The 72,089-nt window shown below is 42.7% G+C and overlaps 2 protein-coding genes across 2 annotated transcripts in view; one reads left to right on the top strand and one right to left on the bottom strand.

Moving 5' to 3' along the window:
• Nucleotides 1-2,181, bottom strand: part of airim (AFG2 interacting ribosome maturation factor) — a 13,250-nt gene extending 11,069 nt beyond the window's left edge. Inside the window, exon 1 of the mRNA XM_060847350.1 lies at nt 2,091-2,181. The gene's annotated coding sequence lies outside the window, so the exon portion shown is untranslated. The remainder of the gene's footprint in view (nt 1-2,090) is intronic.
• Nucleotides 2,182-18,169: 15,988 nt separating this feature from the next.
• On the top strand, nt 18,170-61,303 carry LOC132830058 (borealin-like). The gene is made up of 11 exons (XM_060847524.1): nt 18,170-18,254; nt 23,917-24,022; nt 25,130-25,258; nt 33,689-33,729; nt 35,565-35,652; nt 37,489-37,571; nt 41,198-41,271; nt 59,527-59,613; nt 59,867-59,984; nt 60,109-60,195; nt 61,136-61,303. The coding sequence occupies exons 2-11, from the start codon at nt 23,923-23,925 to the stop codon at nt 61,169-61,171; spliced, it is 843 nt and encodes a 280-aa protein (XP_060703507.1). The 5' UTR covers nt 18,170-18,254; nt 23,917-23,922; the 3' UTR covers nt 61,172-61,303.
• Nucleotides 61,304-72,089: the final 10,786 nt, after the last annotated feature.

The raw sequence follows: 72,089 nt of genomic DNA, 5'->3' as shown, positions 1-72,089 counted from the left end.
ATTGCTTCAGCTCCTGCTTGTTTTGAAACTGTCAGCCATGTTTTCCAGACCGGCATATTTCATGCTTGTCTGGCAACCTCTTACCGTTTGTAGTCATGAGCTCATCCAAAACCCTGTACTCAAATTTCCGATAAAATATTGGTGCATCCACACAGCAAATACTATTGCAGTTATTGTGTTCACTGATCTACATTCACTTCCAAATCTTAGTAGATTAAATGTAAAATATTTAAACTCCTCCATTTCATAATAGAATCCCTATAGTGTGGAAACAGGCCAGTTGCCCAACATGTCCACACCAACCTTCTGAAGAGTATTACAGATGCATTCCCATACTCTATTACTCTACATTTCCCCTAACTTAAGCAGCTAGCCTACACATCCCTGAACATGGCCAAATCACCAACCTGCATTTCTTTGGAATGGGGGAAGAAACCCAAACAGAAACAAGGAGAATGTGCAAACTCCACACAGATAGTCACCCAAGGCTGGAATTGAAGTCAGGTCCCTGGCGCTGTGAGGCAGCATTGCAAACCCCATTGAGCCACCCTCTACAAAAAACTAAACTGTTTGTGATTATATACAAGATATTTTTAATGAATAAAGTATATTTTTGAAATAAAAAAACTTAGAAATCAAGAGTTAGGTTTTAAGTAGAAGCAACAGGTTGAAGAACGAATTTAATATCTGCAGGCGACAGCTTTTTTAGGAATAAATGCACGGCAGGCTAAAGTTGGGGGAATGCAGCATTGTTGAAGCTTTGGAAGGTTGGAGAAGGTCACAGAAGGCAAGGGTGATATGGTGGCTCAGTAGTTAGCACCGCTATCTCATAGCACCTGAGACCTGGGTTCGATTCCAGTCTCCGGTGACTATCTGTGTGGAGTTTGCACATTCTCCCCATGACTGCTTGGGTTTCCTCCAGGTACTCCAGTTTCCTTCCACAGTCACAAAGATGTGCAGGTTAGGTGAACTGGCCAGGCTAAATTACCCACAGCATTCAGGGACATGTGGGTTACGTGCATTTGTCAGGGTAAATGTAGAGTAATAGGGTAGGGGAATGGGTCTGATTGGGTTACTCTTCAGAGGAACAGAGTGGACTTGCTGGGCCTAAGATCCTGTTTCCACAATGTACGGATTCTATGATCATACAGTAGCATATCAAGGAAACAAATAAACATTGCAGCTTGACTCTAACCAAAGACACCTCTTTGAGTTCTAAGTCTTCTACATAAACATTTACCCTCTGCAACTCAATGAGAACTTCTGATTAAAATATTGTGTGGCATTGACACAAAATAAGATCTCTATCCCAATGACAGTTACAAATGTGGTTTGTAATGATAGCCTGCAGTGGGGAATGGGTGACCCCAGGGTTAACTTTCGTTGGAAACAGCACCACGGGATCTGTCACAGCCATTTGAAGAGGCAGATGGGACCTCGGGTGTAACATTTCACATGGAAAATATGAGTTGGAGATGCCGGTGTTGTGCTGGGACGGACAAAGTTCATAATCACACAACACCAGGTTATAGTCCCAACAGGTGCTCCTTCATGTCCAGAACCACCAGATGAAGAAGCAGCATTCTGAAAGCTAGTGCTTCCAATATAAACCTGTTGGACTATGATTTGGAGATGCTGGTGTTGGACTGGGTGTTAAAAATCACACAGGTTATAGTCCCAACAGGTTTAACTGGAAGCACTAGCTTTCGGAGCGATGCTCCTTCATCAGGTGATAGTGGAGGGCTCCATCCTAACACACAGAATTTATAGCAAACATTTACAGTGTGATGTAACATTGAGAAATTGATTGTCTGTTGATCTTTCACCTGTTTGAATACCATGACCCCCTCCCCCCCCGGGTACAGTGTGCTGAAGGAGGGTCACTGGGAGCTGAAGGAGGGTCACTGGGAGCTGAAGTGTCTCCTGTTTCTCTCCTCACAGGTACCGCCTGACCTCCAGAGTTTTACCCCCCACCCCCAACAACTTCCGGTTTTATTTAAAGTTTTCAGAGACTCGAGGAGGTCACGAGGGGTCAAGCCCCGAGTTAGAGTAACGCGAGGCCTCGCTTCCCTTCCCGCCCACATACTCACCCGCTGACGATGGTGAGTGAAACTCCAGGGCGGCTCCAGCACCGACTGCTCCCGCCGCGAACCGCCATGTCCATCTCCGCGCCTGCGCACAGCTCACCCAACCTCCAGGACTACAACTCCCATGATGCTCTGCGCTTTAAATTATTTCTTACCTCGCAGGTATATGAGTGTGACTGAGAATTTACAGGCCCACTCGGTCACTTTCGTGCTCTTTTCCTCCTTAGAGTTTAAAAATAATTTAGGTGTTGGTAGTTAAATTTAGAATGGTTGCTCTGTGAAGTAAGAATCCACTGTGATTGGCTGTTATGAGTTGCTGTGTTCTGATTGGCTGTTAGCTGAGCTACTGTGTTCTGATTAGCTGCTATCTGAGCTGCTGTGTTGTGATTGGCAAGTCCCGGACCTGCCGCGCTGCGATTGACAGCACATTGGACATGCTGTGCGGTGATTGGCTGAGTCCTGCATCAGCCGTGCAGTGATTGGCTACATCCTAGGCCACCCTTGCACTGCATTCAATGCTGAGCAATGAAAATGCTGGAAATCAGGGGGAAAAAAAATCAGAAATTGCTGAAAAAACTCAGCTGGTCTGGTAGCATCTGTGGAGAGATATCAGAGCCAACATTTTGGATACAGTGGTCCTTTTCAGAACTTTGCTTCTGCATCAGCACCCAAGTGCACAACACAGCATTAACTTGCATTTGAACAACACTCTCACTCAGCACAGACAGACCATTCAGTTCATTTTTCTCTGTCATAGTTCTTTGTGAAGTTATTTATTTAGTCTCATTGCCCTGCTTGCCTGCTGTCGCCTTGCAAATTTCTCCAGTTCAAGTATTTATCCAATTCCTATTGAAAGTTATTGCTGAATCTAGCTGTTATCTCCTTTTGCCTCGTGATATTCAATTAGAGTCAAAGAGGTACACAGTATGGAAGCAGACCTTTTGGTCAACTCATTCATGCCAACCAGATATCCAAAATAAATCTTGTTGCATTTATCAGAATTTGGCCCATATCCTTCTCAAACCACCCGATTCGTATACTCATCTAGATGCCTTTTAAAATTTATAATTGGATCAGCCTCCACCACTTCCTTTGGCAGCTCATTCCATATATGTACCATCCTCTGCACGAAAATGTTGTCCCTTAGGTCCCTTTTATATCTTTCCCCTCCCACCTTAAACCTATGCCCTGTAGTTTTAGACTCCCCCACCCCGGGGAAAAGACCTTGTCTACTTAACCTATCCATCCCCTTCATGATTTTACAAACATCTATAAGGCCACCCCTCAACCTCCGACACTTCAGGGAAAATAGCCCAAATCTAGATGCCTATTCAGCCTCTCCCTATAGTTCAAACACCTCAAGCCTGGCAACATCGCTGTAAATCTATTCTGAACCCTTTCAAGTTTCACAACATCCTTCCCATAGCAGGAAGAACAGAATTGCATGCAACATTCCAAATCGTAGCCTAATTAATGTTTTGTACAGCTACAACATGACCTCCCAATTCCTGTACTCAACGCTATTTTGTAATATTACCTTTATATCAGTGTCCTGATTTTTGACCCAGCTACAGTGAAGGAAGGGTGACTAATATCTTTGACTTCAGAAAGTGGAGTGGAGGAAGTGTCCCTGTCTGTATCGATGGTGCTGAGGTGGTAGGAAGTTGAAGCTTTCAAGGTGTAAACATCATCAACAACCCCCACAATCTGTCTTAATCTATTCACATCATGCCACAGTTAAGAAAGCACACCAATGCCAAGAATGTGGTGCTGGAAAAGCACAGCTGGTCAGGCAGCATCTGAGGAGCAGGAGAATTGAAGTTTCGGGCATAATCTCTTCAATGGGCATCTTCCTGATGAAGAGCATTTGCTTGAATCGTCAATGCTCATGGCTCAATGGATGCTGCCTGACTGGTTGTGCTTTTCCAGCACCACACTCTCAACTCTGGTCTCTAGCATCTGCAGTCCTCACCTTCTCCCAGGCACACCATTGCCTCTACTTCCTCAGAAGGCTTAGGAAATTTACCACATCCTACAAATTTTTATAGGTGCACCATAGAAAGCATCCTAGCTGGATGCATCACAGCTTGGTATGACAACCGCGCTGCCCGAGACCGCAAGGAATTACAGACAGTTGTGAACGCAGCCCAGTCCATCAGAAAAATCAGCCTTCCTTCCTTGCACTGTGTCTACACTTCCTGTTGCCTCAGGAAAGCAACCAACATCATCAAAGACACCTCCCACCCCGTTATATTGTCTGCCATCCTCTTCCATTGGGAAGAAGATACAAAAGTTTGAAAACAAATACTCAAGTTTTAAAAACAACTACTTCCTCACTGTTATCAGACGTGTCATACATGAGAGTTGATCTTTCTCTGCACCTTCTCTATAGCTGTAACACCTTATTCAGCATTCTGTTCTACTACACTGATGTACTTAGGTCAGGTATGATTTGTATGGTTATTGTACAACACAATACTTTTCACTGTACCTCGGTACATGGGACAATAATAAATCAAATCAATTCAACGTAGTTTGGTAATCAGAGCTAAGGTTCAAAATTGGCTAAAAAAAAGACCATTCTTTTCACATTAAAGATTAAGATCTACAAAGCACAATGCAAAAGACCCGGTGAACTAAATGCCACGGGATTTTTCAAAGGCAATTGAACATGCATTTGGAAAGTAGAAACGTGTTATGGTGGTGGGATGAACTTAGTAGTAGGAATAAAATGGGAAGTTCAGACTAAGTGACCCTCTTATACGATAATATTTTATGAAAAGCTGACAGTGAGACACAATGAATCAGTACAGGTGTCCAACAAAGCCAATTAAAGCAATAAGTTTTAGGGATTCAAAGTTTGTGAGAAGATTTGTAGCTCAGGTGCTCATTGTTGTGGTTCTGTTCACCGAGCTGGGAATTTGTGTTGCAGACGTTTCGTCCCCTGTCTAGGTGACATCCTCAGTGCTTGGGAGCCTCCTGTGAAGCGCTTCTGTGATGTTTCCTCCAGCATTTGTAGTGGTTTGAATCTGTCGGTTCCGGTTGTCAGTTCTAGCTGTCCATTGCAGTGGTCGGTATATTGGGTCCAGGTTGATGTGCTTCATATTCAATCAATAAGCATTGTATCTATTTTCCCTTCCTTATATCTCTTTTCCCAATTTTCCTCTCATTCTTTCTTTGTTCTCCATCCTCTCTAATCGATGGACTTCATTGAGTGTATTTATGACAGAGATTGGTAGGTTCTTAATTTGTAACGGGGTCAAAGGTTATGGGGAGGAGGCAGGAAATTGAAGTTGAGAAATATATCAGTCATGATTGAATAGGAGAGTAGACCTGACAGACCAAATGAACTAATTCTGCTCTTATATCTTATGCTCTATTTTCTTTCCTCGTCTCTTTTCTTCACCTCTGTTCCTCTCTCCATATCTCAGATCCCCACTCTATTTCCTTGCTTTATTCTCTCTTCCTCCCCATCTTTATGTATTTTTCTCTATCTTCTTTCCCCTGTCTCTTTCATTTACAAATAATCTCTATCGTACCACACTCTCTCCCCTCCTATCTTATATGTGGATCCATTTCCACATTACACCCAGATGGAGCAGTTATTCACGTGAACTTCTTTCAATTTAGTCTACAGCATTTACTGCTCACAATGTAATCTCCTTTTGTTGGTGAAACCAAATGCAGACTATGTAGCTACTTTGCAGAACACCAGCGCTTTCTCCATAGGAATGACCTTGACCTCCCAGATGCTTGCCATTTCAATAAACCACCTTACTCTCATGGTAATGTTTCTGTCCTGGTCTTGCTGTAATGTTCCGACAAAGCATAATGTTAGCTTGAAGAATGACACCTCAGTTTTCCTCTAGGTGCTTTTCAGCTCAGGTTTAAACATCAACTTCAATAACTTCAGGACCTCATTGCAGTATGTGGGTTCTCCAATTACCTTACATTCTCTCTCCTTGTCTTCCTCTAAAGCCCAATAGCCTTGTCATGTTTGTAAAAACAAAATTGTGGACACTAGAAATCTGAAACAAAAACAGTAAGTTCTGGAGAAACTCAGCAGCTCTGGCAGCATCAGTAGAGAGAAAAGCAGAGTTAATGTTTTGAATCCTTTGTGTTCCCTTTTCATGTTTGTCTCATTGACTTTGCTTCGAGTAGAGAGGTTACATTCTCGCCCTTTCACATCTTAATTTACACCCATTTTACATCTTTTTAAAATCTTTTTCTCTAGCATTTACAACTCACTTGTCTTTTGAACTGAAAACAAAAAATGCTGGAGGTTCCAGCGGGTCAGCCAGCAACCAGAGAGAGAGAGCGCGCAATCTAACATTTTCAGTCTATGTGACTCTCCATCAGAACATCGATGAAGTACATCTTGGAGCTATCTCTCCATGGATGCTGCCTGATCCACTGTGATTTCTTGCATTCACTGTTTTCAATACAAATTCCAACATCTACAGTAATTTGCTCCCTTTGTCTTTTGCACTGGGTCACTGCCTCTGTCAAAAGATTTTTGAGAAGATTTGTAGCTCAGGTTAAGGTTTTGGATGTAGGTTTGCTCACTGAGCTTGAAGGAACAGGAAGTGACTTCACCACAGGAAATAGCATCCCCACAGGAAATAACATCACCAACCCAAAGAAACCCAAAGGTATAAATAGCAAGCAGGAATTTTCAGCAGTGCTTCGCCTGATGCCCACTGAGGATATTATTTAGTAGGCTGATGAAACATCTGGAAATGAACCTTCAAGCTCAATCTGTCAAAAGATTAAAGAAACATTTTCCAAAACCTTTCAATTCTGCAGTTAGAAAGGTCATTCTGGACTTAAAATGCTAACTCTGTTTTTCCCTCCGCTGATGTTGCCAGACCTGCTGAGTTTCTCCAGAATTGTGTTTGTTGTAGTAGGATGGAACTGTTCTTAATCCTAAAGCAATCAAGATCAAGGCAGCATTGACATAAAGTAATTGCCAAAAGAAGCAAAGTGCGAGTTCACACAAAGCCTTTTCCCACAGTGTACATACAGTATGATTTGGAGATGCCGGTGTTCGTCTGGGGTATACAGAGCTGAAAATGTGTTGCTACAAAAGTGCAGCAGGTCAGGCAGCATCCAAGGAGCAGGAGAATCAACGTTTCGGGCATGAGCCCTTCTTCAGGAATCATGAGAAGAAGGGCTCATGCCCGAAACGTCGATTCTCCTGCTCCTTGGATGCTGCCTGACCTGCTGCGCTTTTCCAGCAACACATTTTCAGCTCTGATCTCCAGCATCTGCAGTCCTCACTTTCTCCTGGGGTATACATAGTTAAAAATCACACAACACCAGGTTATAGTCCAACAGATTTATTTGGAGGCACTAGCTTTCAGAGCGCTGCTCCACAACCACCTGAAGGAGCAGTGCTCTGAAAGCTAGTGCCTCCAAATAAATCTGTTGGGCTATAACCAGATGCTGTGTGATTTTTAACTTTGTGCATACAGTATGTGAGGGATGCTGCATCCACTGCCTGAGGAGCAGCATTGACTGTTGTAATCAAGAGGCTCATTCATTACGTAAGAAAACGGAGGATGTGAGAAATGATTCTCACTCTTCAATAATTTCAATCTGAGTCAAATTCGGAAGCAGGTATTTATTAAAACATTCTTATAAGAATGGGTGTCCGACAAGTAGGCACACTGATCAACAGGTTACATCGCAAGATATACAGTTCAGCTGAGTCTCTCGGTACTCCTCTTTTAGCTCATTAGCTTAGCATGCAAAGCGTCAAACCTATCATAAGCTACTCACTTCACTCCTCCTCTGTTTACTTTTCCCACTACTCTAAGCCTGTCGCCCTTATTCTTGCCTTATTTGGCCTTATACGTGACAAAGTGCAGGTGTTAGCTTGGCTGTTTTATCACATAGTTGACTGTTTCACCCCATCCCTCTGTGGTCTATTGTTAGCATGCATCCCCCTTCACTGCAAGCTGTGTACGTGCTTGCTAGATCAACACTTCTTCCCTGCACTGAGCCTTATGATCTGTTTGTGGTTGTGTACATGCTAGGATCATGTCAAAGGCCAATCTGTTCTCCCAAGCCATTCTGCTAGTTGCATCGAGCTGCTCTGCTACACCCTTGACTGCATCCCTAGTGTAGTTAATGAACATTGTGGCTCTGTTCGCCAAGCTGGGAATTTGTGTTGCAGACGTTTCGTCCCCTGTCTAGGTGACATCCTCAGTGCTTGGGAGCCTCCTGTGAAGCGCTTCTGTGATGTTTCCTCCGGCATTTATAGTGGTTTGTATCTGCCGCTTCTGGTTGTCAGTTCCAGCTGTCCGCTGCAGTGGCTGGTATATTGGGTCCAGGTCAATGTGCTTATTGATTGAATCTGTGGATGAGTGCCATGCCTCTAGGAATTTCCTGGCTGTTCTCTTCTCCCAAACTCTGAGTAGTTAATAAACGTTTGTTGATTATATAAAATATAGTTTATCCAATCCACATTCTTGTTGACCGTTACCCACCAGAAGACAGCTGAGTCAAAGCCTGCTATAATCTGATTGCGAGCCTTGAACTCATCAGGCACCCCTCTAGGAATTCCTATAGAGTCCAGATAGATACGATCATCAAAAGAGGTATCCAATAATGATCTTTTACTCTGACTCATTTTTGTGACAACTTTTTCCTTTTCAAATGCCAAGGTCAATGGGGTTGCCAATTGCACATGTGCCTCCCCAGTCAGGAGGTAGTGTGGGTCTCAGCATTCTCCCTCCACAGTACCACCACAGATCCGCTTGGGGGATCTGCAGCGCTGAGTAGTTCCCTCCCTTGTCTATTCCAGTCACATTTTCTATATCGATACATGATTTCAGCTCACCGACATCTCTGTACTGATTTAGACTTTGTCTGCTAATACACGGTGTGTGATTGCTGATCATAGCCAATCATTTTGGGGGGGAGTTAAATCTTCCTTCTCCAAGGGAGAGAACATTACTGTTAGGGAAGTACAATTCCCATTATTCCATGCAGTCTTATCCTGATAGAGGACGATCATACATTCCATGCCCTTCCTGTCTCGCTGCAACCCAGGCGGAAAGGGAACAACTTGGACCACTGGCCTACTGGAGGCACATGCACTGCAATTGCTTTTATTCAGACTTTTCACAGTGTACTTTACCCATTCAAGCCAGGCATTTGAATCCCCGTAACCAATTTCTATTTCAATGGTCTGTTTTAAGTCCTTTATCTCTATAACTTGTACTAACTTAGGGTCGTTGGGAGGGGTGAAAGGATATGCCTGTGGCATCTGAGTGCTCTTTTTAATCACTTCGACTGGCCACTTTCCTCTGCCCACCTCAATGCGGAAACAACAGCCCGACAAAACCTTCCCATTTGCCTTCTTTCTATCCCAAATGTTTCATTTAATTGGACTTGACAGGAGTCCCCTCCCAGAACCATCTTGCGCCATGTGGTTTTCTTTATTGTTAAATATATCGGGTTACACTTTGTATGGGGACACTCAAAAGCTGGCCAGAAGGGGCGCCGGTGTATCATGATGAGTCGATTAATCCAAGTACCATCCCCAAGGCCATCCCTGTCGGACTTAATGTGTATATCTGAGTTGCTGTACTGTCTCTGATTTTCTACATCTCCACAATCAACTAGGCTGCAGGCATCGGTATCTTTTACTTGCGGATTAGCATTCTCAGGGACCGTTATCACCAAGTAAGAGGACCACACCAAGGTTGGACGAAATCCCAAGACTAGAAGAGCTAAGATCGTATACCTAAGTATGCACCTCATTCAAAAAATAGGGCTGAAACACTGAGAGACTTAATATACAATCATACAGAAATAATCCAGTGTTTGCATTGCCGGGTAGGAAGGCTAAAATACATGTTGGTTATAGTAGCCCATTTATCCGGTTAATCAGTTACTCAAAGTCTCTTTAGCCTGAGTTTCAATGGTTCTTTCATTGATTGGGCCGTCCAGTCTTCTTTCTCAACTGGAGACTCCACTGGTCCGTTAATTCTATTGTAGTGAATCCAACCTCTCTCCGCCTTCCTTATCACTGTTCCGGTAGTGAAAAGAGTCCGGTATGGCCCTTCACAATCCGGTTGTAATTTAGTCTCTGTCCATGAATTCACAAGGACCCAATCTCCCGGCCAGATTGGATGAACGGCAAAATCGAGAGGTGGAGTCTGTGCGAGTAAACCCTGTCTCCTGAGAAAAGACAAAGAGGAGGACAGGCCCAGTATATATTTTCTTAAGAATAAGTCCTTAGTCTCGGGGATTGGCAGCCCAAATAATATTTCATAAGGGGACAGATCCAAATCTTTCCTTGGAGCCTTTCGCACTCGTTGGAGCGCTATCGGCAAACCTCGGCTCCAGGGGAGTCTGGTCTCTAATACCAATTTGGACAACTGTCTTTTAAGAGTTTGGTTCATCCTTTCAACCCTTCCTGAAGATGGAGGGTGCTAGAGGGTGTGAAAATCCCAGGAGATTTCCAAGCTTTGTATTATTCCCTCAAGCACCTTAGAGGTGAAGTGACTTCCCTGGTCTGAGTCTATACGCTCCACTATCCCATACCGGCTCAAGAGTGATCTTAGACACCCCACTTGCTGTTGCTGCGGTCAGGGGGTATGCTTGCACCCAACCGGATAAATGGGCTACTATAACCAACATGTATTTTAGCCTTCCTACCCGGGGCAATTTAGTGTAATCCACCTGTATGCTCTGGAATGTTTTAGCTCAGGGTCTCTCCCTTTCCTGTTGAAGGGCTCTGGCCTGAAACGTCGAATTTCCTGTTCCTTGGATGCTGCCCGACCTGCTGTGCTTTAACCAGCAACACATTTTCAGCTCTCTCCCATCTGGCACCTGTTTCCTTTGTACCTTCTTATTTATCTTTTTACATGTTATACAGCCTTCACATATCTGCTTGGCAATCATGTATATCCCTTTACATCCATATTTCGTAAGAACCAAATCACACATGGCCTGCACTCCGCAATGACTCTCCTGATGTAGGACAGCCATGATTTCTTGCATCAGCATCTTAGATAACATTTCCTGACCATCGGGTAGCACCCATTTCCCTTCTACCATTTTTATAGCCCCTAGTTCCTCCAACTCCTTCTGTTCCCTAGCACTAAATAGGGGTCTCCCCATAGGTTCCTATATTGTCCGGATCAAGGTAAATATCTGGGTGACCTGTGGGTTCAATGTTGCCTCCTTAGTGACTTCATTTGCCAACCTATTTCCTCTTATCTCGGGATCATCTCCCCCCCTGATGACCATTAATGTGGACTATGGCTATTTCCTTTGGCAGGATAAGGGATTCCAATACTTGCTGAACTAATGTGGGCGGCACGGTGGCAAGTGGGCAGCACGGTGGCAAGTGGGCGGCACGGTGGCAAGTGGGCAGCACGGTGGCAAGTGGGCGGCACAGTGGCAAGTGGGCGGCACGGTGGCACAGTGGTTAGCACTGCTGCCTCACAGCGCCAGGGACCTGGGTTCAATTCCCGCCTCAGGCGACTGACTGTGTGGAGTTTGCACGTTCTCCCCGTGTCTGCGTGGGTTTCCTCCGGGTGCTCCGGTTTCCTCCCACAGTCACAAAGATGTGCGGGTCAGGTGAATTGGCCATGCTAAATTGCCCGTAGTGTTAGGTAAGGGGTATATGTATGGGTGGGTTGCGCTTTGGCGGGTCGGTGTGGACTTGTTGGGCTGAAGGGCCTGTTTCCACACTGTAAGTAATCTAATCTAATGCCTCATGAGCCAGTTCTTTACCTCTACTGTTTACCAGTCCTCTCCTGCCATATTTTCCCAAATGTGTGTGCCACTCCAAAGGCATATTAGAATCTGTGTAGACAGTTCCTTCCTTCCCCTCCAGAGTTTTAAGAGCGCGATCTAGCGCATAGAGTTCGCAGGTCTGTGCCGACCAGTCATTGGGCAACCTACCAGCCTCGACCACACTCCCCTCTATTCTGTCCACTACCACATATCTGTTACATCTTTTGCCTTCAATTACTCAGGAGGACCCATCCACAAACAGTCTGGCCCCTGCGTGGAGAGGGACATCTCTAAGGTCCATTCTTACTTTAGTCTGATACTCTATAGTTCAAGGCAGTCGTGTTCTGGATCCGAGGGAACTACGTCCTCCCCCCTCCACAGAAAAGTAACTGTGTTCAGACAATTGTCTGTGATCAATGTAAGGTCATTCTTCTCTATTAAAATTGCTTCATATTTTAAAATTCTAGAGTCCGTTAGCCATCACCCTGCCTTTTGGTTCAGTGTGGCCTGTACTTGATGCGGGATGCTTATTATCAATGCCCCACCGAATGTGAGTTTTCAACTTTCTTCCAGCAGTAACGCAGTTGCTGCTACTGCCTGCACACACTCGGGCCACCCTCTAGAAACTGGATCTCATAATTTAGACAAGAATGCTGTTTCCTCCCTCGCCATCGCTGGGTCAGGACCCTTAGGGCTGCTCCCTTATCAACGATGGCAAACAAGTGAAAGGGCTTATCTAGGGAAGGCAACGCCAGGACAGGGGCATGGATCAAACTTTTCTTTAATCCTGCTACTAATTCTTTTCCTTCCTCTGTCCACTTTAACAGCTGTGGTTCTTCTTCCAGCAATTTTAGGTATAATTTCTTAGTCTTTTGGGTACGACTCAATCCATAATCTACAGTATCCTGTTAGCCCCAGAAATTTCCTCAATTCCCATTTAGTCTGAAGGAGTGGCATTCCCACTATCCCTTCAATCCTTTCAGGACTTATTTTCTTTGTTCCTTCACTGACCAGGTGTCCTAAGTATTTTACTTCCCTTTCTACATATTGTAATTTGTTCCTCAAAACCCTCCATCCCTGTAGTCCCAGAAAATTTAGAAATTGATTAGTTGCTTCCATTGTTCCCTTCTCATCTTCTCCCGTGACCAATAGGTCATCTACATATTGCAGTAAATTTGCCCCTTGGGAACTTGTAAACTTTTCCAAAATTTGTTCTAAAACCTGGCCAAACCTGGGGACTCAGTGAATCCCTGAGGAAGCATTGTCCATCTATATTGCTGTTTCCGCCCCATTCTTGGGTCTTCCCACTCGAAGGTGGATATGTTTCTGCTTTCCTCTGCCGGGAACACGCCCAATAGACATCCTTTAGGACCACCACACTGAACCACTTGTGGTCATGTGGGATTTTACTCAAGAGGGTATAAGGATTAGGGACTAACGGGTGTCGAGTCTGTACTATCCTGTTAAGTGCCCTCAGATCTTGTACCAGATGATAGGTACCATCTGTTTTCTTTACTGGCAAAATGGGGGTATTATAGGGGACGTGCAGGGTTCCAGCAGGCCGTCCCTAATTAATCCCTCAATCACGGGTTGTAGCTCCCTTCCTTCAGTCGAAATTGGGTATTGTCTTTCACATACCGTCTCTCCCACCTGTTTCAAGCTGATCTTGAGAGGGGGAATCTGCAATCCCCCTCAATTGTCTTCCGTGCCCTTACTGTGGGGTCTATATGTTTTTCCTGTTCCTTGATCAAAAGTGTGATTTTTACTCCTAGTTGTCGGTCGCTCACCCCAGTCCCTAGTCCCAATAATATAATTAGGTCTCTTCCTAACAAACTACTTCTGGTGTCCAGAATGTATAATAATTGTCCCTCAATTTTTCCTTCATCACTTTCGATCGTCATAGGTTCAAATATGGGGACTGTAAATCCATCCCCCTTTACACCGGACACTGTTGCCTTTTGTTTTGTAAATTGTACTCCTTTGGGTATAAAATTTAAGGATGATCATGCTGCCCCTGTATCTATTAAGAAAATTGTATCCTCCTTATGAAGTTCCACCTTTAGATTTATCAAGGGTTCCCAGTGGGTCCCCGAGGGCAGGAACCCCTGACACCCCTATTCTTCATCAAAATTCATAAGCAGTATCGCCCTCTCTTCCCTTTTCAGATCCAGATACTCCCGCTTAAAGTAATCTGTCTTTCCACAGTAGTAACATCCCGCCTGTGGGGATTTCCACTTGATTCCTGTCCCTGTTGACTGGACCCCCCTAATGGGTCCTCCTCGTTCTCTTCCCCTACCTCTATTTTCAACATACTGCCAGCCATCACTCCAGTTGCTTACTACCGGTTCCACTCTTTTCTTGACTACCTCATCAACCGTGGCTTTCATCATTTTCGCCTTCTGTTTTTGCTTCTCATCCTCTCTCTTTACAAACTCTTTCTGTGCCTCTCTCAATAATTCATCCAATGATTTCTCACTCCATCCCTCTATTTTGTGAATTTTCTTTTGGATATCCAGCCGTGCCTTAGTCACAAAATGTATTTTGAGGAGGCCCTGAGTTACTGGATCCTCAAGATTCATACCCAAATATAGTAGCGTCTCGACATACGAAGGACCCCGTTCACGAACAAATCGGTTTACGAACAGGATTGTATGTAAAATTTTGCTTCAATGTATGTACGAAGTTCAAGGTACGAACGAAGGTACGAATGCAAAAAGCCTGTGTGCGACCATGTGGTTTCATTGTTCTGCTTTGCTACACGCTTGTTGAACGCAAAAGCTCTCGGGCCCCACGTGATCTCATTCAGTTCGTCTTTGGTGTGTGCGCTGTGAACAGCGTTTGTTGCTACGTCCAAGCGTTCTTATGCTAAATGAACAATGGGGAAAAATGATTCAGTTTGCGAACTTTTCAGTTCGTGAACCGGGTCCCGGAACGGATTAAGTTCATAAGTCGAGGCGCTACTGTACTTTCTCATTGAGTCCTGCAGCCTCAATAAAAATGCTGTGGGAGTCTCATCTTTCTCTTGTCGGACCGCAAATGCCTTTGTTAAATTCTGGGATTTATGGACTGCCTCTCTGATTCCTTTTATTATTACGTCTTTCTTCTGGGTTTGGTCAGCTGCATCGTTGTTCCCCCAGCCTGGGTCTGTTTTGGGAAACTTCCGTTCAGCCGACATAACTCCCTCCCCGGGGGGTGTTCTCATTCCCACAACCTCATAGCTGCTCTTCTGATCATCCCTCTCTCTTCCCCAGTGAAGAGAATATTTAAAATAGACATCAACTCCATCCACGTTTATAGGTTGGGACCTAGAAATTGATCTACTTGCTCAGATAGACCCAACAGGATCTTAAATAAGAAGTTTCATCTCCTTCTTACAGGTCCTGACTTTGCCACTTGTTAAAGGGGCATTTATGAAGTCAATTATTCCCTGCCCTATGGGAACTTCCCTGAGAGGGTATACATTTGTCTCTTGGTGTTGTTCATTTAATTTTGAGAATGAATATTCCTCAATATCCTTTTATAATCGCCTTACTTCCTTTGTCAGTCTTCCTTTCGGGACTTTTGGTTTCAAAACCTTCACCTGTTTCTCATCTTTCCCCTCCCCTTGCTCGCCACCAGCCGCCACACCTAACCCAGGGCTATCGGCTTGTAGATCGTCAGACTCATTTTGGGGGGTGGGGGGGTCATATGGCGGGGGCAAATGGTCAAGAACATCCCAAGGGGGAGGGGGTGCCGAGGGTGACTTTTCCTCCTTTCTTGTCATAGTTTTCATACTATATAAACGCATGTCTCGACTGCCCTGCCAGCAGGAGGCTTAGTTGGATTCCTCTTTAGAGAAAGATTGTTTTTCATTAACATATGACTTCAACAATTGACAGACCCAATCCTCATCTGGCCCATATTTCGGCCAAAAGACTGATGGTGGACAAATACTCTCTTTGGTCCAGACAAAACAACAATATTTTATCATAGTTTTTTATCCTTTTCCCTTGTTCAAGAATTATTTTCCCAGTTTTTCAACATCCGTCCCAAGGGACTTTCTGGAGGGATGTCTTCTGGGACTTCTTTACCCTTTATCCCAGGTGCCTCATTTTTGCTTCCTTTACCTCCCATAGTGGTCAACCCAGCAGTCTCTTTAATTTGACAGGTATCACACTCCCAGTCACCAAAGCAATTCTAACTCTAACCCCAATCAAATCCAGGGGAACATCCGTCCCAAAGGACTTTCCGGAGGGATGTTTTTCCGGGACTTCTCTATCCGTTTTCCCAGGTGTCTCATTTGACATTCCCTCCCACCCCCACCGCCCCAGGCTCACTGACTCTCATGGTGTTCAACCCGTCAGTCCCTCAATTCGACAGGTATCACACCCCCCCAGTCTCTTTTCTTCTTTGGTCCGTGCACGGGGTTGCCTGACTGCAGCTGTGCCTACTATTCCATGCCTGCCTTATTTTCCTGTCCTGGTTCGGAATGACTCCCCTAGGATCCTCGTCAGTCGACTATATGGGGCACCCACCAACGAAAGACACAGGACTGTTCTAAAAGTAACGGGACGCGTCTTCCCAGTCATCGATGGTGACCACTCCGCCGGTGATGACAGTATCCCAGACGACGCCTCCAATTGTGAGAAATGATTCTCACTCTTCAATAATTCCAGTCTGAGTCAAATTCCAATGAAAGTATTTATTAAAACATTCTTATAAGAATGGGTGTCCGACAAGTAGGCACACTGATCAACAGGTTACATCGCAAGTTATACAGTTCAGCTGAGTCTCTCGGTACTCCTCTTTTAGCTTATTGGCTTGGCATGCAAAGCGTCAAACCTATCATAAGCTACTCACCACTCCTCCTCTGTTTACTTCTCCCACTACTCTAAGCCAGTCGCCCCTTACTCTTGTTTGATTCTTGCCTTATTTGGCCTTACACGTGACAAAGTGCAAGTGTTAGATTGGTTTTTTTACCACATAGTTGACCGTTTCACCACATCCCTCTGTGATCTAATGTTAGCGTGCATCCCCCTTCACTGCAAACTGTGTATGTGCTTGATAGATCAACACTTCTTTCCCGCACTGAGCCTTATGACCTGTTTGTGGTTAGGTAAAAACAAGGCCTGCAGATGCTGGAAACCAGAGTCTAGATCAGAGTGGTGCTGGAAAAGCACAGCAGTTCGGGCAGCATCTGATGAACAGGAAAATCGTCGTTTTGGGCAAAAGCCCTTCATCAGGAATAGTGGAGAGATAAATGAGAGGAAGGTGGGGGTGGGGAGAAAGTAGCTTAGAGTACAATGGGTGAGTGGGGGTGGGGATGAAGGTAATAGGTCAGGGAGGAGGGTGGAGTGGATAGGTGGAAAAGATAGGTAGGTAGGACAGGTCATGGGAACATTGTGGCCTCAACTCCACTTACCCTCCCTCTCACCATCCCCTTAAGTCCTTTGCTCTTCAAAGAATTATCTATCTTAGCTGGAAAAACATTCAGTGAGGGGCTTCAATTACTTCACAAGCCTTTGGGTCACAAAGTTCCTCCTCAATTCAGGCCTAAATGTGCTTCCCCTACTTTTGAGGCTATGCCCTGTTGTCCTAGTTTCACCTGCCAGTGGAAATATCCTTTTTATTTGTGTCTTGTTTATTCCCTTCATAGTTTTATATGTTTCTGTCAGGTCCATCCTCATCTTTCTCAGTTCCCTGGGACAGCGCCGCCTTGTGATTGGGCTTGTTTGTGTCAGGGCCTGACTGCTTATGGCCCCGCCCTTTACAACACATCGGCCTGTGATTGGCTGTCTCTGAGAGAGGGTTGTACCCCTGAGACAGAGCGGGCTGTGATTGTTTTGCCCCGAGCCAGCACCTGTTTGTAATTGGCTGGCCTTGACACAGACTGGGCTATGATTGACTCACAGCGTGACAGGACTGGGCTCCGATTGGCTGTGGTGCGGCTGGGTGCCTTCCCTGAGCTCTGATTGGCTACAGTGTGACATGAATGTGTGACCCTGTAGTGTGACTAGGGGCGTAATCTGAGGCTTTGATTGACTGGTGTGACTGGAGGAACGCTCTGATTGGCAGTGGTGTGACCGGCGGAGTGGTCCGATCTCTGATTGGTTGTAGGGTGTGGCCTGGGTCTTTGATTGGCTGTGTTGCGCCAGGAGGTGCGGCATGCGGTTCTGAAAGGCCGTGATATGGCTTGGGGTTTGGTCTTTGCCTGTGGCTGGGGGCGTGGCCTTGCTCTCTGATTGGCTGATATGTGTCTCTGGGTGTGAACTCGCTCTCCGATTGGCTGTGATGTATCTGGGGGTGTGGCCCGAGCTCTGATTGGCTGTCCGGGCTGTTTGAAATTTAACTGTAGTGAGGGCGCGGGCGCTGAGCCGGAGCCGCAGACAGATACCGAGATCGAGACTGACCGTGAGGGTTCCGGGGCTCAGGGTGAGTTGTGGCTGGACCGACCCGCTCTGTGAGCTGGAGTCCGCGGTATCGAGTTGCGGGTCACTCTGGGTTGCCCGTGGTACGGCAGCGGCCGTCAGGGGCACGGGGGGTGGGGGAGATTCAGCTCAGGTCAGTGCGGCTAGGCCTCAGAGACCCCTCAAACCACATCTCCCGGGTCAGTGCGGACAGAGACATCTCCCAATGTTGCCCCCTCACCCCGACCCCCCCCCATCCCGACCCCCTTATACTGTCTTCACCCCCCACCCCCACCCCCACCTTACACTGCCCTTGACCCCCACCCTCACCTTATACTGCCTTCACCCTCTTCCCCCCCCACCTTACACTGCCCTCACCCACCCCCACTGTGCACTGCCCTCACTCCCCCCACCCCCCACCTTACATTGTCTTCACCCCCCCCACCCCCACCTTACATTGCCTTCACCCCCCCCCCACCCCCTCCTTACATTGCCCTCACCCCACACCCACCTTGGATTGCCCTCAGCCCCCAACCCCACCCCCTCCTTGCACTCCCTCAGCACCCCACCCCCTCTGTGCACTGCCCTCACTCCCCCCACCCCCCACCTTACATTGTCTTCACCCCCCCCACCCCCACCTTACATTGCCTTCACCCCCCCCCCCCCACCCCCTCCTTACATTGCCCTCACCCCACACCCACCTTGGATTGCCCTCAGCCCCCAACCCCACCCCCTCCTTGCACTCCCTCAGCACCCCACCCCCTCCTTACACTGCCCTCACCCCACCCCCACCTTGCACTGCCCTCATTTCCACCTTTTCTCTTGCCTTGGTGTGAGTGGCTTCATCGAGCTGTGTGTCAGATCTTGCGGGCACAAGCACTAACTGTCATTGTTATTGAGGTTCTCCCTGTCCCTGTTTTACCCAACATGACATGGTACTGTCATTGTTTGGGGATAGCACAGAGACACAATGTAAGTGACCTGGAGAGTGAGTGTGCTGTTGTGATCAGGTCTACAGAGTTCAAGCCTGTGGTTATGACTCTCCAGCAACGATTGGTAATGGTGCAGGTTTCTTTTGGAGGGTTTGCAGTTGATGCCTCAGTGTTCCCAGACTTTAGTTGGAGGGGAACAAAAACAGAAATTGCTTGAGAAACTCAGCAAAGCTGGAGGGAAAGCAGCATTCATGTTTTGAGTCTAGTCAGGTTTTGACAGCGTTCCGAGTGAAGGGAATTCATACTCATCTGTGTAAGGTGTTATGTTTGTTGAGTAAATATGTCGAGTAAAAAATGAGGTCTGCAGATGCTGGAGATCACAGCTGCAAATGTGTTGCTGGTCAAAGCACAGCAGGTTAGGCAGCATCTCAGGAATAGAGAATTCGACGTTTCGAGCATAAGCCCTTCATCAGGAATAAGCCCTCTTCCGGCTGTCTCTTTCTAGCCTTACTGCATAGCTCTTTGAATTTGTCAGTGAGCTGACAAGAGAATGGTTTCCAGCATCTGCAGTTCTCTTTTTTTGCCAGAATCTAGATTAGTGGTGCTGGAAAAGCACAGTAGGTCAGGCAGCATCAAGGAGCAGGAGAGTCAGGATGCTGCCTGACCTGCTGTGCTTTTTCAGTGCTACACCTTTTGACTCTGATCTCCAGCACCTGCAGTCTGTACTTTTTTCCCTAGAAGAGTACTGCTAGCTAACCTTAAATTAATGATCATGTTGGAGCTGAATAAGAGCAAATTTGAAAAGCTCTTGCCTTTTCATCTTGAATTCTTTGTAGAGTAGCATAGCCTGGGTATGATGTCACTGGGTGAAAAGTGAATATTTGGGATTTATAGCTATTCATCTGATCTTGAAGGGGGGGGCGGATAATCCTGATTTGTGTGACGGTGGTGGGTACGAGAGAAGAGGTGTGAACTACTAAGGATTATAAGTTATCTTTGTAGGTGACCGTGGCTTTACTGGTAGTGGGATTAAGGCATTTAAGTAAATCTTGGTTCGGAGTCATTTTACTATCGAATAGAAAAACTGAACTTTTGAAGTCCCACCATGGAGCGTCGGTGGTTGAGGGGTGACCTCGTACAGGTTTATAAAATCATGAAGGGTATGGATAAATTGAATAGTCAAGGTCTTTGTCCCAGGATAAGGAAGTCTAAAACTGGAAGGCATAATTTTAAGATGAGAGGGAAAAGCTTTAAGGAGGACCGGATAAACTTTTTCACACAGTGGGTGGTGTGTTTATGGAATTAGCTGCCAGAGAAAGTGGTAAGGGAAGGTACAATTAGAACATTTTAAAGGCATCCAGATGGGTACATAATTAGGAAAGGTTTAGAGGGATACAGGCTAAATGCTGGCAAACAAGACTAGCTTAGATGGGGATAGTGTGTAGATGAGTTGGACCGAAGAGTCTGTTTCTGTGGCCTGTGACTCTAAGGCTTAAAAACTGGGGAGTGACCAGTGTTAATTCCTATTTCTCTCCTCACTTTGTCATGACTTCAACATACTGAAGGTATTTTCAAACTCCTTCTGTCCTCTCCACCATGCATCATCTCAAAATGTTTATTGTTTATTTAGCTCTGTCAAAAGGCAAGCTTTTTTTAATTCATAGGATACACCTACTGGCTAATTTTGTTACTCATCCCGAAAAGACTGTTGTGGGCTTGGGGTCAAATAGGCTAAATCTGATAAGCATGGTATATTTCCTTCACTGAAGGATATTAATGAACTAGATGGGTTTTTATGACCATTGCTAATCATCTTCGTTGTCAAGGGATTATGCACCTGTGCCCCTTGGCCTGTTTGTTCTGCAACACTCCCTCAGGCTCTACCATTAACTGTACAAGTCTTGCCCTGGTTTACCTTCCCAAAACACAACACCTCACATTTTATCTAAGTTAAACTCCACCTGTCATTCCTCATCCCATTGTCCCATCTGATCAAGGTCCCAAATGTTCATTTCTAACTTTTTGTCCAGTGACAGATACAGTCACCATTAGAAAACTTTTATTACAGAATTTTGATTGAAACCAAATTTGATCATTTGCCATGAAGAGAATCTGATTATGAGGGACAGGGTTTATGTGCATTTATGGATTCAGGATAAGTCAGCATGGCTTTGTGCATGGACATTCTTGTCTTACTAACTTGGTTGAGTTGAAGAGGTGACAAATAAGATTGAAGGCAGAGCCATGGATGTTGTCTACATGGTCTTCAGCAAAGCATTTGACAAGATTCAGTATGGTAGACTAGTTAGTAAGGTTAGACCACATAGCATCCAGGGGGAGCTTGCCAATTGGATACAAAGTAGGCTTGACATTGGAGACAGACTGAGGTGGTGCTGGAGGGCTGTTTTTCAGAGTGGAGGCCAATAGTATGCCAAAAGGAACGGTGCTGGGACCACAGCTTTTTATTACTTGATTTGGATGTGAATATAGGAGGTATGGTTATTAAGTTTATACCTGACATGAAAATAGGTGGTGTAGTGGACAGTGAAAATTGAGTACAATGGGACTTTGATCAGATGGGACAATGGGCTGAGGAGTGACAGATGGAGTTTAATTTAGATAAATGTGAAGTGTTGCATTTTGGTAAGGCAAACCAGGGCAGGACTTCAACACTTAATGGTTGAGCCTGAGGAAGTGTTTAAAAATGTGTTGCTGGAAAAGCGCAGCAGGTCAGGCAGCGTCAAAGGAGTAGGAGAATTGCCCTTTTGGGCATAAGCCCTTCTTCAGAATTATGCGTGAAATGTCGATTCTCCTGTTCCTTTGATGCTGCCTGACCTGCGCTTTTCCAGCAATACATTTTTAAGCTCTGATCTCGAGCATCCGCAGTCCTCACTTTCTCCTGAGAGAGTGTTGTAGAAAAAGAGACCAAGGGGTGCAGGTGCATAATTCCTCGACAGTGGAGCCTCAGGTAGGCAGGCTGGCTGGTGAAGGTGGTGTTTGGAATGCTTGCCTTCATTTGTCAGAACATTTGAGGATAGGAGTTGGAATGTCACGTGGCTGTACAGGACATTGCTGAGGCTCCTTTTGGAATACTACATACAATTCTGGTCAGCTTTCTATGGGAGGGATGATGTTGAACTTGAGTGGGCGCAGAAAAGATTTAAAAGGATGTTGCTGGGACTGAAGAGCCTGAGCCACAGGGAGAGGCTGAATAGGCTGGGGCTTTTTCCCCTGGAGCATTAAACACCGAAGGATGACCTTGTAGAGGTTTACAAAATCATACAGAACGTGGGTAGGGCAAACAGCCAAGGTCGTTTCCCCAGGATAAGGGAGTCTAAAACTAGAGGGTGTAGGTTTAAGGTGAGTGGAGAAAGATTTTATGATCTGGGAGGGGTAACTATTTCATGCAGAGGGTAGTGTATGCATGGAATGAGCTGCCAGAGGAAGTGGTGGTGGTGGTGGGTACAATTATATCATTTAAAAGGCATCTTGATTGGTACATGAATAGGACGGGTTTGTAGGGATATGGAACTGGATCAATTTGGGCTCTTTGATTTACGCAGATTGCACTGAAGGATCTGTTTCCATGCTGAATGACTTTATGGCTCTAAAATCATTTCTTGTTTTTCTAAACTGCAGTGAGTATAAGCCTAAATAACCCAACCACCTCCTCTCTACAGGCTGAAGTCTTTGATGGAACCATCAGACTCCGAAAAAGATCAGAATACCCTGATTTTATAAAGCTAGTTCCTATCTGAGTTGCTGGATAACCAACAGTATGACCCACACAATCCGTTAAAAAATCCTTGCTGATGAAGAAGCAGTGCCCCGAAAGCTTGTACTTTCAAGTAAACCTGTTGGGCTATAACTCGTTGTCGTGTGATATTTAACTTTGTCCACCCCAGTCCAACACCGGCACATCCACATCACGTGTGATCTAGATTAGGGAAGGTGATACGAGACAGAATATGGAAGTATGATTGGGTCAGGGGAATTCGCCCATGATTGGTTAGTTTGGCAGTGATGCTATAATTACATTCTGTTCATTGGTGAAACAACCTGGTCTTAATTTACTCCATTCATTACATCGAAGAAAGATTGTCTAGACAGATGTGCAAACTGGGCCAGTGTAGCATTCCATTCTGTCCCTCACCCAAGGTCAAGACTCAACAAAGTGACCCATAGTGATTGATGGTGGGAAATTTCTTGGAAGCATCTCCGTCTCATGCTAGGCAAACTCTGGAGTTGTAAAAGGGCATTTGCAGCAGTGAGTTGGCTGTTTTGCAGTTTTGAGGGGCACGAGGCTGGGAAGAAGTAATCATCTCGCAAATAAGACTGTGTCCCCTAACTACCTTTGGTAATGTTTCTTTTTCATAAAGGCAAGAATCTAGTTGGAGCCTTTATTAGTGAGACCCTTTTGTACCGGTACATAATTCTGTTCTTCACTTGTTGAGTCAACAAGCTTCATGTTTTCTTCTAGAAAGGAAGAAGCTAGTACATCCATTTGTTCCAAAAACATCTAATGGAATGTAGCTAAATCATATAACGTTAGCAAATTGTAAAAGCTGTTATTTTTATCAGCCTTTCATAGTGTTGATAATTTTTCAAAGCCCTAGGTTAAAGTAGAAGGCTTACTGTTATAAAACTTTAAAATTAAAAATGTGTTGAGTGGTGCGAGGGAGGCAAATCTGAGCCTTTTCCTCAAACTACACTTTGTTTATTTGAGAATAATTGCTTCCATTCTTTTCCTTTCAGGAAACAATGCCTGCAAAACGGAAAACAACTGGTCGCAAAAAGAATGCCCTGGAATTAAAGAAATATGAAAAGCTTCAAGCCTTCCTGAAGGATTTTGACATTGAAGGTAGTAAACTCAGTTAACTATACAATATTATTTTGTTAACAAAGTCCGTGTGGATTATTTTTCAATTCTCCAAGTAAGCTTTGTTTAAACAAAGCTTATGTATAGAAAAGATAGGCAAGAATGTTGCCAGGGTTGGAGATTTGAGCTACAGAGAGAGGCTGAATGCGCTGTGGCTGTTTTCACTGGAGATTCGGAGACTAAGGGGTGATCTTGGAGGTTTATAAAATCATGAGGGGCATGGATGGGGTAAATAGACAAAGTCTTTTCTTTGCAAGCCCAAAACTAGAGTGTGTAGGTTTAGGATGAGAGGGGAAAAATATGAGAGACCTAAGGGGCAACTCTTTGATGCTGAAGGTGATGTGTGTATGGAATGAGTTGCCACAGGAAGTGGTGGAAGCTGGTACAATTGCAACATTTAACAGGCGTCTGGATGGGTATATGAATAGGGAGGGTTTGGACGGATATGGGCCTGGTGCTGGCAGATGGGACTTGATTGGGTTGGGATATCTAGTCTGCATGGACCAGTTGGACTGAAGGGTCTGTTCCGTGCTGTACAGCTCTCTGACTCTGCCCTTTTCTTCTTGTAGAGTTATTATTTCTCTGGGTTGTAAGATATAGGAGCAGAAGCAGACCATTCAGCCTGTACAGTTCGCTTTGCTATTCAGTAGCTGATCTGATCATCCTCCACTTTCCTGACATTTCCCTGTAACCCTTCATTCCCTTGCTGATTAAAAATCTGCCTGTCCGAACCTTGAATATATTGGTGACCCAATTCTACGGTCCTCTGCTGGAAAGCTTTCTACAAATTTGCTACCTGCGAATGAAATTCCTTCTCATCTCTGTCCTAACTGGATGACCCCATGCCCTTAAATAAATAATCTTCTGGTCCTAGACTCTCCCACAAGAGGAAATAACCTCTACATCTACCCAGTCAAGTCTGCTAAGAATCTTTTACATTTCAATAAGGTAACTTCACATTCTGTTCCGTTTTTTAAATTTTATTTTAAGAGTAACAGCTCCTTGCCTTGATAACTGACTTCTGAATGTAAATGGTAGAATTGCCACTCTCTTAATGTTTGCTTGTCTGAACTGTGACTTTTCTTATAGTTGAACGCCGAAAGAGAGAGATGGAAAAAGCAATGAACAATCTTCTCATCACAGTAGATGCTTATTACAGCCGTGCGATTATGAAACTTCCAGTGGCTGTTCGACAGATGGATTTCCTTGACTACCTTGGTAAGAATTGCTCCCACTGTATCTGCTATGCACTAGTTTAGGGGGGTGCTTTGAGGGCAGTGACTTGGTGAATCAGGAGCATGACAGTTCAAGCTGGATTGAAGCTCCACATCAGCCTTAAAGCTCAATCCCACTTTGGAGATCTCTGTTCTAGGCTCATGTTTGTAAAATGTTGAAAATATCATAATGTCATAAATCAAGATTTAGGCTTTTTTTAAAGTTTACAAAATATGCTGCAATTTGAATTATTTATTTTCAGTGCATGTCTGTGTATATTTTTCTGAAGCAATTACATTGTACAAGTTAATTCCAGTCTTTTATAATCTAATGCAATGCTGCTACATTTTCTGATGTTCGCTACAGTGATTGCAGAGTGTTCAAATATTCAGAAGCACAACATTTAGCAATTGTTGTTCGTGCATTCAATGAGCCCCAATCTTGCTCCATTACTAGAGCATACTATCTAAGATGTAATTTCAGTGCAATGCTGACAGATTAGTTACTTTAGATGACCTGAAGTCCTGCTCATGTCCCTCTACACCCTTCCTATTCATATACCCATCCAGATGCCTTTTAAATGATGCAATTGTACCAGCCTTCACCATTTCCTCTGGGAGCTCATTCCATTCATTATACCATTTAAAGATAAGGAGAGCTCTTCAGGAGAGATGTATATGTTATCCCTCAAATGAGGCTGTTGGTGAGTTTCCATGTTTGCTCAGGAATATAGTTCATGAAATATTTCATTGGAATGCTAATAAATGTCCTAATAGTAAATTGGTTATGCTGTTTTCTTTTAAAAAGAATCACCTTCAGATCCAGAACTGCCAATCCCTTTAATTTGAGTTTTATTTGGACTTTCTGTCTGGAAGACAATTAGCTTGCAGTAATGTAGAGTCCTTTGCTTAAAGGTAGCATCAATTATATCGGTATTTTGAAACAGCTCATTTCAAAATGGGCATTGTTTATGCAGTAATCAGGATAAGCATGGTATTCAATATTCAACTGTGTCCCCTGCTGTTTTTTAAACACTTGATAAGGGATTCGATGTGTTTTATTGAGTCCCTGCTAGCAGGGTATGACTTTGTCATTTTTGGTTCGTCGTGTTTCCTAATTCATGTCCACTTCTATTGACGGCAGGGCTGCACTGCTCCTGGGGTCTACTGTGTTGGAAATGTAACTGAACAGATGGGTGCCAACCTAATTGGGATAAATTCACACCGTGCAAACCACTGTCTTAAACCGTCCTTTTTTCTGGGTGCTGCAGCTAACTCATGTTTGCATTGAGGGTAGTGGGAAGGAGATGGTTAACTCAGTATCTGATGTAACGAGCTAGGAATAGGTTAGAAAACCTAAGCAATGCAGCTGATACAAGTAAATTGAGAATACATTAAAGCAGCAAATAGTAATAATTAGAAATAAATGAGACTGAAGTTAAATCCATTTTGGATGAAATGAAAAAGGGCAGTGTGCCAAACTGACAGTGCTTCCCTTGAAGGTCAGAGGACTGAGGGAAATTGATTCATCTCAACAGCTAAACTGTTACCCTGTGGTTTAGAGTTCAAATGACTTTGAATGTGCTAAACAACGTTAGACCAAGAAAAACAAAGTAGGCCTCTTAGCCCTTCAAGCCTTCTCTGCCAGTCGGTGAGATTTTGGCTGATCAGATTTTAACCTCAAGTCTACATTCCTATATATCCTCAATCTTTAATCCTTTTGTAACTAATAATCCATCTACAATTGCCTTAAAATTAAAGATTCTGCATCCAATGCCTTTTGAGGAAGGGAATGCTGAAGTCTCAACCATCTGAGAAGAAATATTTCCTCATCCCTGAGAAAGCCGACCCATGAGGCACACCACTAGTGACATCCTATCAGCCTGAAAAATACCCAGTCAGTCTTCTATCCATGCCAAAGTGTTATCCCAACATCATGAGCTTTTATTTTCTACAATAGTCTTTGACACATTCACCAGTAACCTTAATCCAAAGCATAAATTACTTCTTAAACTCTAATAAATTAGTCAAACATGATTTCCCTTTGACAAAACTGGGTTAGCTGTGCTTAATTGTTTTAAACTTATTCATGTGCCACATTAAAGCTTTTTTCATAATAGCTTCTAACATTTTCTCTATATTTGATGTTAACTGGCCCATACTTTCCTGCTTTCTGCCTCCACTCCCCTTTTTGAATAAAGTTAGTAATCTGAGGAGTTCGATGAGCTATTTTCCAATCTAAAGGAACCTTCCTGGATTCTAATGCATTTTGGAAATTTAAAATCAATGCATCAACTATTGCATTTGCTACCTTTCGGAGCCTAGGATGAAATCATCAGGACCTGAGGACTTATCAATTCAGTTCCAACTCAGTACTACGTTCTGGTAGTGAATATTTTTGTGTTCTTCCTTCTTAACTCCTGATTTATAGCCATTTCTGAGATGCTGCTTGTATCATCTCGAATGAAGACCAGTACAAAATATCTTCAATTCATCTATCGTTTCTTTATCCTCCATTACTAAATCCTCAGACTTCTTTCATTTGGAGCAATGTTTACTTTGTTTTAAAAAATAATTTAGCAATAAGTCAACATATGCTGCTAAATCAGGGGACATGGAGCTCCTCAAAAAATGTGAGCATTTGGAGACGTAACAGTTCCATATTCTCCATTTCTTAACAAAAGTGATTTTTAAAAAAAAGTGATCTGGTCAAGTCCAAGTCAGCTGGGTTTCATATCAGTGACTCCAAGCAAATATTATGGAAGCAATTAAGTTATTAACTTGATTAAAACAGTGTTTCAATTCTACAACAATTATTGAAGGAGACAGAGTATAGACTTGATAGTCCTCAAAGAAGTGGTCAAACAAAGCCGCCAACCTGCCCCGTACTTTTTTTAGATTGCCCTGAACCCGTTATTTTGGTTCCAGTGTATAGATTAAAAGCATCACCATTTCCACGAATTCCAAATGACAAGCTTGCTTGTTTTTTTTTGTGTGCTTCCTACATTGAGGTAATTTAGAAAGAACTTGAGTCATTCTGTGGAAACTGGTATTGAAAATTCGTGTTTATTTTTCAAAGGTTCTTTAAGTCAATGAAGGAACAAGACACTCTATTCAACCATAGAAGCAAATGATCTTCAGTCAACAAAGAAATTGACTGCATAATCCTGAAGGAATAGAACAATTGTTCAGGATTTAAGTTAATCTATGGGGAGAAAAGCAATCAAGTTAGGTATACAATCTCAGAAGTTGAACTTTAAACCCACATTATATCAATAAACTGTTGCCATTTTATTCTCAAAGTATTGTCAAGTTGATTCGTTCTTTGGATGCATTGCCTTGATGCTCACAGCTGAAATCATTCAGCTTGAGTGTGGACAAATAAAATAGCTGCAGAAAGAGCTGCAAGTTAACGTTAACTTGAAGCAGACAAGGCAAAGCATTGAGTAAAACCTGTTACACACAGAAGCATGTGATTTCTGCATCGTTTGGAAGTACAAAATATATAATAGGTACTGTGAAATGTTGGTCTCCTGTGAACAGAATAGTTAAAAAGAATTTGGAGATTAGATTAGATTACTTAGTGTGGAAACAGGCCCTTCGGCCCAACAAGTCCACACCGACCCGCCGAAGCGCAACCCACCTATACCCATACATTTACCCCTTACCTAACAACTACGGGCAATTTAGCATGGCCAATTCATCTGACCCACACATCTTTGGACTGTGGGAGGAAACCAGAGCACCCGGAGGAAATCCATGCAGACACGGGGAGAATGTGCAAACTCCACGCAGACGGTCGCCTGAGTCGGGAATTGAACCCGGGTCTCAGGCGCTGTGAGGCAGCAGTGCTTGCCACTGTGCCGCCCACGGTGACATAGGAACATAGAACTCAGGAGTAGAATTAGACAATTCGTTCTTTTGAGTCTGTTCCTCCATTCAATGAGATCAAGACTAATCTAGTTGTGATCTCAAGCCTACATTCCTGCCTGCCTTCACAGCACTTTACTCCTTTCGTTAATATAAAATAAATTGTTCAGCTCTGTATTAAATACACTTGTTGACATCCCCTTTAGTATCTGAGGTGGTGACTCCTACAGACAGGCAACCTTTTGAAAGAAAAGGTTCTCCTTGACCCCATCTTGAAAGAGTGATCTCTTATTCTTAAACTGTACTACCTTGTTTTAGGCAAAAATGAGGACTGCAGGTGCTGGAAACCAGAGTTTCGATCAGAGTGGTACTGGAAAAGGTCAGCAGGTCAGGCAGCATCCAAGGAGCAGGAAAATCGACGTTTTGGGCAAAAACCCTTCATCGGGAATAGCTACCTTGTTTTAGAACATCCTGTTCTGTTGATCTCCAAGATATCTCTCCCCATCATACTGGCCATGACGTGGAAGTGCCGGTGTTGGACCAGGGTGGACGAGATCAAAAGTCATAAGACACCAGGTTATAGTCCAACTGGTTTATTTGAAATCACAAGCTTTTGGAGAGCTACTCCTTTGTCAAGACAAAGGGGCAGTGCTCTGAAAGCTTATGATTTCAAATAATCCTATCGTACTGGAAGCATTCTTAATTAACAGAGCTGCTCCACCACCTATTTCTGAGCTTCTATCTTTTCGAAAAATCAGTTGCCTTTCAATGTTCAGATCCCAGCCCTGGTCACCTTGCTACCTTGTCTCTGTGGTACTTACCTGGTCAAACTATATATTTATGTCTGCTGCCAATTAATTTACTTTATTAGGAAGGTTACACTCATTCAGATCGAACGATACTCAAGAAAGTCAACATTCTCTAGACCAAAGCAGCCTGTTTGTTTGGCAGTCCATCCCACCTTCAGCATTTGGTCGTCTCTTCACTGACGGAAGCAATGTGTATTGGCTTCTCTGACAAAGCCTTCCAAACTCATGACCTTTACTATCTTGAAGCACAAGGATAGTGGATGCGTGGGCACACCACCATTTTCAAGTTCCCTGCAAGTCCCACACTATCCTGATTGAAACTTTATAGCCGCTCCTTCACTGCTGGGTTAAAATCCTGGAAATCCTTTCAGAACCGTTGGAGTACCTACAGCTGTTCAAGAAGGTCCAGGACCGCTCGGGACAGGCTATCAATGCTGGCCTGGCCAGTCGCATCCACATCCTTAATTTTTCTTTACAATTGACATCTTTCAGCCATTGAGACAAATAAATGTAATATTGAAAACACCTAAAAATTCATCACCCTTTGGTCAAGGAGCTCAGAGTCCTGGAAGGGATCCGAGGAAAGCTGGGGTAGAGAAACATTAAAAACTAGAACCAGGCTAGCCTCAGATAACTTAAAATGAAAATAGGCGAATCTCAGGAACATGAGGACTACCCTACAGGACAAAACTTCAAGCAGTTAGATTACCTCAACCAACGATATGGGAAAAAAACCCTAAATGCCATACTGTTATGATCCAACATATACCTTCCCTGCTGGGTAATATTACTTTGCAATGTGTGGTTTAACAACATTTTTGCCAAAATTATGGTCTTTTAAATGAAACCCTGCTAGATGTAACAATTTAATTAACAGAGCAAATATAAATTTTCCAGTCTTTAGTTTAATAGGATATAAGTTCGGAAATGTACATCAGGCACCCAATTCGGCCTGGTGCACAGATGTATGCTGAAATTGATGGGGAAGGATAAACATTTGATGCTCTGATTTCAGCCGCTCAGGATCCACTATGAACATCTTACGATCCTGAGCGTGGCAAAACATTGACCAGAAACGCAGGGCTTACCTGCATACCTATCAAACTGATAGAGTTTCAGACTGCCTTGTCTCCAAGTCCTCATGATTTACTTTATGCTGGAGCCTAAGAAGAGATGGCTAATGAGAGTAGATGTGTTGGTGTTAATTCTCCAAGCTTCTCTAGACTCGAGAAAGCCTTCATTAGACTGCAAAGTAGCAAATATAACTCCTCTGTTAGGAAGAAATGTAGAAAACAGGAAACAGAAGGGCTGTTATTTTGACCTCCTTCATGGGGAAGGTGTTAGAATCTCCTATTATATAGCTTATAATGGGGCACTGTGAAAATCTTTAGGGATTTGGGAAGAATCAGCTTGGTTTTGAAAAAGGGAAATCATGTATAATCAATTCTTTTGAAGGAGTAACATGAGCTGAAGATAGAGAGCCTGTAGATTTGGATTTCCAAAGGGCATTTGACAAGTTGCCACATAAAAGGGTATTGCACAGAAAAGGGAGCCTATGGTACAGAAGGTAACATGTTATCTTGGATAGAAAATTGGGAACAATGCAGATATAGGTCTTTTTCTGCTTGGCAGGATTTTTATTGTGAAGCCTACAGGAGTCTGCTGGAGCCTCAGTTTTTTTTACAATTTACACAAATGATTTAGTTGAGGGGAGCAAAGGGCTCTTGTGGCAATGGTAGTGCCCCTATCTCTGAGTCAGCAGTCCTGGATTCAAGTCCCACTTGCTCCAGAGCTGTGTTAACGTCTCTGAACAAGTTTGTTAAAAATATCCAGATATGGGGACCAATAGCATGGTAGCTAAGTTTGCACATGACAATCTATATTGTTAAGATAACATATAGGTAGGTGCAGTGAATAGTCAAAAATCTGGACACTGATATGTAATGTTCACTTGGCAGGAAGAATGCAAAGGTAAAAACAAGGACCACAGATGCTGGAAACCAGAGTCTAGATTAGAATGGTGCTGGAAAAGCACAGCAGATTAGGCAGCATCCGAGGAGCAGGAAAATCGACGTTTCGGGCAAAAGCCCTTCATCAGGGAGAATACAAAAGCAAACGTTATGCTGCCTGACCTGGTGTTCTTTTTCCAGCATCACACTTTATCAACTTTGACTTCTCCAGCATCTGCAGTCCTCACTACCACCACCATTCAGGAAGAATGTAAATTAATTGGAATGGAGTTGATTCAGGGAGCTTTTCTGGGATTGATATCTGAAACCTGTGGTTTGTATGAGGAAAGATTGGATCGATTGTACTTGTTTTCATTAGCGTTTAGAAGAGAGTGAAGTGTCTTGATTGAATTGTATGAGAGCTCAAACGGTCTTGACAAGTTGGAAGTGGGAATGATGTTTTCTTTTGTGGTCAAGTCCAGAACCGGGGACACCGTGTTCTAAAACTTCAGGGCAATACTTTTATGACAAATGAGATATTTTGAGGCTTCTGCAACTTTGCAACACTCTGCCTCAGAACAGTGAAGCAAAGGCCTTTGAATATTTTTGAGAATTAAACCATATTGTGAGTAAATGGGAATATGAAACTGAAATTGCAAAGAAACCCAAAATGATTTTATTGAATGGCAGAGTACATGTTAGGGACCAAAAGACCTGCTTTGCTCTGACTAAGTTCACAGATGTTAGATTAAATTGGTTAACTCAACAAAGAGATTTAACTGCCTTGCTCAGTTTATCCTCTGAGCCAACCAAACTACTTCTAGACACCCCCACCAGACTTAACTGACCACCTCTCTATCCCTCCTAGACCCAACTAACCAATCCTCACCAACTACGCATTCACACACTCTCCAATTCATCTACTCGCAAACTCAATCAGTGAAAGACTTGGATCTTTTTAAAAATTGGCTTGCATGTGGCAGCTACTGTGATCAAAAGAGGATGTCTCCCACCAAACCGGTTTCTCCAGACATGACCGTACTGACCCTTTGAAACTTCACTAGGTTCTGAACATAAAACTTTTTGAAACCTTAACAAGTTTATGTCTAGTGACAAGGTACTCAGTCCCACCCCTGACCAGAAGACTTTGGTCACTATGAAGAGTCGTGACAATTTCATGTACTCTTAACTGAGCAGCACTTTGAGCTTTTAAGGGAAATTCTGACAATTGGATAAGACGTCAAAACATTTGTAATTGTTACCACAGTAGAAGTCTCATCAGTTAACTTCATTAGTCTATCTTTGTACATTATTAAATTAGAATAGGTATTAGCCATATTGGTAACACAAGTTTTAAACCTTCAGTGTTGCCAATGGTGCAAGGTAAGGTTTGTCAAATCGCTACGATCAAAAGCTCTGGCTCTGTTAGTGTAGGTGAGTAAATTCCAATGTTTAATAAAAATCAGACCAAGACTTTAAGCAGTTTAAGGTTATGGTTCCATCCCACATGACATTATCCTCTAGTCCAGTCAATACCCACTCAACCGCTTAGATAGGCCCGTTCATTGGATTTGACTTTCTGGGAGCGGGGGGGAGCCTTCATGGCACACAACCTATTTTCACCCACTGATGCCTTGTACCTACCTGCTTGTCCGAAGTTGAGAATAGACTTGGAAATTATCAAAGGCAGACAGAAAAGCACCAACTATCTGACATCAAAAAAGTACACATCTGTTATTTGGGACTATCAGTAATCTCTGTCCAAGTGTCAGCCTATTTAATCCCTTTTTTTTGTTCTCTTTAAAGCCATGGGTGGCAGTGCAAAGGCTGTGGCTGAGGTTGAGCAGGTAAGGGGTTTTCCTTTTAATTTGTTCATGAGTTGTAGATGTCACTTGGAAGATGAATATTCATTTCCTTTTCCTAAGCATCTATGAAATGTTGTCTATGGGTGCTAGAATAAAGTCGAATCTTAATGCATCATATTGCCGTTTCAGCAAAGAACGGTGTTAAAGACTCCGGGTGGCTTATTAAGTAAATAACTCTTCTGGTTTAGTATTAACCTTCTAGGTGATACTTGAGGCATATTCCAGGTTTGCAGCATGTTGTTGTGAGTGAACCGTCTGATAAATATGCGAGAGAATGACAAAGCTAGGTTCTTTTCTGTGAAAATATGCAAGTGACATCTCAGGTAGCATGTTTTCATTTGAAAGTGTTATATTCTTTTGAATAGTAGTTGTGACACCGATTGTGCAGTTTCTGCTGTACAGGTGGCATGTAATACAGTATCCAGCTTGGTGTGTTCACCTGCACCTGTCAGTGGCAAGAAGTCGACTGTGTGCTACTGTGCTGAATAAGAAATCCTAACCCAATTAATAAAACAAATAATACAATTTGTCCCTCAACTTATTAGATTGTTAAATTATGACCTTTTATGGTTTCTTGCATCAGAAGGTGAAGTTGTGCAGCATCTTGGTCAGACTCTCTGGGGTAAAAGTTAACTTTGAGCATTAAACACCTTGTAGTCTTGGAGGTGATGTAGGTTCACCAGAGGTGTGAAAACTGGCGAGGAAAGGCGTGCAGGTTGCAAACCCTGTCTTTGTTCGTGTTGACAAGGTGGAAGGATGAGCTAATTGAAGTGTTTAAACTGATTTTTTTAAACTGTTCTTTATAAATGGGTGTTGTTGGCAGTGCTCATGTTTATTTCCCATCCTTAATTGTTTCTGAGAAAGTGATGATGAACTGGTGCCACTACATCTTAGTGCTTTAAGAACAGAAATTTCAGGATTCTGAGCTAGCAATTGTGAAGTAATAGTGGTCCTAAGTCAGGCTTTTGGGTGAACGTGTGGGTGGTGGTAGTCCCATGCATCTGCTGCCCTTGTTCTTCGTGGCAGAAGTTGCAAGTTTGCTGTCGAAGAAGCATCGGAGTTGCTGCAATGTATCTTATGAATGCTACAAGTTGCTATCTCTGTGCAATGGTAGTGTTGGAATGTCTGTTTTAAGTTGGTGGATGTGGTGCTTGATCCTGAATGACTTTCAAGAAATTTAAAGTTGCATTGCTGACCAAAGATACATTTTGTCAGATTTTTTCACCTTACCTTCATCAGGACAACTTTACGAATGCCAGTGTAAAGGAGAACAGCATTTTCAAAATGTATGAGAAAAATACTGATTGGATGGCAGACAAGTGGACTCTGATCAAGGCATAGCCTTGGGACTATGCACTAGTTAGGTGATGTCTGACTACTAACTGCCATGGAGGAAAAAGTGAGGTCTGCAGATGCTGGAGATCAGAGCTGAAAATGTGTTGCTGGTTAAAGCGCAGCAGGTCAGGCAACATCCAAGGAACTGCCATGCTTGGTTTACATATTAACCAAGCTGGTTGATTTTGGTTGATGCATTGAGGAACAAACCAGAGGGTGACTATTGCCTATTTTATTCATTTGAAAGCGATGCAATATACGTACACATTCTTTCTATCCGTGCAAAACTGTATTTAAAACAAGATTTATTCTAATTTTAGTCTGTTAAATAAAAATGGCCATTGTTCCATTTCAAAACCGCTATTTATCTTAAAGATTACTCTTCAGATAAAATACTTAATATTGTGTCCAAACATCATCTAAGCTAAGGAGGCTAAGAATTGGATAATGTTCTCCTTAACCACTAAGTGGTGTTGTTACAGAAACGACTTGATGCGGCCTGCTTGGAAGTTGAAGCCATAGAATCTGAAATCTTGAAAGATGCTGCACTGCTAAAGTTAACTAAGAAACGTAAGTTTATAACTTGAATGCTGAAATGATTTAACTGTCCACTGTTGAATGTGTTTTGGCACTTGTTTATTTAACAATGTTGGACTGATAAATATGTCAACAACCTTCTGAGTTTGCAGATACTATGGATGGAAACATGTACCATCAGTGACAGTAGCTTGTCCTCAGCACCTTGGAAAGCAGGAGGCCTGGTACTAACGAGCAAATAATATCTTGCCTAAAATATTTAGCATTTCAGACTACTAACTTCAAGAATGGCCCAAAATATTGTTTATAGATGACTTATTACTGTCTCAACATTTTTCAGAAAGAAAGCCAAGGAATTGAATTTTAAATGCTCCATTGACCTATTATAGTTATAATTCTTTTCACTGTTGCCAGAAAGTATTTTGTTTAGTACTTGCGTGAAAGACTGATGAGCAAATTATCTCAAAGCAGGCTCCTCATTTTGGGCTTTCTCTGGCAGTGCTTGGTTATTTACACGAAATGTGTATGATTACAAGAAATGGAAGTAGGACTAGCTTGTTTGGCTCCTCTAGCCGGTATTGCCATCCAATAAGATGACAGATCCTGTGACTCACCTCCACTTAAGTGTTTGCTGTCTTCATGCTTGACTTCCTTTAGATCACCAGTTCTTTTTATTTACCTGTTATGTAGTTAACAATCATATAGAAGAATGTTATGTAGGGGAACATGATAGCACTAGTAATCAGTATGGTGCGAAAGGAATTCATCAAATCCAATGAGTGTGGAAATAGGCCATTTGGCCCAACAAGTCCACAATGACTGTCCACCCAGACACACCCCATCCTACTCTTACCATAACGCTGAGCTTCCCATCTCTAATCCACCTAATCTGCCCATCCCAAGACACTATGAGCAGTTTAACATGGCCAAACCATCTAACCTGTACATGTTTGGATTGTGGGAGGAAACCGGAGCACTCGAAGGAAACATACGCAGTCACAAGGAGAACAGGTGCAAAGTCTACACAGACAGGCACCCAGACTGGAATTGAACCCAAGTCCCTGATGCTGTGAGGTAGCAGTACTAACCACTGTTCTTCTGGACCAGTACAAGGTGAATGTGTAACTCACCATACCCCTTGACTCAAAAATGTCCAAAATTATCTACTCGGTCAACAAAAATACTTGTGTATTGTTGAATCTCGGGCCGCACGTTGCCATTAACTTTCATGGTTCAATTTGCTTATATTAACACCTTTGGTATATAAATGTTAAACTTCAGTGCAGTGAGAGAAGCTATTCTTTCTGCACCTTATGATCCACTGTATTCTAAACAAGACTAACCAGCAGAAAATAAACATATGCAAATTTAGTCACTTTGCAGGATGGCTTGGTCTTTTTCCTGTCTCCCCCAATATCTAGAAGTGTTGCCAGTTAGTGGATTAATTGATAGTGAGCAAAGATTAGGCCCAGCTATGCATTCCTCTTCTCACTATGTAAGTAAGCAGATGCTTATAAATGTTGCAGTTAATTTGAAAAGTATGGGGCAGCACGGTGACAGTGGTTAGCACTGCTGCCTCACAGCACCAGAGACCTGGGTTCAATTCCCGCCTCGGGCAACTGTCTGTGGAGTTTGCACGTTCTCCCCGTGTCTGCATGGGTTTCTTCCGGGTGCTCTGGTTTCCTCCCACAATCCAAAGATGTGCGGGTCAGGTGAATTGGCCATGCTAGATTGCCCATAGTGTTAGGTGAAGGGGTAAATGTAGGGGAATGGGTCTGGGAGGGTTGCTCTTCAGAGGGTCGGTGTGGACTTGCTGGGTCGAAGGGCCTGTTTCCACACTAAGTAATTTAATCTAATTTATCTCCGCAGGTAAAATCAAGGCAAGGAATGATGGTGATGGCGCTGCAAGTGAAGATGAAAATCTTGCTCCTTCTAACAAAATGTTCCGAAAGGTTGGTTTATTTAAAAAATATCTTGTTACTTGTTTATGTTGAACAGATAAATTGTAGTCAGTAAATGGATGCAAATTTGTACAATTGTAAGTGAGCTGCCCATTGCCCAACTAAAAATCTAACTTTCCACAAACAAAATTCCATTTTGTTGGTTACTTTAATCACAAGACTGAGGGGGATAGGTGCAAGGGACGCTGGAGAAAGATTGGACTTCCCTTGTGTACACTACTCAAGCTAGATTAGTGTTAATGATCACCTAAAACCTAAAGTTGAACAAATTGTGATCTGCCTTGCAATTTGTGATCACAAATTGTGATCGCCTCTTTCAAATAAATGTTTTCCTGGATTTGATCTGTTTTGAGGCCTTTGTTTTCCTCTGGTGCATATTGGAGACATGTTTTAATACCTTCTGATTAGGCTGCTCAAATAGAAATTAAGACATAACCTCTGCACAAAGATTTTATTGATAATACCAGTAGAACAGTTCTCTCTCTCTCTCTCTCTCTCTCTCTCTCTCTCTCTCTCTCTCTCTCTCTCTCGCAGTTCTCCTTTTATATATCCAGGCATCAATTAATAGCCATCACCAATTTCACTTTTAGCCTTAAAATACTTGTTGCAATAACAGCTAACTTACTATTGCATGGTTTTCTAAGAAAGATGAGCTCTTTTCAAATGTACGCTTATGTTCACAAACACACTGGGTTCTTTGACCCACTGTTGAGAAGAAATTATTTCAATAAGGGTATTGTTTCAGAGCAACCTACTCGGTACTTATTTAAACAGGTTAAAATATAAACTTCCTCTTACCGTTATGCCATTAAGATATAGGAACAAAACTAGGCAATTTGACCCGAGTCTGTTCCACCGTTCAATCATGGCTGAAAAGTTTTTCAATCCCATTCCTTAGCCTTCTCCCTATAACCTTTGATCCCCTCACTAATCAATAACCTGTCTAAATGTGTCTTGAATAATCTCAATGTCTTGGCTTCCATAGCCCTTTGTGTTATCTCCGTTCTAAAGGGTTGTCTCTTCACATGAGTCTGTGCCTTCAGATCAGGTCTGTCCTTCTAGTGGAAATACCTTCCGTGTCCACTCTCTCCAGGCTTCTCTGTATTCATCAATTTCAATGAGTCCGAGTCCTCGTCCTCGTCCTCCCCTTCCATCCTCAGGGTCATTCCTGTAAACCTCCTGTGGACTCCCTTCAAGGCAGCATGTTTGTCCTTGCATATGGGGCCAAAAGCAGCTCTGAATATTCCAAATGCAATCTGATCGCAGCTTCAGAAATACGTCCCTGCTTTTGTATTCTAGCCCTCTCGAAATGAGTGCTAACATAACATTTGCTTTCCAACCGCCAACTGAATCTGCATATTAACCTTAAGCAAATCCTGAATGAAAATTCCCAAAAGTACTTTATGCTATAGATTTCCAAAACCTTTCCCCATTTAGAAAATTGGCTACGCCTCTATTCCTCATACCAAAGTGCTTTGCCTGTCATTTTCCCACTTGGATTCCATCTGTTACTACTTTGCCCACTCTCTCAGCCTGTCCAAATCCTTTTGCAGCCTCCCCATTTCCTCAACCCTACCTGTCCCTCCACTTATCTTCATGTCATCTGCAGACTTAGCAACAGCTCCTTTACTTACTTCATCCAGGTTGTTAATATATAACGTGAAAAGTTGTGGTCCCTTCAAAGACCCTCATGGAACTCCACGAGTCAGCAGCTGCCATCCTGAAAAAGACCCCTTTATCTCCTGTTTTCTGCCAGTCTGCCAATTTTCTATCCATACCAGTACCTTACCCCTAAAGCCATCAGCTCTTATCTTATTTAGCAGTCTCCTGAGACTGTCTAAACCCATGAGATCTCCTTGGTCCAATGTGCTCGTTACCACCTCTGAATTCTAGCAGATTAATCTTGCATGACTTCCCATTGATGAAGCTGTGGTGATTCAGTCCAACTTTATCAAGCACTTCCAAGTACTCTGCAATCTAATCCCCAATTTTGGATTGTAAAATCTTGCCAATGACCAAAGGCAGGCTAAACTGTCTTCTGCCTCCCTCCTTAGACAGGCATGTTACATTTGCCAGTTTCCAGTCCTCTGGCACTCTCCCTGACTCCAGTGATTCCTGGAAGTCCACCACCAGGGCGTCGACAGGTGTCCTTCATAATTCTAGCATTTTGTCCATCTGGTTCAGGTGATTTATCCACCTTCAGACCTTTCAGCTTTTCCTTTAGTGATGGCCATGATGCTCCCAGCTGCCCCTGACTGTCTTGAATTTCTGATCTACTGCTCATGTCTTCTGTACCTATCATGGCGGATCAGCGTGAACTTGTTGGGCCGAAGGGCCTGTTTCCACACTGTAAGTAATCTAATCTAATCTAATCTAATGTCAGCAGCTACAAAGTTTAAGCCAGGAGTCAAAATCAAATACCTACCAGAATGGCTGCAGTCCCTAATATTCAAGAAACTCTCTCATTCTCAATGAATCAGACAACTTGACTGGATTTCCCATCATTGAAAACATTATCCATTTACCATTAGCATCTTAGCAGCTACATTATTTACAGAGTACATTGTAGCAACAATACAGCATAACATCACTATTGTGATAAACAATCTGGTATTTCATATCTAATGCTATGCTGGGAGTACCTGTAGTGCACAAGATCTGCTGGGGCTCGGGGCAGCCTTCAGAGGACAACTAGGATTGACCAATAGAAGTATCTTTAGCAGAACTAACAACTCCTCTAAAGTTTGCCAGTTTTAATCCTTATTATTTCAGAATTACTAAAACACCTAACTTTAAAATTGTCATTGCCTTTTTAGTAAGAAAATAAAATAAACCAAATCAATAACAAGTAGTGTCATAGACTCAAAGTGCAGAATCTGTGTGGATAGAGTTGAGGAACTGCAAAGAGGGGAAAAAACCCTGATGGGAGACATACAAGCCTTCCAACAGTAGACAGAATGTGGGGAAGAAAATAAATTAGAGGATAGAAATGCATGGTGGAATTCAATATGCAGATCAACTGAGAAGATCACATTATTAGATTAGGTTACTTAGTGTAGAAACAGGCCCTTCGGCCCAACAAGTCCACACCGACCCACCGAAGCGCAACCCACCCAGACCCATTCCCCTACATTTACCCCTTCACCTAACACTATGGGCAATTTAACATGGCCAATTCACCTAACCTGCACATTTTTGGATTGTGGGAGGAAACCCATGCAGACACAAGGAGAATGAGCAAACTCCACACAGTCAGTTGCCTGAGGCGGGAATTGAACCCGGGTCTCCGGCGCTGTGAGGCAGCAGTGCTAACCACTGTGCCACCATGCCTTCCATGTCTTGGAAGGATTTTAAAAAAATGAGCCAGTAGCCTTATAATACCCAGTTTCTGTTGTGTGTTTGTAGCCAAAAGCATTAACATGATTGCTGCAGCTAAACATTTAGTCAGCGGTGATTACATCACTGCTGGTACTGAAGATTGGAGAGGAAGTTGAGTTGCATTAATGATCATTTTCTGTAATTTGGATGAGGAAAATGTGACCTTTTACCTGTTAGCCCAAATCTGACTGGAGTATTGATTGGACCTAACATTTTCTGTTATATTGTTCTCCTAACAGGGTAAAAAAACTGTAACCCTGTCATCTAAAAGTAGACCTCCATCAGCATGCGCCACTGGTACTCGGACTAAAAGGTAAGCGCTTGTCTCCAAAGATGGTTATTCCTAGTACGTAAGAGTAACAACTTAAATACCCTGATCAATACAGCTGAGAGTTTATCCAACCACAAGTGCATCTTGGTTATTTTGTCATCTTTATGACCTTGTTATTGCTTTGTTATGGCAATGTTGATCATAGAATGGTCATCGATTGAAAGGCCATTTGGCCCTGTGTGTCTTTGCTGACTCTCAGCTAGAGAAGGTTCTTCTAGTATCATCTAGTATCATGCTGTGTGCAGTATTCCAAATGCAGCCGAACCAAAGTCCTATACAACTGTAACATCACTGCGAGCTCTTGTACTCTGTACCCTGTCCAATGAAGGAAAGCATGCTGTGTATGCCTTTTTGACCACTCTATTGACCTGCATTGCCACCTTCGGGGAACAATAGACCTGAACACCCAGATCTCTGTATATCAGTGTTCCCCAGGAACTGGAACCAATAACATAGGAAGGGAAAAGGTTGAGATTCTGAAGGGAGTTTAATAAGGAGGTCCTTGAGATTAGTAATATCTGGATTACATGCGATGCTACGAGCAAGTGAGGGCAGGAATAGGAGGATAGAGGAGATGAGTACATGGCTGAGGTGCTGGTGTATGGGAGAAGGATTCACATTTTTGGATCATTGGGATCTCTTTTGGAGTAGAGGTGACCTGTACAAGGACGGATTGCACCGAAATTGGAAGGGGACTAATATACTGACAGGGAGATTTGCTGGAACTGCTTGAGAGGATTTAAACTAGTATGTTTGGGGTGAGGTGGGACCCAGGGAGATAGTGAGGAAAGAGGCCAATCTGAGACTGGTACAGTTGAGAACAAAGGCGAGTCAAACAGGGCAGGCAAGGAGAAAGCAGAGAACAAAGTAGGACTGATAAATTAAACTGCATTTATTTCAATGTAACAGGCCTAACAGGGAAGGCAGATGAACTCAAGGCATGGTTAGGAACATGGGACTGAGATATCATAGCAATTACAGAAACATGGCTCAGGGATGGATAGGATTGGCAGCTTAATGTTCCAGCATATAAATGCTACACTAAGGATAGAAAGGGAGGCGAGAGAGGAGGGAGAGTGTTGTTTTTGATAAGGGATAGCATTGCAGCTGTACTGAGGGAGGATATTCCTGGAAATACATCCGGGGAAGTTATTTGGGTGGAACTGAGAAATAAGGATGATCGCCTTACTGAGATTGTATTACAGGCGCCCTCATAGTCAGAGGGAAACTGAGAAACAAATTCGTAGGGAGATCTCCGTTATCTGTAAGAATAATAGGGTCATTTTGGTAGGGGATAAAGAACAAAACATTTACAGCCCAGGAAGACGCCCTTCGGCCCTCCAAGCCTGAGCCGATCCAAATGTACTGTCTAAACTTGTCGGTCAATTCCTGAGCATCTGTATCCCTCTACTCCCCACCTACTCGTGCATTTATCCAGACGCATCTTAAATGAATCTACTGTGCTTGCCTCTTCCACCTCTGCTGGCAACGCCCACCACCCTCTGCATGAAGTACTTGCTGCGTGTATCCCCCTTAAACTTTCCAGCTCTCACCTTGAAAGCGTGACCTCTCATTATTGAATCCTTTATCCTGGGAAAAAACCTGTCTATACCCTTCATGAATTTGTAAACCTCAATCAGGTCCTCCCTCAATCTCCTTTTTTTCTAGTGAAAATAAACCTAACCACCTCAACCTTTCTTCATAGCTAGCACCTTTCATGCCAGGCAACATGCTCGTAAACCTTCTCTGCACCCTCTCCAAAGCGTCCACATCCTTTTGGTAATGTGGAGACCAGAACTGTACATAGTATTCTAAATGCGGCCGAATCAATGTCTTGTTCAATTTTAACATGACTTGCCAGGTCTTCCCCGTCCAATGAAGGCAAGCATACTACATGTCTTCTTGACCACTCTATCCACCTGTGCAGCAACCTTAAGGGTACTTGCATCGACTTGCACACCCAGATCTCTCTGCCCATCAACTTTTTCCCAAGACTCTTCCGTTCATTGTATAATTTGCTCTAGAATTGGTCTTGCCTGAATGCATCACCTCACCTTTTGTCTGGATTGAAATCCATCTGCCATTTTTCGCCCAACTCTCCAGTCTGTCTATATCCTCCTGTATTCTCTGACGGTCCCTTAGCTTTCTGCTACTCCACCAATCTTCGTGTCATCTGCGAACTTGCTGATCATACTTGCTGTTCTTCTAGATCATTTATGTATATTACAAACAACAGTGCCCCAACACTGACCCCTGTGGAACACCACTGGTCACCTTTCTCCATTTCGAGAAACTCCCTTCAACTACTACTGCCTCCTGCTGCTCAACCAGTTCTTTATCTACCCAGCTAGAACATCCTGCACACCACATGACTCAGTCTACCATGGGGAACCTTATCAAACGCCTTCCTATATGACATCGACAGCCCTTCCATCATCTATCAACTTGGTCACTTCCTTGAACTCTATTAAGTTGGTAAGGCACAATCTCCCCGCACAAAACCATGTTGCTTATCACTGATAAGCCCATTCTTTTCTAAATATAAATAGATCCTATCCCTCAGTACCTTCTCCAGCAACTTCCCCACCACTGATGTCAGGCTCACTAGTCTGTAGTTACCTGGAATATCCCTACTACTACTCTTGTACAGGGGGACAACATGAGCAACCCTCCAGTCCTCCAGCACTTCACCTGTATTTAAGGATGCTATTTACTCTCTCGCTTCCCTCAGCAACCTGGGATAGATCTCATCCGGTTCTGGGGATTTATCCACTTTAATAACCTCGAGCCTACCCAACACATCTTCCCTACTTATACCAACATGATCCAAACTAATCAAATTTCTATCTCTAATCTCAACATTCATCGTGTTCCTCTACTCCGTGAACACTGATGCAATGTAATCATTCAGAATCTCACCCATTCTCTCAGGTCCGAGACACAGCCTTCCTTCGTTATCCATTAGTGGATCAATCCTTTCTAGAGTTCCCCGCTTGCTGCTTTTATAAAAATAAAATGCTTTGGGATTCTCCTTAATTCTGCTTGCTAAAGCTATTTCATGACCCCTTTTAGCCCTCTTGATTCCTCATTTAAGACTTGTCCTGCTCTTCCGATATTCTTCCAGGGCCCGTTCTGTTCTTAACTGCCTAGACCTCATGTACGCTTCCCTTCTTGGCTAGTCGTACAATTTCTCATATCATCCACGGTTCATGAATCTTGCCCTTCCTATCCTTAGCCTTCAACAGGACATGCCTATCCTGCACTATCTTTAGCTTATCTTTGGAAACCTCCCACATCTCAAATGTGGACTTTCCTTCAAATAGCTGTGTCCAATCCACGTTTCAGAGCTCCTGCCTAATTTTCATATAATTGGCCTTTGCCCAGTTTAGCACTCTTCCCTGAGGACCACTCTCGTCTTTATCTACGAGTATTCTAAAACTTACAGAATTATGGTCACTGTTCCCAAAGAAATCCCCCACCACAACTTCTACCACCAGTCCTGGCTTGTTCCCCAGTACTCGGTCCAATATGGCCCCTTCCCTCATCGGACTATTAACATGCTGCTCTAGAAAAATCTCCTGGACGCTTTTTACAAATTCTACCCCATCCAGACCTCTGACGTTCAGTGTATCCCAGTCAATGTTGGGAAAATTAAAATCTCCCATCACCACTACCCTATTGCCTCTACATCCCTTCCATAATCTGTTTACCTATTTGTTCTTCTACCTGTAACACAGCCCCAATAGTGTGACTGTACCCTTCTTATTTCTCAGCTGCACCCATAATGCCTCACTACCGAAGACCTCCATAGTGTGCTCCTTTAACACAGCTGTGATATCATCCTTGACCAGCAATGCAACTCCACCTCCACCTCCCCACCTTTTACTTCCCTCCCTGTCCTGTCTGAAGCGCCTGTATCCTGGAACATTTACTTGCCAATCATCATGGTTTTTAACTTTTCAAACATAGATTGGGACTGCCATAGTGTTAAGGCTTTAGATGGAGAGGAATTTAAGTGTGTACAAGAAAATGTTCTGATTCAGTATGTGGATGTGCCCATTAGAGAAGGTACAAAACTTGACCTACTCTTTGGAAATAAGGCAGGGCAGGTGACTGAGGTGTCAGTGGAGGAGCACATTGGGGCCACTGACCATAATTTTATTAGTTTTAAAATAATGATGGAAAAGGAGAGACCAAATCTAAAAGTTGAAGTTCTGAATTGGAGAAAGGTCAATTTTGATGGTATTAGGCAAGAACTTTCAAAAGCTGATTGGGGGCAGATGTTCGCAGGTAAAGGGATGGCTGGAAAATGGGAAGCCTTCAGAAATTAGGTAGAGAGAGTTCGGAGAAAGTATATTCCTGTTAAGGTGAAAGTAAAGGCTGGTAGGTATAGGGAATGCTGGATCACTAATGAAATTGAGGGTTTGGTTAAGAAAAAGAAGGAAGCAAATGTCAGGTATACTGGATAGATCGAGTGAATCCTTAGAGTATAAAGGCAGTAAAAGTATACTTAACAGGAAAATCAGGGGGCAAAAAGGGGACATGATAGTTTTGGCATTTGCGTTAAGGAGAATCCAAAGGGTTTTTATAAATACATTAAGGACAAAAGAGTAACGAGGGAGAGAATAGGCCCTTCCAAGATCAGCAAGGTGACCTTTGTGTGGAGATGGGTGAGATACTAAGAGTATTTTGCATCTGTATCTCCTGTGGAAGAGGACATGGAAGATGTAGAATGTAGGGAAATAGATGGTGACATTTTGAAAAATGACCATATTGCAGAGCTGGAAGTGCTGGATGTCTTAACACAAGTGTGGATAAATCCCCAGGACCTGACCAGAACTAGAACTCTGGGAAACTAAGGAAATGATTGAGCCTCTTACTGAAATATTTGGATCATTCATAGCCACAGGTGAGGTGCTGGAAGACTGGAGATTGCCTCACATGGTCCCACTGTTTAAGAAAGGTGGTAAGGACAAGCCAGGGAACTGTAGATCAGTGAGCCTGATGTCGGGTGTTGGGCAAGTTGGAGGGAATCCTGAGGGACAGGATGCACATGTGTTTGGAAAGGCAAGGACTGATTAGGGATGGCCAACATGGCTTTCTGCATGGAAAATTGTGTCTCAAATTTGATTGGAGTTTTTTGAAGAAGTAACAAAGAGGATTGATTATGGCAGAGCGGTAGATGTGATCTCTATGGATTTCAGTAAGGTGTTCTACAATGCTCCTCATGGGAGACAGATTAGCAAGGTTAGGTTTTATGGAATACAAGGAGAACTAGCCATTTGGATACAGAACTGGCTTAAAGGTAGAAGTCAGGGTAGTGGAGGGTTGTTTTTCAGACTGGAGTGCCACAAGTATTGGTGCTGGATCCACTACTTTTCATCATTTATAAAAATGATTTTGATGTGAGCATAAGCGGTACAGTTAGTAAGTTTGCAGATGATACCAAAATTCGAGGTGTAGTGGACAGCGAAGAAGGTTACCTCAGGTTACAGCGGTATCTTGATCACATGGGCCAACGAGCTGAGAAGTGGTAGATGGAGTTTATTTTAGATAATTGCAAGGTACTGCATTTTGAAAAAGCAAATATTAGCAGGATTTATATGCTTAATGGTAAGGTCCTAGGGAGTGTTGCTGAACAGAGTCCTTGGAGTGCAGGTTCATAGCTCCTTGAAAGTGGAGTCGCAGGTAGACAGGATAGTGAAGGTGGTTGTTTGGTACACTTTCCTTTATTGGTCAGAGTATTGAGTACAGGAGTTGGAAGGTCATGTTGCAGCTGTACAGGGCATTGGTTCAGCCACTGTTGGAATGTTGCATGCAGTTCTAGTCTCCTTCCTATCGGAAAGATATTGTGAAACTTGAAAGGGTTTGGAAAAGATTTACTAGGATGTTGCCAGGGTTGGAGGATTTGAGCTATAGGGAGAGGCTGAACAGGCTTGGGGCTGTTTTCTCTGGAGCGTCGGAGGCTGAGGGGTGACCTTTATAGAGGTTTATAAAATCATGAGGGGCATGGATAGGGTAAATCGGCAAAGTCTTTTCCCTGGGGTCGGGGAGGGGGAGTCCAGAACTAGAGGGCATAGGTTCAGGGTGAGAGGGGAAAAATATAAAAGTGACCTGAGGGGCAACCTTTTCACTCAGAGGGTGGTATGTGTATAGAATGAGCTGCCAGAGCAAGTGGTGGAGGCTGGTACAATTGCAATATTTAGAAGGCATCTAGGCAGGGTTTGGAGGGAAATGGGCCAGGCACTGGCAGGTGGGCCTAGATTGGGTTGGGATATCTGGTCGGCATGGACAAGTTGGGCCGAAAGGTCTGTTTCCGTGCTGTACATCTCCATGACTCTGACTTTTCCATTTATTGTATAGTTTGCTCTTGAATTGGATCTTCCAAAATGATTACCACGCATTTGAACTCCATTTGCCCAATTCTCCAATTTATCTTTGTTCTGCTGTCTTCTGACAGTCCCCTTCACTAGGCAAAAGTGAGGACTGCAGATGTGGAGATCAGAGCTGAAAATGTGTTGCTGGAAAAGGGCAGCAGGTCAGGCAGCATCCAAGGAGCAGGAGAGTCGATGTTTCGGACATGAGCCCTTCAGGAATCCTTCAGATGTGGAGATCTGTCAAGATTAGAGTGGTGCTGGAAAAGCACAGCAGGTTAGGCAGCATCTGAGGAGCAGGAAGATCAATGTCTCGGGCAGGAGCCCTTCATCAGGAAGAGGCAACATGATTTTGTGCACATCTCCCAAATGGGAATAGATCAAATCCTTCAGTATCTTGTCCAGCAGTTTCACTCTCACCCGTCTACAATTACCTGGATTATCCCTTCTTAAGCAAGGGGACAACATCAGCAATTCTCCAGTCCTCCGGGACCTCACCCATGTTCAAGGACGATTTTGTTAAGGCCTGAGCTACTTCCCCTCTCGCTTTCCTCAGTAACCTAGGACAGCTCCCATCCAGACCTGGGAACTTGCCCACCTTAATACCTTTTAGAATACCCAACACTTCCTCCCTCCTCATGCCAACTTGAACTAGAGAAATCAAACATTTAACTCTAACCTCAACATCTGTCATGTCCCTCTCCTTGGTAAATACCAATGCAAAATATGCATTAAGAATCTGCCCATTTTCTCTGTCTCCATGCATAGCTGTCCTCCTTTGTCCTTGAGTGGGCCAACCCGTCGTCTAGTTATCCTCTTGCTCCTTTATATCTGAATAAAAGGCTTTGGGATTTTCCTGAATCCTGTTTGCTAAAGATATTTCATGACCCTTTTTCGCCCTGTTAATTCTTCGTTTTAGACTGGTCGTACATTTCCAATATTCTTCCAAAGCTTCATCTGTCTTCAGTTGCCTAGACCTTGTGTATGCATCCTTTTTCCTGTTAGCTAGTCTCTCAATTTCACCTGTCGTCCATGGTTCTCTAATCTTTCTATTTCTAATCCCTCATTTTCCCAGGGACATGTCTGCTGTGCACTCTAATCAACCTTGCTTTAAATGTCGATTTCCCTTCAAACAGCTGCTCCTAATTTAGCACTCTTCCTTTTAGGACCACTCAGATCTTTGTCCATGTGTATTTCAAAACTTAGGGAATTGTGATCACTATTCCCAAAACAATCCCCTACTGAAACTTCAACCACCTGGCCGGGCTCATTCCCCAACACCAGGTCCAGTATGGCCCATTCCGGAGTTTGACTATTTACATGCTCTAGAAAAACCACCTGGATGCTCCTTACAAATTCTGCTTCATCTAGGTCTCTAACCCTAAGTGAATCCCAGTCAATGTTGGGAAAATTAAAATCTCCTGTCACCACTATCCTGTGGTGGACTCAATGGGCCGAATGGCTTTACTTCCACTCCTATGTCTTATGGTCCCCAAATCTTCCCTGATCTGTTTACATATTTGTACCTCTCTTTCACGCTCGCTGTTGGGAGGCCTATAGTACAGCCCCAACATTGTTACCACACCCTTCCTATTTCTGAGTTCTGCCCATTTTGCTTCATTGTTTGAGTCCACCATAGTGCCCTCCTTCAGCACGGTTTTGATATCTTCTTTGACCAGTAACGCAACTCCTCCACCCCTTTTACCTCCTGATGCAGGCCATTCAACTCATTAAATCTGCTCCACTGTTTAATGAGATCATGGCTGACCTAATCAGCTTCAATTCTATTTTCCTGCTTTCCCCCATAGCCTTTGGTTCCCTTATTGATTTGAAAATCTGTCTTAGCCTTAAATGTACTTAACCCAGACTCTAGCTGCATGTGATAAAGACATCCACATTACTGTCTGAGAAAATAATTTCCTCCTCAACTCTGCCCTAACTGGATGACCCTTACTCTGATATTATTCCCTATCATCCTAGACACACACACAAGGGGAAACAACATCTCTGCACCTACCCTGTAACACCTTGTAGAGCAGACTGTATTAACTGGTACTCTTGATTAAACTGGCAAAAATTATATACCATGATCTATCGTGATGTTGTAAGTATTTAGGTTGTAAATAAAGTATAGGTGATGCATATACCTCTGCATTATGTTTCTGTTACGTTTGGTGTGTCTTTAAAATTGATTTTGGAGAGTATGTTGATGTTTTTCCATAGATTCTTTGAGGGATGTTGGTGTCTCAAAGCTTCGCTTGGTCAGGATTTGCTGAAATTATGCATATCTCTCTCGATTATCTGGAACATTTGATTAACCAGCACACTCCTGGTCCCAGAGGTGCCAGCTAAAACATGTTCACTGTATATTTCAATAAGGTCACTTATCACTTTTACAAATTCTAATAAGTACAGGCCATATCTACTCAAAGTCCCTGCATACCCCAAGTGAAATATCTCTGGATAGCCTCCAATTCCAGCAAATCCTGATAAGGGGAGCATGATATTTTGTTTGTGCCCTACCTTGTGAGTTTTAGCAAGACTTCCCTATTTCTTTATTCCATTCCCTTTAAAATAAAAGCATATAGTCCATTTGCTTTTCTTATGAACTGCTAAATTTGTGTGCTAGTTTTATATATATGTACAAGGTCATATCTCATAGTGCAGTAGCTTTCTGCAATCTTTCTGCATTTCGATGATATTTGGCTCCACTATTCCTCTGGTCAAAGGTCATAAGACATAGGTGCAGAAAAAGGCCATTTAGCCCATCAAAGCTGCTTTGCCATTCAGTGAGAACGTGACAGATCTGATCATCCTCTATTCCACACTCCTGTCTTTTTCCCATAACACTTGATTCCCTTACTGATTGAAAATACTTGTCTAAGCCTTGAATATACTTAATGACCCAACCTCAACAGCCCTGAGTGCTAAATAATTCCACAGGTTCACTATATTTTTTTTAAAGAATGAAATTTCTTCCCTTCTTTGTCTTCAATGAGTAACCCTTATTATGAGACCATGTCCTCTGGTGCTGGACTCTCCCTCAAGGGGAAAATAACTGTCTGTATCTAACCTGTTGATTTCGCCTTAGAATCTTGTATGTTTCAATAAGGTTCCCTCTCAGTTGTCTTTATTCCATTGAGTACAGGCCCAGTTGTCGTCTCCTTCCTCAGAAGACTGCCCCTCCTTAACTGTTATCAGCTTAGTGAGCCTTCTCCGGATGCCTCCAATGCCAGTGCAACTTTCTTTGGATAAGAGGCTTGAAATTGTCCACCATATTCCAGCTGTGGTCTGATTAGTGACTTGTATCGTTTTAGCAAAACTTCCTGAATTTTATATTCCATTTGCCTTCCTTATTGCCCACTGAAATTGGATGCTAGTTTTTTGCGATTCATAGGCGAGGGCATTCAAATCCCTACATTCCATAGCTTTCCACAGTCTTCCTCTGCTGAAAAATATTCATCCCCTCTTCTTCCTGCCAAAGTGCATGACCTCACATTTCAGCACATCATTGTCCATTGGCCAAGTTTTTCCCTGGCCTGACCTGTCTATAATCCCTCTGCAGATTCTGTGTCACCCTCACCACCTGCCTTCCTGCCTATGTTTGTCATCTGCAAACTTGGCTATAGTACATTCACCTTCCTCATCCAAGTCATCAACATGAATATAGTAAATAATTGCTACCCCAGCATTGATCCCTGTGTCGCACCATGAGTTACAAGTTGCTATCTTGAAACTGCCCCGTTATACCAACTGTTTATTGGCATAACCTCACATTTTCCCACTTATTTCAGCTGCCAGGTGTTAGCCCACTCAGTTAGCCCATCTATATCCCGCTGTAGATTCTTTGGCATCCTCACCACATACTTTCCCATCTGTCTTTGTGTCATCTACAAATTTGTCTATAGTTCATTAATTTCCTTTATCTAAGTCATGAATATATATTGCAAATAAATTTGACGCTAGCATTGATCCCTATGGCACTCTACTAGTTTTACGTTGTATCTTAAAAACGCCTCTCTTTCTCAAGTCTGTCTGCTTTTAGCTAGACAATGCTCTATCCGTTTTAATATACTATCCCCAACATTGTGAGCTCTTATGTAGCGTAGTGTGTAGTACCTTAATGGATTATGTTCTGGAAATAGAAATATTACATCACCATGTTGTTTTGTTTATTCTGTTTATTACCTCTTCAAAGAATTCTGGTAAATTAGTCAGGTATGATTTCCCCTTCTTGAAGCTATGCTGACGGTGCTTAATCATATTATGTATTTCTAATGCTCTGATATCACAGTTGTGAATACATTTCTAGCATTTTCTCTATAACAGATGTAAGCTAATTGCCTGCTTTTGGTCCCCTTCTGTTTTAAATAAGGATGTTACATTGATAGTTTTCCAATTCTCTGGAACTTGCCAGAATAAAGGATACTTTGAAGATCCATATCAGTGCATCCACTATCTGTAAAGGTATTCCATTTAGTATCCTCTGATACATCGCACAGGTTTATGGAACTCTACTTTTAGCCCCTTTGTTTCCATGATGATAATTATTGTTTATTTCCTCCTTCCTCTTTGTCCCTTGTTTCATATTTATTCACCCCTCTACTATTTCCTGGTTCCCCATTTTTATTTTCTCATCCTCTTTCTCTAAAGGACCTATGTTCACTTTGGCACCTGTCTTCCATAAGACAAAGGAGCAGTAATTAGGCCATTCAGCCCATTGTGTCTGATCTGCCATTCAATCATGGCTGATAAGTTTCTCAAAGCCATTCTCCTGCTTTCTCTCCGTAACCCTTAATCCCCTTGACAATCAAGAACCTACTCATCTCCATCATAAATGTACTCAATGACCTGGCATCCACAGTGTTCTGTGACAATGAATTCCATAGATTCACCATACTCTGGCTGAAGACGTTTCTCCTTATCCCTTTTAAAAGGTCTTGCTCTAAGACTTTTATACATCTAAAAAAGATCTTGTTTGTCCCAATATTACTTGCAGATTTACCCTCCAAAGTATTTCCTTATCTCTATTCATTCTATTCATTTTTTTGATCATCCTTTGATGGTTTTTAAAACATTCTCTGACTTGCCACTAATTTTTACCACATGTTTTTTCCTTTCAATTTGATCCTATTCTCAACTTCTTGATGATAAATTGTTTTATTCTCTTCTGAGAATTCTTTATCACTGGGATATGCCTTTGCTTTGAGTCATGAATGATTGTTTTAAATGTCTGCTATTGTTCCTCAATTACCTTTGCTGCTAAATTCACTCCAGCTGACTGTCCTCATTCATTTGTAATTCCCTTATTTATGTTTAGCACCATTGTTTCCTCCCCAAGTTTCTCACTTTCGAACTGAATACAGGTACACGATCTTTATCCGCAACACTCGGGGCCAGTTGGTTTTCAGAATTTGGAATTTTTTGAATTTTGGAATAAGTGATGGTTCAAAGGTGAAATTTTAAAAGAATCTTAGCGAACAGCAGACTCACTGAGTAATTGGCCCTGAGACAAGAATTGAGGCCTGCCAGTGCTGGGCCATGGCCCCCCCCCCCCCCCCACCTCGCGTCATATCTGAGTGACCTGCATCGAGCGGGTGTGGAGTTGGGTTAACAGCACGCCAAACAACCTTGTTACTGAGATTAAAAACTTGACGAAAAGCCTTCGGATTTTGGAGATTTTTGGATTTCAGATGAAAGATTATATTACATTCTATCATGTTATGGTCACTGTTTTGAGGGCATCTTATACTCTGACATCATTTATTGAAACTATCTATGTGCACGGTACCCAACCAAAATAGTCTGATTCCTGGTTAGATCCACAATGTATTATTCTAGGAAACACTCTATAGTGCCCTCTGCCGCCTCCTTCATGGTTTTCTCTGCCAATTTGACTATAAGAAGACTAAAGTCATCCACAATTAATAAACTACCTTCTTACATGCCCACATTATCTCCTGAGTATTTTGTGTTCTATCACAGCTACTGTTAGAAGACCTTTCGATTACTCCCACCAGTGGGGTCATCCCTTTGTTTTAAATGTCTTCCCATATGATTCTTCACCTTCCGATCTAAGGTTGCTTCTTGCTATACTATTCTTCCCGTACTAAAATAGCTACCCAACCAGTCTTTCCTCCTTACCTGTTTCATGCTCATTAACATTTTACACTAACTTTGTGCCATTAATTTGTTTATTCTGTTCCAAATACTATACGTGCAGAAGCAAAGCCATTTTACAATTTTTTTCCCGCCTTGGACCATTTACTGCTGTTTTTTTGTTGCTGAGCTTTCCTGTTCCACCCGGGGAATTGTTATGCAAATGATGATCTGCACTGCTGCCATAATAAACATACACATTTACTCAGCAGTTTCTCCTCTTACATTCAACTACAATACTGCTGCTGTCCAAATTAATTTAAAGACTTCTTTACAGTACGAGTTTTTTGATTTGCTGTGCTGCTAGCCCCAGAACATTTCAACTGAAGCTTGTCTCACCAGAGCAACTCACTTGAGCTGGAACTAAAACCCATTCCATCCACACCAGTCTTTGTGCCACACTATTAACTCCTCGACTTTATTTACCCTGTGCAAGTTTCCCAAGGTTCAGATAGCAATCAAGAAGTTTACTTTGGAGACTGTTTTAACTATGCTCTAGACTGTTTAAATTTCTTCCAGCAGAACAATTTTTCTAGTCCCAGCAATGTCATTAGTACCAACGTGTGAAGGCAGATGAGGTTTAGCATCTTATCAGAAAGACTGTGCCTCTGTCAGTACAGCACCCACCCAAGACCTCACTGGAATGTCAGCCTTCTTTATATGCTCAAGCCATTTATTGGGACTTTAATCTGGATCCTTGTGATCCTTTGATCAAGTATGCCAGCAACTGAGCAGTGACTAACTTGGCATTATATTTTACCTATTGCACATCCATCTTTTGCACCAACCTGTCATGGTTTGTCTATTTTGATTTTAAAAATAACCAGCAGCACAGCTTTATGCATAAACAAAATGAAGGTTTGTCAGTTCAAAACTACTATAGATACATAAGTAAACGTGTCTTGGTTATTATCAAAATATATATAAAGATACAAGTGGGTTGGAATGAAAGATGCCAATAAACTTGTAAGATCAGGCCCTAAGATATAGTTGTTACACTCTAGCATCTGGCAATAGAGATAATGCACTGCCAAAGGCAGTTCAACATGTCTGTTATGTGAATCTTCTCAACGATGTGGAGTGATAAACTCATAATGTTAATAAATTTCAGCCACCTGTATCCAACTAGTTTAAGCTCAGAGACATGATTGGCTGTGTAGTACTTCCTCATAAATCCATCAATCTTCTATGATACACAAGCAATAACTTAATGGTGAAAATCAACTTGTATTTGTATCTCTTATTTATATAAAAGTTTGATGTAATAACATGGTCGCAGAAGCATTGCGAAGCAAAACCTGGCACCAAGCCACAAGATATTAGGGCAGATGGCTTCAAAGAGACGTGGGAATAGGAGAAAGTGAGGACTGGAGATCAGAGTAAAAAAATGTGGTGCTAGAAAAGCACAGGCAGCATCCGAGGAGCAGGAGACTCCACATTTCAAACATAAGCTCTTCATCAGGGAAGACAAAGAACTTATGCTCAAAATGTTGACTATTCTGCTTCTCTGCTGCCAGACTGGCTGTGCTTTTCCAGTGCCACACTTTTTGACATAAGAATAGGAGTAAGCCTTTCAGACTCTCTAGTCTCCACTGATATTCTAGCTCGTAGTTAATCATCTACCTCTGTTGGTTTCCTGTGCTATCACTATACCTTGTATCTCAGTGTCTAGAAATCTGTCAATGTCCATCTTGATCATACTTGATGACTGAACTTCCACAGTCTTCTAGGGTGGAGAATTCCAAGGATCCTCTAATTGAAGAAATTCCTCTTTATCTTAGTCCTGAATAGATAATTGTTTATTTTGAAACTGTATCCTTAGTTCTTGAACCCCCTTCACCCAGCCAGCAAAAATATCATTGCTTCTCATATAGCCTTTTAAGAATTGTCAGTTTTAATTAGATGACCTCTATTTTTTCTAAATCCATTGGAATATAAGCCTAGTTTCCTCAGTGTTCTTTGGGTAGTCCCGTTATCTCAGAAATGTGTCTGATGAATCTCCACTTTACATTTCTGTGGCTAACACATTTTTCCTTGGGTAAGGAGGACAAAACTGCATACTATTCCAGGTGCTGTCTCACTAAGTTTTAATGCAATTGAAGCAAAGCATCTTTGCCTCAGACTTTATGCCTCTTGCAATACATTTCAGCATACTACTTGCATTATTTGCATGTTTTAAGAGTGGTCTTAAAGAAAGATGTGCAGTTATCCAACGTTTTTTCATGAATGTACATATTAAATGTATAAGTAGTTCATGAATCACTTGTTGAACTGTATTCACTGCTGAAACATGGGCAGGTTAAAAGGGGAAAGGAGGGAATTCTAGATTTAGGGACCTTGACAAAAGAAGGCATCACCAACAACTGTGGAACAATTAAAGTAAAAGGTGTTTAAAGGCCAGAAATGGTGTACATAGTTGTAGTTCTGGAGGAGATTAGAGATCAGAGGGGAAGGATGCGAGTTAGGGTAAGGGCAGTGGAGTTTTGGCTTCCATTGAATTGTGAAGAGGGTAGAATGTGCAAGACCAGCCAGAAGCTTACAAGAATAAATGATTCCTGCAGAAGCAGGAAGAGAATAGATACCCTGCATTATTTACTGAAGAATAATTAGTTACAAAAGTATAATTCAATAATGCCACTCTGCAAGTCAGTGGGATGAAGCTAAGATTAAGCTGTGGTCAGCTATATCAAGATCTGCAGAAAGATTGTGACGAACTTGGGAGATAGTTTGACTTATGAGAGTCGCACAGGTTAAAAGCCAACTTAACACTGGGTAATAAAAGTCTGATTTGGAGAGATTGGTACATGGATTTTGTTAATAAAGGAATAGAATAAGAAAATGGGCAACACTGTGGCTCAGTCGTTAATACTGCTGCCACACAGCACCACAGACCCCAGTTCGATTCCACCCTCTGGTGACTATCTGTTTGGAGTTTGCGCGTTCTTCCCGTGACTCTGTAAGCTTCTGCCGGTGCTCCAGTTTCCTCCCACACTCCAAAAATGTGCAAGTTAGATGGATTAGTAATGCTAAATTACCCAGAGTTCAGGGATGTGTAGGTTAGATGCGTTAGTCATGAGGAATGTAAGAAGTTATAAAGCAGCGATCTAAAACAGGCGCACCTCATCCCACAATCTGTAAAACAAATGTGAAAAGTGGTGTAACCTGCTTTTCGGCAACTTCTAGTGGGCGGCACGGTGGCACAGTGGTTAGCACTTCTGCCTCACAGCGCCAGAGACCTGGGTTCAATTTCCGCCTCAGGCGACTCTGTGTGGAGTTTGCACATTCTCCCTTTGTCTGTGTGGGTTTCCTCCGGGTGCTCCGGTTTCCTCCCATGATCCAAAAAAAAAAGGTGCTGGTTAGGTGAATTGGCCATGCTAAATTGCCCATAGAGGCAGGTGAAGGGGTAAATGTAGGGGAATGGGTCTGGGTGGGTTGCCCTTCGGTGGATCAGCGTGAACTTGTTGGGCCGGAGGGGCCTGTTTCCACACTGTAAATAATCTAATCTAAAAAAAATCCCTGACATTCACTTTAAAATCAATGAACGATGCTTTATTTATTTACTTAATTTGTTCACTGTTAGATAAATAAACTAAACTATTAACAAACTCCATAAATCCCTTCTAATTATTCTATTGCAGAATAAAGCAAAATTCAAAGGTGTGTTTTTCCAATAAAAATAAGTCCCATTCATATTTTTAAAAAATTAGTCCTTTGAAATTAGAGCCGGGATACGTGTCTTCTGTGCCTTCTGTCAATTCTTCACACAAGAATGTTAATGAACTGTGCCAATATTACCGTTGTTACTTAGATGGTGCTCTCTCTAAGACATTGAGGAGGCTGAGAGAGTCAGCGATTCTCTGAGAGCTAGGGGCTGTTAGCTCTGGGTGGCAACTAGTTCTGGGCTGTTTTTTTAAAACCTTTTGATAACATATCAATATTTTTTCCTACAGGATTGGTCCAATGTTATCAAAACCGTCAGTTTTAAATTTAATAGCTTTTTGGTGTCTAAGTACCTGGTTCAAATTCATTGGCTAAATTCAAAAGCTTGTTGTCTTGGTTAAATCTGCTGTTTATCCTGCTAACTGTATGGTCTTTTCATGCTAATATTTCAATTCAGGTGCTCTCTGTGTACTTGCAAACTTTCAAGCTGCTGTTCACAGACATCCATTTTAAGTCTCTAAGCACAGAAAAAGTACACAATCTTTTAAAGGGACCGTGCCATTCCCCTGCCCCAAGCACTTTACAAACACCAAATTCTAATTTACTGCCTCCCAATCTACAAATACTGTACCCAGCTTTGCAACTAGTGTTACAGGGATCAGGAAGGGGGATAGGTCTGGGTGGGATGTTCTTCGGAGGCTTGGTGTGGACTTGTTGGGCCGAATGGCCTGTATTACACACTGTAGAGATTCTAAGAATACATCTAGAGGTGACAGTACAATCAAAACTTTAAAGAGAAAAAGAACTTTGAATATGGGATATTAATTTTACAAAAAAACCCTTTGATATTCTAAGGGGTTGGATGACAATAACAGATTTGACAGAGAAGAAGACAGTACCTTAAAGGAGAGACCTATTCACAATATCAGCTAATGTTATAACCAGAAAGGGAAGCTTGGGTATAGTTCAATTATAGTCATACTGAGAAATCTGAACTCTGATAGGACATAAGAAAGATGGGAGAACCAAGAAGATGATTGAGTTTGCGTAGGGTTGGAAGGCACGTCAAGAAAGTGTGGCTGTGAGTGAGGCAAAGGAAGGAAGGAAAGTGCTAGTCTTAGTTGATCAAGCCTTGACATTCTGAGATGATCCTGGAATATTGAACAATTTTGGCTAATGAGAGCAAGATCCAATCATATTTTATATGGTCCAGTCAGATCTGAATGACAAAACCAATTGTCCTCCAGATCAATTCTGTTCAAGTCTGCACCCTTTGGATTTGTGAGTAGAGATGAAACCTACCAAGTGGAATAGCCAGAGACTAATAGTTCAAAAGTGATGGCCATGCATGTGGATTGGGAACTCTGATGGTTGAGATTAAGGTAGGGCAATAAACTTAAACTATAGAGAATGATGAATTGAGAAGAAGGTTAGAGAAAATGTGTCATCATCCCTAGTTAAGTTTGAATAAAAGTTGTGATGTCCACTTCATTATTGACCATCTCCTGCAAGGTAAGAAGATGATAAGCTGATTCCACTGGCTACAGAGTCTAGAGCAGGATGTTGGCATTTTAGGGTATGTATCAGCTATTTTGGACTGGGTTGAAAAATTTCTTCGTTCCAAGGTCAGGACTTTCTGGAGGCAGCAGAGACTGTCAACTGATTATTTCCAAGAGTAAAGTTTATAGATTTATGGGCATCAAGGGCATCAAAGAATTGTAATAGTGTCATAAAGTGGAGTTGGCTGTGATCATATTGAACAACGGAATGACTTGGCCTTATAACTGACGCCAGCTTTGGTTTGTGTTGAAAAAGCAATACACATCTTTGTGGCAATACTCAGTCATGTCAGTGTACTGCTGATTTTTCTCCAATCTTCTAAATGTAAGGTGTAACTTTGAAGAGCTTCTAATGAAATCTTAATTAGAATGTGAAAGCATTTGATTTCCTCTCTGTTAAGCACAAGATCTTGGTTATCTGGAATTGGGTAAACACTTTTTCCTTCTATTTGACTTCTGACAAAATATTTTGTTCAATTGTACAGGAACAGCAGAACCAAAGGCCTACGTTCTACAAGTAACGGTGATATCTGGGGACCCACGCCACTGATAACACCTAAATTTGATTCAAGGTCAGTTTTTTAAGAGTTCACACTATCTAACAAATATTGAATTTCTATGAATCACATAACTGGAAAAACTTTATCTTCTGGTATCCAAACTGAAAAAATTGATGTGAAAGAAAAGTTATTTTTTGACACATTGCTGTGATTGTAAGATGTGAAATATTCTTTTACCCACCCTTCCCTGTGAGATTTGTTTTAGTACAAAAGCATTCAAACATGTAACTACGTAGTTGAGATAATCTGGTAAAACGGTTCACAGATTACCAAAGACGACAACGCGCTTACGAAAAGTTGGGGAGCGTGTATATAGCTTTTCAGGAAGCCCACTCTCTGAACCCAAAGAAATGACCATCAGCGTCCCCACTCAGGATGGACAGGTGAGCTTATATGGCTTGAAGACTTTTGATATCATTCCTCTAACAGCTTCTCAATCTGTAAATGAGAGCTTTTAGCATCCTGTAGTTCTAGTGAAGACTGAATTACATTTTTCCTATGTTTTAGAATATCCAACTTCTGGCCAGCAAAATAAATAATACAGATTTTAGTCAACTAGATGACAAGACATTTAAAAGTTTTGAGCAACTCTCTGTAAGTATTATTTTGTTTGGCTGAGTATTTGGCTTACTGTGAATTTGCATGTAGCATGTGGGTCTCGTGGCTCCTCAATGAGGAAAATTTTTACCAACGTGAGTGCTCCCATGGCCTTTGGGAGATGGGATCCTTGTAGTCACCCTCCACTTCTCGCTTGCTCACTCTCCCACCGCTCACTGTCACTGGCCCCAATTCACCCATCAGCTCACTTTTCTTGTATTTATTGATTTTGCATGAGATCGTTCATCCATTGTTGAACTATAACACGGTCTTGACCTCCAGACCTCTGCAACCACGTTCTAACAAGCTTTCACTGTAGTTTTAGTTACCTGTGTTTTGGGTTGTAACAATTCTGTCTTAATATTAAATATCTGCTCTGTTGAAATTAAAGTGCTTGAGAACCCAAATATTTTCCAATTGGGTGTCTGTAAAGTTTAGTTTTTCCACACTTCAGGGAATTCTGAGATTAAAGAGTGACCCATTATCAATTCTCTTTATATAAAGAAATATTGCTTCTGAGTTTGCATAAGTCTATGAATTTAGCAATTTCCATTACTGGACCTTGCTTTTAAACATCAGATTTCTATGTATCAAAGTGTAAAATGGGCTACCCTTAAAAATAAGAACCTCAGATGGTCATTTATTAGAACCATTAAGATTTTCCACACACACACACACACACACACACACACACACACACACACACACACACACACACACACACTTGCCTGCAGATTGGCTAAGCTGGGTGCTGCAATATATTGTAACATGCACATATATATCAAAGAATGAGCAACTCCAATAACTTTCTATAATTGAATGACAAAAGTAACAGAAATCTTTATTGTAGTATTGTTGTGTGCACAGGTGGAGTTTGGTCAAAAAGGTGTGAAATAAATGTGCAATATTTTAATTTGCATTTGCTTTTATCCTGTAGCATCAGCTCAATGAAATGTTAAAGACACGAAGATGAAAGCTCAGATGCCAGCCTTCCATGCTGGTTTTAAACATATATCATTTACGTTGTACCTGGATAGTGATTAAAAGCTTTTTTTGTTGTTGTTAAAACTGTATTTTGTTAATAAATACTTTTTATAATCAGAAACAGCCTGCTACTTGTTCCACTACTTCACAAAGAAGCTGCTCATTCTCTGAATTTCAAGCCACATCTATGTTCTAGTGGGTTCACCTGTTATCTATGGTGTAAAGCTTTTCCTAGATCCACGGTAATTAACGATTCAATATATATTATTCTAAATGCCAGAATTCATTGCCCATGCCTCATTTAGAAGGATAGTTATTGATCACCCACCCAAACCACTAGTCTGAATGGTGAATGCACTCAGTAGTTTGATATACTTGCTTTCTAGGCCACTTCTCTGAGCATAAGACCATAAGACATAGGAGTGGAAGTAAGGCCATTCGGCCCATCGAGTCCACTCCGCCTTTCAATCATGGCTGATGGGCATTTCAACTCCACTTACCAGCGTTCTCCTCATAGCCCTTAATTCCTCGAGACAACAAGAATCTATCATTCTCTGCCTTGAAGACATTTAGAGTCCCGGCCTCCGCTGCACCCTGTGGCAATGAATTCCACAGGCCCACCACTCTCTAGCTGAAGAAATGTCTCCGCATTTCTGTTCTGTATTGACCCCCTCTAATTCTAAGGCTGTGTCCACCGGTCCTAGTCTCCTCGCCCAATGGAAACAATTTCCTAGCGTCCACCCTTTCCAAGCCATGTATTGTACGTCTCTATTAAGTCTCCCCTTAATCTTCTAAACTCCAATGAATACAATCCCAGCAATTTGGAATCTACCACATTTTTTTATAGTATGTTGCATATAACCTTGACTGGGCAATGGTGGCAGATTTCATTCGCTAATAATGTTTTTTGAGCTTTTGTGAAAAACTGACATCATCTTGGCCCCTTGCAGAGACCACCTTTTACTTTTTTTTCAAAAACTGGGTTCAAAATTTGGGGATTTGAAGTCAATGTCTCGGTGGTTAATCTAGTGACAGTTTGTTCCCTGAATTTTCTCCTGTGAGTAAACATTTAAAATGCAATGTCTTCAATTTCTATGCATACTTGTTCACCTTTACACGATGCGTTAGAAAGGTCAGCTGTAATTAGAAGTTGGAAGTTCCCCTGGATTAGATGAAATGTTTCTGAAGATACGCAGGGAGGTGTGGGTAAGAATTGCTGAGGAACTGATCATAAGCTTGTAATTTTCCTGAGGATTGGGATTGGTGCCAGAAGATTGGAGAACTATAAATTTTGGACAGTTGTTCAACAAAGTGTGTACAGATTGAGCGTAATCAGAAACCATCAGTTTAACCTTGATTGTAGGAAATCTTTGGGGTGTTACTCCAGTGCAAAATTTGCAGTCACTTGAGAAAGTGTGAATTAATTAAGGAAAGCCAGCATGATTTGTTAAAGACCATTTGTATTTAACAAACTTGAATGAGTATTTGATGAGTAAATAGAGAGAGGTGAAATGGTGTATGTGAACTTCCAAAGAATGTTTGATAAAATAGCATAGAACATGCTTCCAGCTAAATAAAAGGAAGGAGGCTTGGAAGGTGCCTGTGTGACAGGAAATGGGGTTCTGGGGAAGCAGTGATTTTGGACTGGATGAAGGAATTGATCTGTCATGTTCCCTCTCTGCGACACAGCCTGTCAGAGGTTTCACACATGCCAATGGACGTGACAATGCATTGATTTCCAACTCTGGATACTACTGCTGCTCATTTGTCCTCAGAAGTTTGTGCACCAGAAAGAAACAATAATGAGAACATAGTTCAGCAGGCATCTGTACGAAGACTACTGCTTTTCTTAATATTATGGAGACTTGTGTGTTGGATATAATTCCAAAATGTGCACGTAACACTTAGAGATATAACGAAGGACAGTGATCAACTGACAGAGGGAATGATTGGGCACATGCAGAGGTAATTTAAAGTAGAGAAATGATACGTTTTTGTATGAAGAAGAACGAGGGGAGGCAATATAAATTCAGTGGGCGGCACGGTGGCACAGTGGTTAGCACTGCTGCCCCACAGCGCCAGAGACCCAGGTTCAATTCCCACCTCAGGTGACTGACTGTGTGGAGTTTGCACGTTCTCCTCGTGTCTGCGTGGGTTTCCTCCGGGTGCTCCGGTTTCCTCCCACAGTCCAAAGATGTGCAAGTCCGGTGAATTGGCCAAGCTAAATTGCCCGTAGTGTTAGATAAGGGGCAAATGTAGGGGTATGGGTGGGTTTCGCTTCGGCGGGTCGGTGTGGACTTGTTGGGCCGAAGGGCCTGTTTCCACACTGTGTAAGTAATCTAATCTAATCAAACAGATTATATATACACCAAATGATTGAAGGTGGCTGGATAGGTTGAAGAGTAATTCTGTTGTTGTGGTTCTGGTTGCCGAGCTGGGAATTTGTGTTGCAGACGTTTCATCCCCTGTCTAGGTAACATCCTCAGTGCTTGGAAGGCTTCACAGGAGTCTGCCAAGCACTGAGGATGTCACCTAGACAGGGGACGAAACGTCTGCAACACAAATTCCCAGCTCGGCAACCAGAACCACAAGAACAATGAGCACCTGAGCTACAAATCTTCTCCCAAACTTTGAAGTAATTCTGTCTTTTAAATAGTCATAGAGATGTACAGCACAGAAAAAAGACCCTTTGGTCCAACTTGTCCATGCTGACCAGATATCCTAAATGAATCTGGTCACATTTGGCCTATTTCCCTCAATCCTTCCTATTGATATACCCATCCAGTTGCCTTTTAAATATTGTAAATGTACCAGCCTCCTCTGGCAGCTCATTCCATACATGCACCCCCTTCTGCATGAAAACATTGCCACTTAGGTCCCTAGTAAATCTTTCTCCTCTCGCCTTAAACCCATACCCTCTAGTTCTGGATTCCCCTATCCTGGGAAAAAATCTTAGCCTTCACCTTATCCATTTCCCCTCATGAATTTATAAACCTCTACAAGGTCACCCCCTCAGCCTCCAATCCTCCAGGGAAAGTAGCTCCAGCTTATTAAGCATGTCCCAAATAGCTCAAATCTTTTCTGCACACTTGCAACTTTAACAACATCTTTCCTAAAGCAAGTGTTATGGGTGGGCCAGACCCCCTCAAAACATTTCAAGAAGGAAGGCCAAACCCTAACTTTGCTAGTTGTTTTAAGCAGGTGTAGAGTGGATATTTCAGGAGTGATGCAGCTGGTCAACAGATTTTTTTTTTACATAGCGTAAGGAATTAATAAATAAGAGAACAGAAGACAAAATACCTTAGTCTGTTGGGTTTTCAGACAGGTTATCTCAACTTAAATGATGCTGTTCCAAATGCCGGCGACAGTGCCCATCAAGACCTCCTTGGCAAAAAGGTCAAATCAGTTACAGGTTCTTACAAAGGAGGAAGATGTCCAAGAGATTGTGCATGGTTCCTCTTTCCACTGTCACTGTCCTTTTGGATTCCCCTGCTTAAACTGACCAGCAGCTCCTGAACAGCCAGACTGCTAAAACCAAAACAAACCAGAAAAAAAGCTGAGCCAGGAGAACTGGCCCCTCCCCTTTCATTGTACAAGTGTTTTTTTTTGTGTATAAACTTAAAAGCTTCTTCAAGTAGATAAACCCAGACATCATGGAACCTATGACTTTATGACAACTCTGGGGGAAAAACCAAGGACAACATAACCTTGTAGGAGCAGCATTGTCACAATAACACAAGTTACGAAGAATCTTCAGGAAACACAGGTTTGGCATCAACTGGAATATTGTCCCCAATTCTGATCTCTGCACTTTGAGGAGGATATGAAGACTCCAGGGAGAATGAAGATTTACAAGAATGATTCCACGGAGGTGAGACCTAGAAATATAGAAAATAGGAGCAGGCCATTCACTATGGCCATGTCTGGGGATCATCCAACTCCATCCCCTGCTCCTGCATTCTCTCTATACACTTTCGTTCTCTTTAGAATGAGCAGGCATATCTAACTTCATATGGCAAACATACAAGTTTTGGTCTCGACTGCTTTGTCTCCCAATCTCATCCTGTTGAAATTTTATCATTTTTGTGAGAATCTCTCGCGTTGGTCTAAGCTCCAATGAGCAGTCCTAACCAATCCAAAGTCTTAATACTCCACCCCAGGTGTTTGTCTAATAAACCTTCAATTCACTCCCTCCATAGCTAGGTTATCCATCTACAGATAAATAAACAAAGTGAAATCCAAAAGCCAAGTGTGACCTTGCAAATGATCTATGGAATTGCGTCCAGACATCCCTGTTCCTGTACTTTAATCCTCTCACTGTGAAGACCAATATATCATTTGCTGCCTTCACTGCATGTTCACCTTCAATGACTAGTGTTTGATGGCATTCTGGTCTTGTTGCATGTCCCCCTTTCCTAATTTGTCACCCTTCAGATAATCTGCCTTCCTGTTTTTGCTACTAAAGCTTTTGCAACATTTAACATCATTTGTACTCTTGTATGTTAATGGATTTGCCCAGACTCTCAACTTGGTCAGATTACACTGACACATTTCTGCATTCTTAAGTTCACCTTCCCCCTCAGCTTTATGCGGTCTGCAAACTTGGAGGTTTTTATGTTTAGTTCTCTTCTAAATCATTTCAGTGAGATGGATTGACAGGAGAAGGTGGGATTGTTCCTTTTACAGAGAATGAAATGTCATAAAACCTAAGGAGTCTAGACATGGGAAGGTTTGAGAACAGAGATTGCCATTTTAAGATTAATGACAAAAAGCCCAACACAAAGATAATGGGGAGAGAGAAGTTATGGTGTGGAATCTACGTAGTGAATGACAGCATTCAGTTTTAGTTTTCAAAAGGAAATTCGATAAACACCTGAAGAAAAAAGGTATTTGCAGCAATGTGGGGAAATCATGGAGGATTGAGTCCGGCTATGTTGCTGTTGCAGAGAAACTGCAGAGGCAAAACAGACTTAATTATATTCTGTGCTATCACCATCTATAATGACTCCATTCCCTGAGCCAAGTTGTCTCGTACAGCGAGATGAATTAACACTTTTTAATGAAAGAGAAATTGCTGAAGATATAATAGGAACTTTACCATAAATGTTCTTTCAATGTCCAGGAATAAAATTGAAAATGTGATGTATTTTTTTTCCTCAGGTGACCAAGGAGTCCATTTTTTTGACCGGGGAAGAGTAGTATGGGTAAAGTGGATTTTTTTTATAAAGTTGGTTCTTTAAAACCTGAGTATTTGCAGTAAATTCCACATGCATGATTGCACGCAAATGATCACTTTATTATCTGTGTAATGAGGCAGGCTTGATTTAAGGAGCTTAAGCTAAACACACACTTAGGAGTTGTGACCATATTATGATAGAATTCACGATGCAATATAAGATGAAAAAGCTTGAATCAGATGTAATTGTTCTACAATTGATTTTAAAGGTAATTACAAAGACAAAGGAGGAGCTGGCCTGAATTGATTGGAAGGAGAGCTGAGCTGGGAAGAGCAGCAATGGCAGAAGTTTTGGGGATTAATTTGGGGCTTATAGCAGAAATTCATCCCAAGAAAGAAGAAACGTACACAGAAGAGGACCAGTCAACCGTGGCTCACAAGGATGGTCAGGGACAGCATAAAAGTAAATGAAAAAAGCTTACAATCTCTATTTGGATGCCAGAGGATTGGGAAGTGTTTAAAAACTAGCATAGGATACTGAAGAAGCAGTAATGGGGGAAGATGAAATATGAGGATATAATAGCTAGTAATTGAGAAAATGATTGCAAAATTGTACTGCTGACAAATGAGGCCAGAGAAGAAGTAATGAGGAACAGAAGAAATGGAGGAAGAACTGAATGGGTACTTTGCATATGTCTTCATGGTGGAAGATATTAGCATGTCCGAACTTCCAGAGTCAGGAGCAGAAGTGAGTGTAGTGGCCATCGAAAAGGTGTTGGGGATGCTGAAAGGTCTGAAAGTGGATAAATCACCTGGACTCTGATGGAGATTGGAGAGGGCATTGGTGGTGCTCTTTCAGGAATCCTTGGAGTCAACAGGGTTCTAGAGGTTAGGAAAATGGTTAATGTACCACACCTGCTTAAGAAAGGAGGAAGGCAGAATAGGGAAAATTTTAGGCCAGTTGGCCTGATCTCTATCATTGGTAAGAGTTTAGAGTCCTCTATTAAAAATGACATTGCAGTGGACTTGGAAGTACATGGTCAGACAGGGCAGAGTCAGCACAACTTCATTAAGATGAGGTCATGTCTGACAAATCTGGTAAGAATTCCTTTGAGGAGTTAACTAGCAATTTGGGCAAATGAAAACTAGTGGATGCAATCTATTGGATTTCCAGAAGGCCTTTGACAAGGCACCACACTGGAGGCTGCTAAATACACCACACAGGAGGCCATTTGGGTTGTACGGTCTTTCTTCAAAGACCGCAAATTCCCCCCAGACGTGATCGACGATGCCCTCCACCACATCTCCTCCACTTCCCGCTCCTCCGCCCTTGAGCCCCGCCCCTCCAACCGCCACCAAGACAGAACCCCACTGGTTCTCACCTACCACCCCACCAACCTCTATATACAGCGTATCATCCGCCGTCATTTCCACCACCTCCAAACAGACCCCACCACCAGGGATATATTTCCCTCCCCTCCCCTATCAGTGTTCCAGAAAGACTACTCCCTCTGTGACTCCCTCGTCAGGTCCACACCCCCCACCAACCCAACCTCCACTCTCAGCACCTTTTCCTGCAACCGCAAGAAATGCAAAACTTGCCCCCACACCTCCTCCCTTATTTCTTTCCAAGGCCCCAAGGGATCCTTCCATATCCACCACAAATTCACCTGCACCTCCTCACACATCATCTATTGCATCCGTTGCACCCAATATGGCCTCCACTATATTGGGGAGACAGGCCGCCTACTTGCGGAACGTTTCAGAGAACATCTCTGGGACACCCGGACCAACCAACCCAACCACCCCGTGGCTCAACACTTCAACTCCCCCTCCCACTCACCAAGGACATGCAGGTCCTTGGACTCCCCCATTGCCAGACCATAACAACACAACGGTTGGAGGAAGAGCGCCTCATCTTCCGCCTAGGAACCCTCCAACCACAAGGGATGAACTCAGATTTCTCCAGTTTCCTAATTTCCCCTCCCCCCACCTTGTCTTAGTCAAATTCCTCGAACTCAGCACCGCCTTCCTAACCTGCAATCTTCTTCCTGACCTCTCCGCCCCATCCCACTCCGACCTATCACCCTCACCTTGACCTCCTTCCACCTATCGCATCTCCCTCCTCCCTACCTTTTATCTTAGCCTGCTGGACATATTTTCCTCATTCCTGATGAAGGGCTTATGCCCAAAACGTCGAATCTCCTCCTTGGATGCTGCCTGACCTGCTGCGCTTTTCCAGCAACACATTTTCAGCAATAACCTCTTGTTGGCCACTCTTCCCCCATGAGAATATTCTGCACCCTGTCTGAGACATCCTTGATCCTGGCACCAGGGAAGCAAAACACCATTTTGATTTTTTGCTGCTGGCCACCGCAACGTCTGTCTGTACCTCGGACTAGAGAGTCCCCTAACACAATTGATCTCTTGGAACCCGACATACCCCTCGTTGCATGAGAGCCTGTCTCGATACCAGAAACTTGGCTGTTTGTGCTATGTTCCCCTGAAAATTCAGCACCTCCTACATTTTCCAAACAGCATATTTGTTTGAAATGAGGATAGCCACAAAAGATTCTTGCACTAACTGCCAACCTCTCTTACCTTTCCTGGAGTTACCCCAGCTATGTGACTGTATCTGTGACTGTTCCCCCTTCCTATAACTGCCATCTATCCCCTTGCTCTTGTAAATTCCTCATTGCCTGTAACTGTCTCTTGAACCGATCCATTTGATCTGATAGGATTCACAACCGACCGCATTTATTGCAGATATAATCCTTAGTAACCCGTAAACTCTCCCTAAACTCCCACATCTGACAAGAAGAGCATATCATTCTACTAAAAGCCACTTTTGCTCCTTTGCAATCTATAGACCAGAAAAGAGCACCGTATTATTCCTTTACAAAACACCGCCCTGGGTTAAATTAATAGTTATGGCTTATATTTTAAGTTTAATCAAGAGACATATCTCTTTAAAACATATAATCAAGAAAGAATCCACTCTATCGCTACTGCAGACTTACTGTAAGGTCATGCTTAAATATTCACTTATGTTTCATTGTTGTTACCTCTTCCCAAATAGGTTCCTCCAAGATTAGATTATATTACTTACAGTGTGGAAACAGGCCCTTCGGCCCTATAAGTCCACACCAACCCGCCGAAGCGCAACCCACCCATACCCCTACATTTACCCCTTACCTAACACTTCGGGCAATTTAGCATGGCCAATTCACCTGACCTGCACATCTTTGGACTGTGGGAGGAAACCGGAGCACCCGGAGGAAACCCACGCAGACACGGGGAGAACATGCAACCTCCACACAGTCAGTCGCCTGAGGTGGGAATTGAACCCAGGTCTCTGGCACTGTGAGGCAGCAGGGCTAATCACTGTGCCACCGTGCCGCCCACTAAAAAGTTGTGAATTTCACTATTTGTTAATTTTATCAGATGCCCTCTGATGTCCAGTGATACATGAATTCAAACAGCAAAGGCAGTAACTGTTCAGGTTCACTATGGTATCAGTTTCTTTCTCTCTCTCTCTGTCCTCTGCACTGACCTTACCATGTGCTTCCTTTGTCTGTCCTCTCCCTTTTAAAAATGCTGTTGTTTTGACTTTTCTCCAAAGTTCCTAAACAATGCAACAGCACATAAAACAGTACTTTGAGGAAATCATCTCCAACCCCTAAAATACCTCAAAAAAGGACTAGCCTGTTACAGCCAGAAATCTTTCCCATCCTCCATCTTGGATTATCCAGAAGGCTGTTTCCACGGAAACTGTGACAAGAGGGCAAAGGCTCAAAATTAGGGGGAGCAGATTTAAGACTGAATTGAGAAGGAACTTCTTCATCCAAAGGGTTGTGAATCTGTGGAATTCCATGCCCAGTGAAGTAGTTGAAGCTTTCTCATTGAATGTTTTTTAAAGCTAAAATAGATTTTTTTTGAACAGTAAAGAAGTTTCAGGGAGAGAGGAAAGGGTCGTATGAGGGAGCCGTGGTTTAATAAGGAATTGGAATCACTTGTTAAAGGAAAGAGGGCGGCCTATGTAAAGATGAGGCGTGAAGGTTCAATTGGGGTGATTGAGAGTTATAAGGTAGCCAGGAAGGATTTAAAGAGAGAGCTAAGAGCAGCAAGGAGGGGACATGAAAAGTCCTTGGTTGGTAGGATTAGGGAAAACCCAAAGGCTTTCTATAGGTATGTCAGGAATAAAAGAATGACTAGGGCAGAAATAGGTCCAGTCAAGGGTAGTAGTGGGAAGTTGTGCATGGAGGCTGAAGAGATTGGAGAGAAACTGAATGAATACTTTTCGTCAGTATTCACTCAGGAACAGGACATTGTTGCCGATGTGAATATTGAGTCACAATTAATTAGAATGGATGACTTTGAGGTATGTAGGGAAGAGGTGTTGGAAATTCTGGAAAGGGTGAAAATAGATAAGACCCCTGGGCCTGATGGCATTTATCCTAGGATTCTCTGGGAAGCAAGGGAGGAGATTGCAGAGCCATTGGCCTTGATTTTTATGTCCTCATTGTCTACAGGAATAGTGCCAGATGACTGGAGGCTAGCAAATGTAGTTCCCTTGTTCAAGAAGGGGAGTAGGGATAACCCTAGTAACTATAGGCCGGTGAATCTCACTTCTGTTGTGGGCAAAGTCTTAGAGAGAATTGTAAGGGATAGGATTTATGAACATCTGGATAGGAATAATGTGATCAAGGATAGTCAGCATGGTTTTGTGAAGGGCAGGTCGTGCCTCACAAACCTTATTGAATTCTTTGAGAAGGTGACTAAGGAGGTGGACGAGGGTAACGCGGTAGATGTGGTGTATATGGATTTTAGTAAGGCGTTTGATAAGGTTCCCCATGGTAGGCTACTACAAAAAATACGGAGATATGGCATTGAGGGTGCATCAGAGGTTTGGATTAGGAATTGGCTGGCTGGAAGAAGACAGAGGGTAGTAGTTGATGGTAAAGGTTCATTTTGGAGTGCAGTTACGAGCAGTGTTCCACAAGGATCTGTTTTGGGACCATTGCTGTTTGTCATTTTTATAAATGACCTGGAGGAGGGGATAGAAGGTTGGGTGAGCAAGTTTGTGGATGATACGAAAGTCAGTGGAGTTGTTGACAGTGAGGAAGTTTGTGGCAGGTTACAGCGGGATATAGTTAAGCTGCTGAGCTGGGCAGAAAGGTGGCAAATGGAGTTCAATGTAGGTAAGTGTGAAGTGATTCACTTTGGTAAGAGTAACAAGAAGATGGAGTACTGGGCTAATGGTCGGATACTTGGTAGTGTGGATGAGCAGAGGGATCTTGGTGTCCATGTACAAAGATCTCTGAAAGTTGCCACCCAGGTAAATAGTGCTGTGAAGAAGGCATATGGTGTATTGGCTTTTATTGGTAGAGGAATTGAGTTCCGGAGTCCTGAGGTCATGTTGCAGTTGTATAAGACTCTGGTGCATACGCATCTGGAGTATTGTGTGCAGTTTTGATCACCATACTGTAGGAAGGATGTGGAGGCACTGGAATGGGTGCAGAGGAGGTTTACCAGGATGTTGCCTGGTATGGTAGGAAGATCGTATGAGGAAAGGCTGAGGCACTTGGGGCTGTTTTCATTGGAGAAAAGAAGATTTAGGGGTGACTTGATAGAGGTGTACAAGATAATTAGGGGTTTAGATAGGGTTGACAGTGAGAACCTTTTTCCACGTATGGAGTCAGCTATTACGAGGGGGCATAGCTTTAAATTA

This window comes from Hemiscyllium ocellatum, chromosome 30 (genome assembly GCF_020745735.1).
Source record: "Hemiscyllium ocellatum isolate sHemOce1 chromosome 30, sHemOce1.pat.X.cur, whole genome shotgun sequence".
Lineage (NCBI taxonomy): Eukaryota > Metazoa > Chordata > Chondrichthyes > Orectolobiformes > Hemiscylliidae > Hemiscyllium > Hemiscyllium ocellatum.
This window is presented reverse-complemented; position numbering and strand designations above follow the sequence as displayed.

What these genes read in the sequence shown, in the direction of transcription:
- LOC132830058 (XM_060847524.1), top strand. Translation starts at nt 23,923, where the DNA reads ATGCCTGCAAAACGGAAAACAACTGGTCGCAAAAAGAATGCCCTGGAA. An exon ending in CTAACAAAATGTTCCGAAAG is followed by an intron (nt 37,572 to 41,197) that starts GTTGGTTTATTT and finishes TTCTCCTAACAG; the next exon opens with GGTAAAAAAACTGTAACCCT. An exon ending in AAAGTTTTGAGCAACTCTCT is followed by an intron (nt 60,196 to 61,135) that starts GTAAGTATTATT and finishes TTTATCCTGTAG; the next exon opens with CATCAGCTCAATGAAATGTT.